General features: G+C 36.1%; 1 protein-coding gene and 2 pseudogenes across 1 annotated transcript; 2 read left to right on the forward strand and 1 right to left on the reverse strand.

Moving 5' to 3' along the window:
* Window positions 1-10,687: 10,687 nt before the first annotated feature.
* Window positions 10,688-11,940, forward strand: LOC143624886 (lipoxygenase 3, chloroplastic pseudogene; annotated as a pseudogene).
* Window positions 11,941-16,384: 4,444 nt separating this feature from the next.
* On the forward strand, window positions 16,385-50,116 carry LOC143624887 (linoleate 13S-lipoxygenase 3-1, chloroplastic-like; annotated as a pseudogene).
* A 644-nt stretch (window positions 50,117-50,760) lies between these two features.
* LOC143624888 (putative hexosyltransferase MUCI70) lies at window positions 50,761-55,073 on the reverse strand. The gene is made up of 10 exons (XM_077095386.1): window positions 54,835-55,073; window positions 54,478-54,765; window positions 53,610-53,924; window positions 53,319-53,529; window positions 52,345-52,454; window positions 52,069-52,268; window positions 51,889-51,992; window positions 51,627-51,814; window positions 51,351-51,550; window positions 50,761-51,033 (listed from the first exon to the last, which is right to left on the reverse strand). Exons 2-10 carry the CDS (start codon window positions 54,737-54,739, stop codon window positions 50,761-50,763), a joined length of 1,863 nt encoding a protein of 620 aa, XP_076951501.1. The 5' UTR covers window positions 54,740-54,765; window positions 54,835-55,073.
* Window positions 55,074-72,089: the final 17,016 nt, after the last annotated feature.

The raw sequence follows: 72,089 nt of genomic DNA on the forward strand, positions 1-72,089 counted from the left end.
TAGGTCTATACGGCCGTATAGGGTAAGGATGACTGACAAGAGGACAAAAAAATAGCTTTTTTCAGCCTATACGACCGTATAGACCTATACGGGCCGTATAGGCATTAAATGACTCGTATTGCTCCCTGACAAACCGTAAAACATATACGGTCGTATAGGGCTATACGACCGTATAGAAAACACTTGCAAAAAAATTTAGATTGCCTTTTGACCACCATTAATCGTTGCCGGAAAACGACTATACGAGTCTTATAGTGTTATAAGACCCGTATAAACAAATTTTCAGTGGTGCTATACAACACATGAAAGGGTCAAAAAGAAGAGCGTTTAAAATTGCTAAAAAAATATGATGCAAGTCAAATAATATATCAAAGGAAAAAAATGTCTATACGGCCGTATAGGGCTATTCGAGGCACTATAATTGATGGCCGACAACATCATACACAAACTGACATGATTCAGGTGCTATACGACCGTATAGTCCTATACGAGCCGTATTGAAAAATAGTGTGAGATGATCCTAAGCCTTTTTTAAGTCTTCTTGACCATTGATATTGATGATTCACCACATGTTACTTTAGCACTACATATTATATCGACAACTTATTTAAATGTTTCAACATGACTCCATGTCTATATATATACAATACCAAATGACTCAACGAAACAACTTTACATTGTAAAATCGTTAAAAGGTAGTTATCCGTACCTACGAAATGTTGGGAACACGCGTGTTTGCCCCAAGACTCACTGATCAGATCTACCCTTTTTCCCGCTCTATCAACGTTTGTGGCGAACAAACTACATGTAAATTTCCTATGTTTATTTCTTCTTCCAAGAAGAAGATTAGCATAGGCTGCAGCCTAAATGTTGTGAAGACTTCCAATGCTATGGTGCAATATCTTGAGGAAGTAAAGGTTTATCAGTCCTCCATGTTAAAGGTAACTGCAACAGTTAGTATCACGTTAAAGAAGGAAGTTGAGATCGGTAAGACGATGATAATGGCGTTGATGATTCTGTTGATGAAGTTCCCATGGTTTAAAAAGTTCTTAAGCAAGTCTGAGAAGAAGAAGGGTGTCGGCTTTCAACTTGTTAGCACTCAGCTAGATCCAAGTATGATCTTTTCAGGATTATTCAAATGGAAAATGATCAAAATGTCTGTTTGACTATCAAGGTCGATAAAATATCCATTTAACCAGCCGATCCCCATATATAATGTATACCTTAAAACTCGTAGGTCTGATCACTTTTATTTATTACTCTATGAGAATTTTAACAAAACATATTATGTCACTTAATTGTCAAAGAAAAATATCGTCAGGAGCCAAAATAAATCTCTTCAGACGTCAAAATGAATCTCGGCGAAAGGCAAAATAATCCCGCCTGAGGCCTAAATAATTCCGTCGGCTCCGACGAATTTTAAATAAAAAAACCTATAGGCCCCATTGAGTAATGATTAAAAAGTAACAGAGACAAAGAGTTTTATGGTGGATATTATGGGAGTTGGTTGGTCAAACAGATATATTGTCGAATTGACCAGTCAAACGAACATTTTGGTTATTATCCTTTATCCAAAATGCAATAAAATATGTGTAATAAGACCGTATATTATTACTTTTGTCCATGCTAAGGTACCATGAAGCCAAAGTTGAGCAAAGAAAGTGTAGGAGACTGGTACAAATGTACTACTCGCAAACCTACTGGTAGAGGTTGGATCTTTGAAATTGAGCTAGAAATTGATGAAGACTTTGGAGAACCAGGGGCCATCTTGGTTAGGAACAATTATGACAAGGAGTTGTATTTGGAGACTATCTCTCTTGAAGGTTATTTTCACTTTTCATGCAAATCATGGATTCAACCAACTCACATTAGCAAAGACGAGGATATTCTTTTCCATCAAGGTGCATTCATATATCATTCTTAATCTTATCCACATATATTCTAAATTATAAAGTATGAAAGCCATTTCCACAGACTTAGTTTCTAGTAACCAATTATTAGGATAGCCTAAAATAGTGTACCTTAATAACGTGTATATACAGGCTAGAAGAAAATGTTTACATGTGATGGGTTTCCTCCTTGAATGTGTTTTCAGAAGTCAAGACTAAAGCATCAAAATAAGTATGAATGGTTGACATTTCGTGTCATTATTAAGAAAATGTGATGTTAACATTGTTTGCATGTCAAAAATAATTACATATCAATATTTTTGAAATAATTAATCATTTAAAAATATGTTGACATGTAAACAATGTTGACATGGCATTGTCTTCTAGCCTGTATATACACGTAATTAACGTTTACTAGTTTTAGGTTCCTAGAGAAACTCCAACTAAATCTTTGGAATTGAATGGCTAACACTCAAGGGTTACATACAAACTCATGTTTGCCGCAAGATGCAATGGAGATTTTGTACAAACACAATTTTCAATTTGACATCTTATTAAACAACCTGTAATCTGGCCATTATCAAGAAAATGCAAATCCAAGCAGCATCTGACTTCGTTACAACAACAATAATAATAATAAGACAGAATTACAAATTTTGTCCTTTAAATCTATGTGATTTATGAATCGTATCCTTTAAAAAGTTTATTTGCGGACGGTGTCCTTTATATGACAAAATACATTGGTTTTTTGTCCTTACACTAACTGTCATCCAAAAACTCAGTTAAATCTCATGCCATGACTTAACGGGGTTTTTGTTTAACATATTTTATTTAGTTTTTTTAAACTAATAATATATTTAATTTTTTTTAATTATAAATATTTAAATAGTATGCGTAAAAAGACTTAAATGCCCTCACATGCCAAGACTTAACGAGGTTTTGGATGTCAGGTATTCAAAAGGACGAAAATCAAACAAACATGTTATGTACAGGACACCGTCTGCAAAATAAACTTTTTAAATGACATGATCCATAAATTGCATATATTAAAGAAAAAGTTTGTAATTCTGTCTTGTTCTTTAAATATATGTGATTTATGGATAATAACAACAATAATGGCGCAAGTTGCAATATCGAAACCAACTTGTTTCCAAAACCATATATCATAAAATTAAATGCCACTAACGATACCAATGTTATTTAGTAGGCATCGGTTTGGTACGATATCGGTACTTGACAAAAAAAAACATTAGTTTACGATACAAAAAATTATTATATTTTCAATACAACTATATTGGGTCAAATTATAATAAGAAGTATGATCTTTGTAGGAAGGATAAAAAGTAATCTAGACTATTAATTTTAAATTTAAATTGTTGAGATTAGTTTGGAAATAATTAAGTATGATAGAAGGGAAAAGACAAAAAAGGAAGAACACATAATTGTTGACTTTCTCTTCTCATATGCAAGGCACATGTCATTTCTCTCATCGTTTTAAAACGTCCATAACTTTTTTATACGACGTTTTTTTTAAATCACCTTAAAAATAAGCGTTTTTTTATCTTTAATATGAGTACTATATTGTTATAAAAAAATTTAATGGGTTTTCTATACATTGTGTAATAGGTTATACATTGTGTTTTTTCGTCATTGTGATTTATCCAATTATGTTTTTGCATAGTGTTTTTTCCATTATGTTTTTTACATTGTGCTATACAATTGTGTTTTTCATTGTGCTTTTGTCAATGTGTTTTTTATAGTGTTTTTTCGTTGTGTTTTTTAAAATGTGTTTTTTTTCCTAGTGTTTTTCATTGTGTTTTTTTCAGTTGCTGTTTTCCGATGTCCTTTTCCGGTTATTGTTTTTCGGTGTTTTTTCGACGAAATTTCCCGGGGATTGTTTAGCAGTGACTTTCCCGCGACTTTTCCGATGGAATTTTCTGACGAATTTCCAGAGATTTTTCCGACAAGGTGGTGGCGGTGGGTGACGGTGGTGGTGGCGGGGGGTGATGGATGGTGGTGATTGTCGGAGATGAGTGAAGATGAAAGTGGGTTTTTGAGATTAAAGGAAGTGAGTTTTCAATATTAAAGTAGTAGACTAAAATACTGTTGGCCCAGACGGATCAAACAATCGAATCAAACGAACTTATCAAACAAACGAACAAGCGATATTGGGGTAACAACCCGTGACTCTTTTCATATAATCAAACGAACTTCTCAAACGAACATAACTTCACGAACATACAAGGAGAAAAGACTCTCTTGACTCTCTCTAACTCTCTCTGAACTCCCTCTCGACTCTCTCTAATAAAACTAATAATCTAGACCATATTTATAGACCCACTAAACTTGCTCTCCAAGACATACCTTTTCTAAACCTACTACAATTCAAATAACTAAATTATAACTTAACAAAATAAACCTTTAACTTTATTAATATTCAAGATTAATCCTTCATTCACCCCCTTAATCTTGAATTGTTCATCTCTTTTGTACCACCAAGGTCTTGAATTCCTAATAACGCTCTCAACTCTTTAATTTTAATCATTGGTTCATTTATACCCTTTCTTCTCAGTTGTTTGTAACAAACTTGTTTAACAAGTTCTTCAAATTCATCATTCATACCATCCGCATTGATCTCACATACCACTTCGTTCTCCACGTTCTTCTTTCTCACTTTTCTTTTCTTTATTTGCTTATCAAAACTTGCAGATGGGCTATTCTTTCCTTCTTTATCAGACCCTACTAGGCCTTCCATTCTGAAAATTCTTCTCAACCTTTCGTTCGGTTCTGACTTTTCATCAACAAATGCTCAATTGTTGACTTTCACACACACTTCTAAATCTATAGACCTGCTAGCTGCATCATTTCTTTCATTCAGTAGAATATCCTTCCTCTTATCATCATCAGCAGCAGATTTCTTGCTTCCTTTCTGCTCACTTATCTTATCAATTTTCTCATCTTCAAGGTTGTTTGAGTCATAAAAACATACCTTAAGATTCTCCATCTTCTCTTCTTCTTCTTCTGAAGAAATTCTTTCTTTTTCTTCATTCAACCTTTCTTTTCCTTCACTTCTCAAAACAGCTTGCAAAGCTTCTTCATTCTCTGTAGCTTTTGAGCTTCATTATTACGTGCTTGTTCTCTCGAACAATAGCATCCAATTTTTCTTTCTCAACGATCTTATACAATCTTTCTTTCTCAGCGGCTTCTTGAGCTGCTTTTTTATCTTCCTCCCTTCGTACATAATCAGATCCAAGATTTCGAATCTTCAAAGCACTCCATACTTGCTCAGCGTTCATAAGTATGCCAACTTGTACCAAGATGTCTTCCGGTAGGGTTTGACATATGAACCCCAACGCCGTGTACATCTTCCTTTCATCTACAGCTACACCGATTGTAGGTTCAATCACGTCCCAAAAACCATACTCTTTCAAAAATCCCTCCATCTTGGTCGACCATATTTTGTAGTTCGATTTCGTCAATATTTGAAGTCCCTCATTGACCATCGTGTCTTTCGTATCTTTACTTTTTTATGCTATTCTAGTTGAAATTGATTCCTGATCGCGAAGCCAATCTCCCATAAATAATCGAACACCACAAAATTTTCTTTTAAATAATCAAGAACAACATTCTTCATCATCTGAATACAATCTTACTAAATACAATCTTGCTACTAAAAAAGCAACTTGGCTTCCAAACACATGCCGACATAACTACTTACTTTCTTACTTTTGTGGTTTTATAATAACCTCCTTGTTTTTTCTTTGGAAAATAATTCTCTTTCTTGACTTTCTTTACGTAACGTGGCTTCTTAGAAATAATTGACAAACTGGCTTGATTGGTTTTCAAATTAATTCACCAACTCGTTTCAAAATTGCTTTTACTTTTCCAATGAACGCGAAGAGGCTCTAATTTCTTCTTTTTCTCCACGATGCTACAACCTCACGATTCACGAATTCCAGAACCAAACTTGTACTTTACTTTTGCTTGCTTGAACACGAATAAAAAAAAACACTAATGACTTCCTTAAAAACTCCGATAACGAGCCGTAACTCTGATACCAATTGTTGGTCCAGACAGATCAAACAATCGAATCAAACGAACTTATCAAACAAACGAACAAGCGATATTGGGGTAACAACCCGCGACTCTTTTCATATAATCAAACGAACTTCTCAAACGAACATACAAGGAGAAAAGACTCTCTTGACTCTCTCTAACTCTCTCTGAACTCCCTCTCGACTCTCTCTAATAAAACTAATAATCTAGACCATATGTATAGACCCACTAAACTTGCTCTCCAAAACATACCTTTTCTAAACCTACTACAATTCAAATAACTAAATTATAACTTAACAAAATAAACCTTTAACTTTATTAATATTCAAGATTAATCCTTCAAATACCGTCGTTCCTAGCCTTCTTAGAAAAATCAAACTTGTTATTTGAACCTAACTCCAACTATGTTTTCGATAACTATCTTCTAATTTTTTAAATAAAACTATATCAACAATTTTAAAAGCAAATGTCTAACATAAACGTAAAGCACAATTCTTAAATGCGATAATTCTTTTTAAATTATATTATGAAATATATTTAAATATGTCATTATCTATATCTATTTATCCATAAACTTTATATAATTGTCTACTAAAAAATCATAAGTGTCTATCTCTGATCGTTTCTCCCTCTCTATTCTGTCATCAAATTGCTTCATTCCTGAATTGTGAAATTCCATACGTTTGACATGTTTAAGTTACAAAATAAGTGGGTCATGTGTTTCACTAAACCCGGATACGCATTAAATAACTTATAATATCTCATTTATTTGTGAAACACTTTCATTATCAAACAATAATTTTCACTAATCAGGGTCCGACCATACCCAGATACTCAGATAATCGTTAAAGGGGTTATAATATCTCATTTAAGTTTAAATATAATAAGCGGGTCATGGGTCTTACTAAACCTGGATGTTGAATAGCCCTTAAACAGGTTATAATATCTCATTTATTTATAAAACGCTTTCATTATCAAACAGTAATTTTCACGGATCATGAGTCTCACCAAATCCGGATATCCCTTAAACGGGTTATAACATCTCATTTTTTTGTGAAACTTTTTTATCCTCAAACCCTAATTTAATTTAATTTAATTTCTCTTCTCTATATATTCTTCGTTGCCGATCTATCATCTCCATCACCGGTTAACTTTCGATTACCACCACCAACATCAACCTCCCCTCATACATCAACCACCATTGTCACCAACATCAATCGTCCCTTCATTTTTGGATTTCTCCTAAATCTCCTAATGAATATCGGTTAATCAGCCACCGGTTCAAATATGGTCGCCCCTTACCTCCTCTTTTATCTATGAACATATATGAACAAACCTAAACGAACGCAAAAAAACATAAACATAAATAAATATAAACATTTAAATAAATGAAAAAATATAAAACATTAAGTAGATGATTCATTTAATGTTTTATTCAAAACTGAACATAAACTAACATAACCAAACATAAAAACCATAAAAGTCCTACATGTCACGATGTGGTCGTTCCCCATTTTTTGGAGTCACCATATTCGCTTGATTTTTAAATGGAAACTTCTCATGCTGACTTTAAGCTATCAGGGCTGTTTGCCAGAGCTAAAATCGGCTCAGGGAAAGGGGTCGTTGAATAAGCAAAACAGCCAATTGATGCCGTTATAGAAGAATTTCCACCTATGGATGAGAATTCGGAATTAGAAATGGATAATGCTGTTTGGACTCCTACCGAAGCTGGGACACAAGCCCAAGGCATGGATCTGGTTCGAGAAAGGGTGGACGAAGACTTGGTTGAGCCTGAACCCGGTCCTTTGAGGGATCCCTACATCCTTAAGTTAAGTCCCAGGATACGGGCCCCTCTCCCCTTGAGGATTGGATTGACTTGGTTATTGCGGAACCAGCGTTCTCACTTTGCCAACTTTGAAAAGAGAGATCTATGATCCCCATAAAGGAAAGATAAGAAATAGATAATGTCTATGAGCCCTATGACCTTTCACTCCCGGAATGTGCTTTAATGCAAGGAAGCACTTCCCGGACATCTATATCTAGTTTGAAACCAGATATCCTTCTTTTTATTTTACCCGAGTTCACGGGTGTCTCATCAATCCCAGATATTTCTTAAACGGGTTATAACATTTCATTAAATTAAAAACTAATCGCACCAAATATTTAATATAAAAATCTTATAAAATAGGGATATACTAAAAATTAATATCTGATTTATTTAAAAAATGATATATATTATTTATAATTAAAAACCCAATTTTATAGTAAAAAAAATAAATGGGTCTTGGGTCTCATCAAACCCATATAGCTTTTAAACTGGATTATAACACCTCATTTATTTGTGAAATAATTTATCATCAAACCATAAGTATATTTACTTCAAGAAATTCTGGATGACCATCATGTATTACTGAATAGAGCGCCTACTCTGCATAGATTAGGCATACATGCATTCCTCTCCATTTTAGTGGAAAGGAGTGCTATTTGTTTACATCCATTAGTTTGTAAGGGCTTCAATGCGGACTTTGACGGGGATCAAATGGTTGTTCATGTGCCTTTATCTTTAGAAGCTCAAGCAGAGGCACGTTTACTTATGTTTTCTCATATGAATCTTTTGCCTCCAACTATTGGAGATCCCATTTATGCACCAACTCAAGATATGCTTAGCGGACTCTATGTCTTAACGAAACTTTCATACAATAAAAAAATAATAATCAATAAATAAATAAATATTAGAAACAAATTATATAAAACAACCCCGTAATACGGGGGGGGAGAAGGGTGGATAAAAACTAGTTACTCATATTTATGTAACCTATTATAAAATGTATCAATATAACAAAATATTAATAGATTGCATGCATAGTTTGAAATTTAATCTATATAAATATATTTACATATATAATAATATATTACTCATATTTATTAAATTTCAAATATTAAATTTCAAACTATGTGATATGTTCCTATATATATTTTGGGTGTGTTAGGGATTCCTTATTTTCCTTTTCATATGATTTATGGTTGAATAAGTCCTTTTTGTGTTAATAAAGTGTTTGAGAAAAAATAAAGCATTTTCCATTTCTCATTATCAATAAAGCTAAAATAAAGGTTTTCAATAAGTTGGAGTTCACTAACTTATCTCTTTATAGGATTAGAAACCCATTACACTCTCTCACGAATATAAAGTTGTGATTGAAATTCTTACAAGTGCAAAGTAAATGTGTAATTTGAGGTGTTAAAAAAACTGTTATTTAAAAGTAAGTTTTGAAATGCTGGTATAGAAAGTAAGTCAATTAAAAAAAATATAAGAATAGTTAGAAGGACAAATGGACTATAAGAGTTTATCCAAGATTTTAAAACTTAATTATTTCTTATATCATCTACAAGAGAGTCCATTGATTTTATTGTTGATGGTTTAATAGGCATATGTACCAAGTGAAACACCTCTGGGGCTTATATACTTGAGAGTAAAAGAACTCGAAAACAAAAGAGGTGATGGAAGTGGACTTAGATTACCTTCAGATAGAATATACGACTATGATATGTATAATGATCTTGGAAATCCTGATCAAGGACTTGAATTAGCAAGACCAACAATAGGAGGTAAAAGAAACCCACATCCCAGACGTTGTCGAACCGGACGTCCTTCCACAATTACCGGTAACATTGATTTTATTAACCATACGAATGTTTTGAATGAAACTTTTTGAGTCTATGGAAATTAAAAAAATTTACCCATATTATGCAGATGTAACTACTGAAAGCCCAGTAAATACTATGTTTTCTTCAATTTATGTACCAAGAGATGAAGTTTTGGAGGGAACAAGACGCAAAGATGTCCTGGTGGGAATTTTGAAGGGGATGTTGCACAATATTCCCCCCATGGTGGCCACTTTCACCAACGGGAGTGATGTTTCCAAAGATTTTATAAAATTTACTCATCTTTATAGAAATATATCACTGTATAATATGAATATGAATATGAATATGCATGGACTATTGAAGTTTTTTGACATAAGTAGATCTTTAGAAGAAATCTTCAAGTTTGAGACTCCTAAAAACGTATTCTGTAAGTGTTTCCTTTTTGTTTAAAAATAAATAAATAAAATAAAAATCTGAAAAACATCATGTATTCTTTTTTATGTGAATGTTAAAAATATAACATGATTCACGTACATTCTAGGGAATGTAACAAGCTACGTGCAAGAAGATGAACTTGGTCGCCAAACCCTTGCTGGGATGAACCCTATTAGCATAGAGAAGTTGAAGGTAAGAATGACTTGAACAATCAAAGTTATATGTTCCTAAATATTTTTTTAGGGGCAGTTAGGACACAACTTCTAACATCTAATCCAATACCGTTTCAAAAGTATGTCAAATGTACTTGTTAAGTTTGGAAACTTTTTTCTAATTGGCTCGTAGCTAGTCGTTCGTTTATTACTAGTTAATAAGAATGTCATAAAACAAACAAACTTCCAAGTTGATAGCATTATAAAAATGACAAATAAAGCATATAAATGACTATTGAGTTCATGCTATGAATCTTTAGGTTACGGGTTCACGCATGTATGGAACCATTCATAATCTCCACTCACCGAAACTTAAGCTCAATGCATCCAATTTTCAAGCTTCTCAGTCTCCACATGAAACATGCACTTGCGACAAATGCAGTGGCCCGTGAGAGCCTTATATCTGCAGAAGGAATTATAGAGTGTTCCTTTTCACCCGGAAAATATAGCATGGAGATGGTATGTGCTGCTTATCGTGACTGGTGGCGCTTCGACTTAGAAGGCCTTCCAGAAGATTTGATACGAAGGTATGAATACAATACCATTAAATAAAAGTGATGAATTTCACTTGGGGGTAGTGTGGGTGATTGTGATGCTTGACTGAAACTCGATGTCGCTGGGATGCAACTTAATTTCTGGAAAAGTTGCGACCCCCCCCCCCCCCTCCCCCCCAAAAAACCCACCACACACGCACTTTGCTTTTTGAAGGTCTTCCAGAAAGTTGCACCCCCGTTACGAGTTTTAGTCAAGAGTTACCCCCACTGAAACTTACCTATTTCTACAAGTGATTAACAATTAACCACATAGAAATCGTGGTGGTTTGTCAAACCACCTAACAATTAATGCAAAAAAATTCAAAAATGACGAATGGGAACAGAGATAATAGCTTTAAAACCACATACATGTAACATTTTCTATGCATTTTACTCGACTTTAATTGTAGAGGAATAGCGATACCCGATGAAACAAAGCCCCATGGGCTAAGACTACTCATTGAAGACTACCCATATGCCAATGATGGGCTACTCATTTGGTCTGCTATTCAAGAGCTTGTGCATACTTATGTAAATCATTACTACCCGGATGAAAATGCTATTATATCGGACACAGAACTTCAGTCATGGTATAGTGAAGCAATTAACGTGGGACACGCTGATCTTCGTGAAGCTAATTGGTGGCCTAAACTAAGTGCTCCTAATAAACTAGCAGAGATATTAACAACTATAATATGGGTATCAACAAGGCAACACGCGGCACTTAATTTTGGGCAGTATCACTACGGTGGATATGTTCCAAATAGGCCACCACTTATGCAAAAATTTATACCCCAACAACATGACCTTGAGTTTGCAAGTTTCATGGCTGATCCGCAAGGCTATTTTGTTGCTTCCTTGCCTAGTTTGATAGAATCGACAAAATACATGGCCATAATAGATATAATCTCAGCACATTCACATGAGGAGGAGTATCTTGGGGAGATAAAAGATGTGTACACTAGGTGGCCATATGAACCTAAGATTATTGAGGCATTCTATAGATTTTCAGTGGAAGTTAAAAAAATTGAAAATGAGTTAAATAGGAGGAATGGTGATCTAAGGCTTAGGAAAAGATGTGGCGTTGGAGTTCCACCATACGAGCTACTCATACCAACCTCAACCCTAGGGGTTATGGGCAGAGGCGTACCAAACAGTATAACAATGTGAAAACTGTTAAAATATATGTAATCTAGACTTACCCTACGTTATTATTACTAGTATTATTATAATTCATATCCTAAGTGTATTATAACCTATGGGTCACATATCCAACCATCACTTTGAAAAGGTGCACTGGTAGGTGGTTCCCTTTGGTTTATATAAATATATTCGACTGTAAACAAACATGTGTTGTAATGTGTATTATAATTAATAAATATATGTGTTTATTGTCTTTACCAATTCGTATGTGCTCTTCAATACAATGCTTATCTTTACTTTGTTGCAAGTTTTGTGGTTCTTCAAAAACACATGTTTATTTGTCTCTTTCTCTCTTTTATTTCTACTTGTATATATACACCCTTGAAGCTAAAAGGGCGTGACAACGTGAAGCTTGGACCGAAGAGTGTCACAATGCGGTAAAGATGATAGCCCTTTGGTCAGTACATCTTGTCGAACCATATTGCAAATACATAAATTGCAAATCAATCTCAAGGTATTTCTTATGTTGATAAAGGATCAACTTCTAAGTAATTGGCTCCAATGTTTTCACACAAAAGAGTAGGTGACAAGAATGTGAAATAAGCATCCTCCAAAAGAATAGACATGATCCGAATAATCTGTCTGTAGCAGTGTGAGCAAGAGCGTGATACTCATCCTCAGTACTAAAGCGAGCAATTGTATGTTGTTCTTGGACCTTTAACTGATTAGGTTCGGTCCAAGGAAAATACAATACCCTGTTGTAGCCTCGATCATCAGAACAACCATCCCAATCAACATCGGAGTAAGCATGCATAGTCATGGATAAGGAAAGTCGAAAAGTCAAACCATGTGCATTAATATTGAAGAAACACGGATCCAATCCCCGGTTACGGGTCTTGGATCCAATGAGTCCACAGGGTATAGTACGGTAACTACCAACACGATATGAGTAAGACTTCCCGAAGTCCAGTGACCGGAACCTGCAAAACAGACACCGTGAGTCTCGTTACAGGAAGGACAAGAGGGGGGGTCTTCCTGTAACCACCCTCCGGCGTGAGAATCAGTAATGTTCGTAATCGAGAAAGTACTGAAGTATAATGACTAAGTGTAGTCAGAATATAGGTGAGTGCATGAATGAATGAATACCTCATACCATTTGACAAGGTATTTATAGCCGAAGGATGTAGGAAGGTGATAGGTCCAGCTGTCCTCTTCTAGAAGATTTTTGATAACTGTCTGGACGCGTGTCCTCTTGTGATAGGTTGAGCTATACGTCCCATGTGCATGGGTATAACAACCTGGACACGTGTCGCCCAGTGATAGGACGGATCGCACCCTGGCCATGTGCACGGTTATAACAACCTGGCCAGGTGTCCTTTATTCATTGGTTAGTATGTCACGTATTCCCCAAGTTAGAATCTTAAACCTTCTTCTAGAGAGTACTTGAGTGATGACAGCTGTCTCGCTGGCACTGTCTTCCGGTTGTTTAGGCGGACAGATGTCATGTCCTGCGGATGACTTTTGAGGATGCCAGGATGCTTCCGCGTGTGTTATGAGGATGTTCCTCCTCAATTGTGACATGCGGGTGACCCATGTGTCCCGCGGGTGGCCTACAAGAGGATTATCTATGACCCGCGGGTGATACTTAAGGGTATTTGGGTCTTTTTGGTACCCTACCTCTACAAATATGCCACGAAGATATCATAAAAAAATATGATTGACTTCGGCCAAGTGTTGATCAGTAGGTGTCTAAAGAAACTGAGACACCTTATTGGCGGCGTAAGCAATCTAAAGGCGCGCGGGTCATGACAAGGTATTGTAGTGCCCCAACAGTACTCTGATGCAAAAGCAATTCATCCAATTGTATACCAGTATGACGAGACAACTGACGACCTAAAGAAACAGGAAAAGACAATGGGCGACAATCATATAAGACCAAGCGTACTGGCACGTCGTGACGCGCGTTTTAGGGCATAACGTCGGGGGCACATGCCCCCCCCCCCCCCCCCGGCGTTTTGGCTTTTTTTTTTAACGTTTTGTATAAAACGCTTTGAAATGGCACGCAAATCAAAAAAATAACCGTTGGGCCATGTTTACGTTAAAGAGCCATTGGATTTAAAAAAATTATATTAATTAAATTTATACTATAAAAACAAACCAAACTCATTTTTTTAACACATTCCTTTCTTCCTTCCACTTCTATACCAATTATATTTTTTACTCAAATATTTCTACCAAAATGTTTCCGAATAACAACCAAAATGTTCTCGGTTTCGGTCAATTTGCCCGCAAGGCAACCAAAATCCACAACCGAACCCATCTACCGCCCCGATGCCAACCGTACCCTTCCCGCATATGATGACCCGCAAATGGCCGCGTACATTGCATTTTTACAAAACTCAATGCCAAATGTAGTGTCCCGGTTTCCAAATCCCAACAGCAAACACTTTTGCCGGTTCGAGTTCCCAACCCGTCCCGGAGTCCCAACCCGACGTCGAGTTCGTGCCGGAGACACAACCCGTCCCGGAGATCGTAGGCGGTTCGAGCCAACGCGGACGTCCGAGAAAACACGCAAAGAAGCCCGCCGGCGAACCTCGGGTTAAAAAGACCGTGATACCGCGGAGTATCGACGAGTGCGTACTATGTGCTCGTGCTTGGTGCGCGATATCGGAAGATGCCAAATGCGGTAGGTTATTAAAATACGTATATATTTTTTTAAATTTTTTAGAACAAACATTGAACTTGTAATGTTTTTATTTTTTTAGCGAACTATCAAAAAACGGGGGCATTTTGGCACAAAATTAAAGAGTTGTTCCACGACCTTGCGGGGACTCACGTCGAGAAAAAGATTCGTTACTGTCAAAATGGGGCGACATAAACACCAAATGCATGGGTTTCCATACGGTTTACTCCCGGATGAATCGAACGAGGAGTAGTGGTGTCTCGGACGCGGAAGTCATGGAAAACGCGTTGACAGAGTATCAACATAAGGTCATGGGGGCCTTCAATTACTTTGGCATTTGGAAAGAATATTTGAGGTTTCACCCAAAATGGGGCCAGGTTTTGGATGCCGAAGCCGAAGGTGGTCCGCGTAAAAAAAAGTCTAAAACATCGTTTTCGGTTGATCCAGACACACCCCGTTCCGACGCTCGAAACTTCAACCTAAGCGATAATGATGCCGTGAATACTACCGAGATGCCTCGGTCGGGGGTAGAAGAAGCAAGGGCAAGGGAAAGGGGTCGCTTCGTCGTCGGCAACGGGTTCGAATCCCGAAATGGAAAGTCAATTCAAAGAAATGAACTCTCGACTCCAAGATTTACACGAACTTGGAACCCAACGACTTAAAGTAAATTTGGACGCCGTCGAACTTCTTAGAAGGAATGAAATGGACAAAGACATCGAGATTTTATCAAGTGAGCTAACCGAAGCCGACCCAAGAGTCCGATCTCTAAAAGCCGCTCGACAAGCGAAAATTTTAAAAAAATATAACATGTAGTTTTATTAGTATTATTTTTGTATTTTTTTTTTAATTTGATGTATTTTTTTTATTTTAATTTAGTTTTTATTTGAAAGTTTAACGTATTTTTTAATTTTATGTTTATTTATTTAAATGATTTATTATATATATGACTGGGCGTCACGTGGCGCATAACCCCTGGGGTTGAGAGTTATGACTACCCTGTTTTGGTAAAAAACCATAACTCTAAATGGGCGTTATGTGACGCATAATATCTGAGGGTGAAAAGTTATGACTACTTGTGGTCTAAGACCTTTGCGCCATAACAATTTGGTTAGTGGAACTACCTACCACCTTCAAGAGACGAAACTTTGAAGGTGTCAAAGAGTTAAAAGGTGAAGATTGTTAGACGTGGTTAGGGTTGTAGTTTCTTTATCTTATTTTTATAGTTTTTATAATATTAATGTGTGGTTTTAATTAATATTATGTAAGTTTTAAAATAGATATTAAGTAATATTTTGAAGTTTAAGATATAAGAATTAGTTAGTGTACCTCGCAAGACAAGACGTAAACCAAACGGTTGGAGCTATTAGTTTACGTAACTTATACTCACCAACGATTGGAAATTCTAAACCAAAAGACTTACAAGATTATGTGGTCTAGGATTTGCAACAGCCGGATTTTGGTCACACCGAAAATTTGCAATGCTAAGAAATATCTGAACGTGTACGAGTGGCAATTATCAGTCATTATCTTGCCTAGCTCTTGTATAGACTACCAGTTATCAGTCATTGTCTTGCCTAGATTTTATATAGCGTGCTTGTCTATATATACAATGCAAAATGAGACGCATGAACAACTTAACATTATAAAAGAAGTTGAACGCGATTCTGTGCACATACAAAATATGTCGAGAACAAAGCACTTGACCACAACACTTAATGATCAAATCCACCTGATTGCCCATCCTATATATGTAACTTGTGCTAAAACACATGTAAATATCCTATGTTTATGTCTTCTTCTAAGAAGAAGATTAGCATTGGGTGCAGCCTAAATGTTGTGAAGACTCCCAATGCTGTGGAAGAGTATCTTAAGGAGGAAGTTAAAGCTTATAAGTCCTCAATGTTAAAGGTAACTTCAACAGTTAATGTCAAGATAAAGAAGGAATTTGACCTGGGTAAGATGGTGATGATCATGTTGATGAAGCTCCCATGGTTAAAACAATTCTTAAGCAAGTCCGAGAAGGAGGGTGTTGGCTTTCAGCTTGTTAGCACTCAGCTAGATTCAAGTATAGATTTTTTTTCTTTTTTAAGAATTATTATAATTTTTATATATGGTTATGAACTTATGATATAGCTACACCACCCTTTTTGGTTTCATACCATCAAAATGGCAGTTTTGACCAAAAAATCAAACTTCGAAAATTATTTGTCAGAGCGGTCGTTTGTGAAATATATGGACGGACGTTGTGACCATAAAGGGTAATTATAATCTTGAAAATTACTACTCAAAACAACCGTTTGTCTAATATCCGAACGGTGTGTGTATAGATGATTCATTTTCTATCATATAAAATGCACTAGAATGTAGTAAGAATATTGTATATTGTTACTCTGTCAATGAAAGGTACCATGAAGACAACGGTAAGCAAAGAATGTGTAATAGACTGGTATGAGTGTACAAGTTGCAAAGCTAATGGTAAAGGGTGCTTCAGCTTTAAGGTTGAGCTGGAAATTGATGAAGACTTCGGAGAACCATGAGCCATCTTGGTGAGGAACAATTATGGCAATGAGTTGTATTTGGAGACCATCTCTCTTGAAGGCTTTTTCCACTTTGCATGCAATTCATGGATTCAACCAAGTCACATTAGCAAAGACAAAAGGATATTCTTTTCCAACAAGGTGCATATATCATCCTCCACCACTATCAACTTTCATTGTAATTATTGCTCATGTTAATTGTTATTAACCACTACAAATCACATCCTAAATTGAAGCAGAAACCAGATCCTAAGTTGAATCCTAAGCCGAATGAAATCCAAAAAAACAATCAACTTGCCTAAAGTAATCATTCTGGTTGGGTTTCCATGGTGTTCAAACTCGAACCCAACGAAATCCTTGTTTTAGTTACCATCTTCTCCTTCACAATTTCATTGTTCTCAACTTCCTACCCCATCATCTCCCCATCAATAAATGGGAGAATTTGATACATATGACTCTAACTTCTATATATGGCCATATATTTTTGTAATATAGCCCATATGTTTTCAGTAATATTTTTTGGCTCATATTGTTAATATATGATTTTTTTAATAGCCCAAAACAAACCGATTAAAGAACTGGTTATTTTTTTATTTTTGGATTTATGGTTTTTATTTGAGGAAAAAAAGTTAGATTTTTATGTGTAACAACTAACAACTAGCTTCATATTACTTTCTAACATTTTCGGCCCCGGCTATTTACAAGTTTAAGTTTTGCGACTGACTATAGCTATACAGTATATGACTGGCTGATCTGTTTAGTAACAAAATGGAAAATCGGTTTTAAATAATTTCAACTATGCCCTATTGGCAAATAATAGTCCAAACTTAACACTTGGCTAGTGGCGGTCTCAACAAAAGGTGTATTTGTTTTTAACGGTCCATGGCTAACGAAGTCTTAACTCCGTTAATATGATGCTGAGGTGGCATGCCATATTGTCAAAAACCCGATTACATGGCAGCTAACGTGGCTTGGTCTCTTCATTTTATTACTCTCTCTCTCTCTCTCTCTCTCTCTCTCTATACAGTAATGTCCCAGTAACGAAGGCCACTGAAGGCATATACCACAAAGATGAAGCCAACCACGGTCAACAAACGCAATAACCGACAATCCGACCGGCGCTCCGGCGCTCCGGCACTCCGCTGACCCACCACACCAACGCCATCCCGCCGCCACCAAGGGTTCCAAATCAGAACTCATCAACGACTAGCGATGGGTCGGAAAACGTAAATGCACTAGTAATTTAGGGTTTATACCACAATGACGAAGCATCAAATTGTTCCTCTTCCTTACTCGACCCGAATCTGTCGGCTCCCTACTACTTGACCCAAAGCACCATGATTATTAACCAGTTTTGTTTGGCGGGCCAGGTATACCAAACGGATTGTCGGTCTAGGTTGTTTAGAATGGAATGGTGAGAGCTTGATCAATAGAGGAGATTCGGGTTCCTTGTCGGAATCCATGGTTTTGGAAACATGTTGCTCTTTTAGGTTAATTAATTCTTCCTTTTCAGCTTCTAAATTTATTCTAATTAGGGATTGAAGGTGGTGGTTGATTCAGGTTGGTGATGGGAGGTGGCTGGTGTGGGTTAGGGGGAAGAAGAAGGAGGAGGAGGAGGAGGTGGAGGTTGGGGATTAGGGCCCACTTATATGTCACATAAGATTTTTTTTACAACATGACATGCCACCTAAGCATCATACTAACGGAATTAAAGCTTCGTTAGTCACGGACCGTTGAAAACAAATATACCTTTAGTTAAGACCATCACCGGCCAATTTTTAAGTTGGGACTGTTATTCGCCAATAGGTCATAGTTGGGATTATTTAAACCAATTTTCCTAAGAAAAATGATGAATCGGCTCCAAAGCATCTTGTAAAGTAAGCATTAATGGCATGGCATCTATGCATTCTAACGTTTATTATTTTATTTTTTTTAAATGGCGTTTTTAACATGTATTCATGTTATGACTAACTAGTATATATGTTCACTTCATGTGGTGGACAGTCAAGTCATTGTCAAATTAACGTAGACAAGTGTGGTAGCATGCCAGACTTATTCTTGATATGACAGAATCCTTAATTAAAATTGTGTCTCGGTTAGTACAAAACGGGGCAATTGTTCCCATTAAAAGACAATTAAATTTCAAGCCTAAACCTCGATTGTATTATTGATTAGGATAGAAGAAAAAACCTGGTTATAAATAACTCTTACTTATAACAATACAATTCATTGTTAGACAAGAACATGAAAAAAACTAACTCAAAAAACTAGGTCCCTACAATTATACAAGATTACACTAACAATCACCCCCTAATCATGTGACACTAATGAAGCTTCTCATCTTGCTAAACTTCAATATTGGCAACGCTTTTGTAAGGATGTCCGATCTTTATAAATCTCCACTAACATGCTCTGTCTAGATTTGTTCTCTTTCTCGACGCACTCCCGTATGAAATGGTATCGTGTGTTGATGTGTTTACTTCTCCTGTAAAAAACTGGGTTCTTCGTCAAGGCGATAGCCGATGAATTATCTACCTTCAACATCACGATTTCCTCTTTTTCTCTCGTAATCTCAGACAACAAACCCCAAAGCCATGAGGCTTGACATGCAGCCAACGTAGTTGCCATAACTTCAGACTCACGCGATGATAACACCATCGTTCCTTTTTTCTGAGAAACCCATTTGTAAATGTAAAGCAAAGCGGAACACCGTTTGTAAATGGTTTGTTCTTGTTTACATCTAGTGAAGCCGAGTTCCTTTAACGACTCATCTAGTCTAGTATTCCAAGCCCTTGGTGCTTAGCATAGACCGTACAACACTTTAGCCAACTTATACACTTTTCTTTCTTAACCTTTCTTAACGAACCCATCCGGTTGAAACACATACACCTCTTCTTTCAAATCACCATGAAGAAACGCGGATTTTACATCCTAGTGATGCACTTTCCAACCTCAATTTGCTGTTAAAGCAAGTAAAAGTCGAATGGTTTTGATTCACATCACAGGTGCGAACACCTCTTCAAAAATCGATCTCGTATTTCTGAACATACCCATTAGCTACGAGTCGGGCCTTGTTCTTGGTTATTTTCCCGGTATTATCTCTTTTGATTTTATAGGCCCACTTTAAACCATCGGGTTTACTTTGGGTGGTGCTTCAACTAACCGCCATGTCTTGTTTCTTTCAATGGACTCGATCTCCGCTTCCATGGGCTTTCTCCAATGTTTTTCATTATTCGCTTCTAAAAAATTTACCGGTTCGTTAATGAATGATAATAGAAGATTAACCTCATCGGTTTTTGGGTCTTTCTCAGCATGTGTCGGTATACCTTCAACAAGAAAGTCGCTAAATTTCTTGGACAAAACCGTTTTATGAGTAGTTCGACGCGGCTGGGTAACTTGTAATGGTTCATTGTTTAGGCTAGTATCGGGCTTAGTTGGGCTTATAGGTGGACTGCCATCTTCTGAACTCAATCACTCACTTATGTTTCTGATCCGATCTAGCTCACTAGTTATGCTCGGCTCTGTGGTATCGTGTCGGTCTACAGACCCAGGGTTGAACCCGGTTGTAACCTGCTCAGGTTTGGGTTCAATGTCGTACCCAACAATAAAATCGGTTCATTCTGAACCCTTTTTGCCCTTTTGTTTGTCAAGATCCGCCCACGAGAACCTTTTACACTCGTCAAACTTAACATCCCTCTTAATGTGTACTCGCATTTTGATCAGATCAAACATACGGTAGACTTTTGTTCTAGGTTGAGTACCTAAGTAAATCATCACAATGCTTCGGTCGTCCAATTTCTTTTGACCAGTACTAAGGACTTTTACATACTCCGTGCATCCGAACACTTTGACGTGTGAAAGGTTCGGTTTTCTTCCTTTAAAACGCTCATACGGAGTTGAAGTCTCAAGGATTTTGTTGGTGACCGGTTTAATAAATAAACTGAGTGATGTTTTAACAAACTCCGAGTCTTACCGAGTATGGTTCTGTTTCTTCTCTCAATGACTATGTTTTGATGTGGGGCGTACAGGGCCGTAAATTATGTGCCACACTATACTTGACAAGTAATCTTCCAACACATGGGATGTAAACTCACCCCATTGTGTGTTTATATAGTTTTGAGTTTCTTGCCCGTTTCCTTTTCTACCTTCTTCACGAAATCAATGAGTAACCCCGCCACTTAGTCTTTCTTCTTTATCGTGAAAACCCACATATAGCAGGCGTAATCGTCAACAACAAGTAAAAAGTATTGATTTCCACCATGTGTCTCGGGAGTAATTGCGCCACAAGAATCGGCATAAATGAACTCGAGTTTTTTCTTCGCACGGTAGTGGGATTCTTTCGGGATATCCAATCTTGTTTATATTCCTTGCATACATGCATCACAAATTTTCATCAGGTGTTCGATTCTTGGCACTCCATCTGCAAGTTTTAAGAGACCCCAAAGGGCATCGGAATCCAAATTCCCCAGTCGAGCATGACATATCCATAAGAGATTATGCAAATTCACAGCAAACCGGAGAAATAACCTTTAAATTAATTTTATAAACTCGTTTAAAAGAACGCAGTACCTTTATTAGATGTCTTCCATCTTGTTCAAATATCCATAAGATACCGTCTTTGATTCCGATCTTACATCCTCCTTCGTCTAATTTCCCAAGACATATAATATTATTTTTGAAAGAAGGAATAAAATAAACATCAATCAAGGCTCGTTATTCTCCCCTTTGACCCTTTACTATTATCGTGGCCCAACCTTTGATTTCAACACACGAACCATCAACGAAACTTACGTTCCCGGTCATGTTGCGATCAATGTTGGAAAACCACTATGAATTTCCCGTCATGTAATTACCGCCCGTTATCAAGAATCCACGTGTTTTTGTCACATGGGGTTGAAGCATATAACTTCGGATTAACCTGGTCTTTATTTACAAAAATCACATATTTCTTACTCCAAGCTACCGTCATCATGTGTAAAACCGGTATGTCACACCCCAACCTACATCAGATTATGTCGGGGTGCGACCATATATGTTTCATAGCTCAAAGACACTAACAATACAAAGCATCAATATCTAAATTTATTCATTCATAATTAATATACACAAAGAGTTCAAATTCAATGAAAAATACAACAAGTGTTTTATCTTTATTAATTATCCTAATGTCCAATCTAAGTTCTCCACTTCAAATCATCTGAAATAACAACCTGCAATATGCATAGAAATAATTTGTCAACAACACATGTTGAGCGAGTAATTCACAGTTTGGTGTAATAATAATAATAATAATAATAATAATAATAATCATAAATAAAACAACTCCTTGAAATATGTGAATTACATCAATTGACATAAGCAACTAGATATGTCTTTTCAACATTACACTAGATTTAGACATATTTACTCGGATAAGTTCCAATAAATAAACAAATCTATCTTTTCGATCATGACACTAGATTCGATCAAGTCTACTCGGACGGCGTATGATCATACTATGAGGATTAGATATCAACCAACCATAAAATTAGTAAACACAAAATCATATAGCATTTAACAGTTAATTGAGCCATATCACAACCACGCAATTATTGGAATTGTGTTTCGAGGATAACTATATACTAGAAAATAGCTTAGTACGCATAGTGTCCACCAAAACAAAAATAGGTAAAAGGGTATGTGATTACTCACAAATAAAGATGGTAACGAGAAAACGGGTAAATCGGACTAGTAGTTCCAAGAGGATTCTTGACGATAAGTCCAAATTATAAAGGTACAACTCAATAAATAAACTGATCATAAAAATGAACACGACTCAATAACAAGGGTTTCTAACAGAATTGGGATGGATAAGACGTTAACTATAATTTATTTGTAATTTTGTGAAAGTTGAATTAAGGTGCAAACGATTTAAGTATTATTACCAGTTTCACAAATTTCATTTCGAATTTTAAAACAAAAAGATTACTAATTCAATATTACATAAGTATTGTTTACTTGTACATACATACATACATGCATACATATACATAGGGGTGGGTTGTTGTATAATAATGGTTTATCGTGCATTGCATACACGACACTCCTGAACGTCGATTTCAATTTCACGCAGTGGCAAATTTGTAAATTAAACCTAAAACCAATTTTCACGATCTTCATCGATTACAAACTAATTCATCATATGTATTTAAATCTGCATATCAAATCAACTGTAAGAATAGATGTTGAAAGTAATTCGATCGGCGGCGTGAAAACTCTAAAATTCAATCTAATATGCAAAATTGCTCAATTATGTCTTCCAAAAAATTAATATTATGTATTCAAAAATTAACAAAATTCTTGAAACAAATTGTGAAAAACAACCCGACACAAAATTCTGACCAAAAACAAATTACATACTTTAAACGTTCAAAACAAAGATCTAAAAACGTTAATAACAATTTTCTAACCAAAACGAACACACTTAAAATCTAAGAAGTTCATAACAAAACTTAAAACTAAGAAGTTCATAACAAAAACTAAGAAGTACATAACCAAAATTTAAGAGCTTCAGTTAAAAAAATTAAGCACCTATAAACAAAAAACATTAAAAACACTTGAACAAACCTTTAAACGTTCCGAACAAAAATCTAAAAAGTTCATAACAAAACATAAAACTAAGAAGTTCAAAACAAAAACTAGGAAGTTCCCAACAAAAAATTAAAAAGTTCATTTCAAAAAATTAAACACACATAAACAAAAAACTTTAAAGCACTTGAACAAACCTTTAAACGTTAATAAGCTCATATCTGAAAGTAAACTTTCTATAACATGAAATTGAACACTGAAATCATTTCGTATAATCTCGTAATTATTAAAAAATCATCAATCGACCATCAATTTGATCATCAGTTCCATCATATGAACAAATATGGAACGTATTTAAATTGTATCAATTGAAAAACAATTCCAAAATTTCAGTTCAATTGAAATGGTGTCCACAAATGGCATCGGTGACGATGGTTGAATCGGCATAACAGTTAATTGGGATGGAAACGAATTGATATAATTTACAAACACAAAACTCTTACTTGGTTTCGATACGAATTGAGTGAGATTGGAATACTAGGGTTCGGCGCAAGAACACAAGATCAAAAAAAGATGTTACGTTGCTCCTTTGATGCAATTGGCTTAGGGCTTAACTTCGGAATTGTTAGAGGACGGTGTGTGCTTGTTTAATTGTATTATGAACGAGTATATATAGGTTTTTAGGGTAGGTTGGGTCCGTGGTTTGTTATTGAGGTGATTGGTGGACAATAGCTGTCAATTACCCATAATTACACTGATAGCAAATTGTCCTAATTCATCATACCGATAGCAAATTATCTTTGGACGGTCCATTTTCTGCCAAACCTTTTCCCGGTCCACAACCAAACCTTTTCCCTTGTTCTTTTGACTTGATTCAGTTCCCATCTTATCCTACCAATGACCCATTTATCGATTGCTTTTAGCTTTCCATTCTTCATATATATATAGGAGTTGTTCTTACTTATCGACCACGGATTTGTCTTTATCTCTAGATTGTTCCTCAAACGCTTTTAGGCATCCAACGGCTTCACAGAACGCCATGGTGTTTATATCAACAAATTGTTCAATGGTAGCAACAATCGCTATCGACCTCTTTCTCGGAACGGACTTCAAAAGCTATCTCACAAGGGTCTTTCTTCAAACAGTACTCCAAGATTGCTTGCTTTGGAAGCTATTTGGCTTATCTTGGTCGAGAAGTCATCAATCGTGTCTATTTCTTTCATCATTGATACATCGAACTCATGTTGAAGAGACTCGATACGTGCTTTTCGAACCCTATCAACCGCAAAAAATTTACTCTTAAGTGCATCTTATATCTCTTTAGCGGTGGAAAGGTGAGGCACTTGCATCACCAAAGCCTCCTGCATGGCTTGATAGAGATACGCAATCGCCAACCCATTTATCTTCGGGTCACCCGTCGTTCCCGTTTTTTGGTTCGATAGCTTCCAGAAACCCTTAAACCTTGAATATGGCTTTGATTTTCACTGTCCAAATCGTCTAATTGGTCCATGTGAGAATTGGGAACTGAATCGATATGAAACTTCGCTTCATTGGGGAAAATCGACTTGATTACTTGACCCCATCTCCCATCTTTCAATCAAGATTTGATTACTTCTGTGTCGGACTTGTCTTAATTAGGAAACCCTTAGCGATGACAAGGATGATCAATTAAACACAAATTATCTTTCTGGTGCTGCTCCTGACCTTCGATGCGTCTTCGGAACCGTCGCAAGACTTGTGATCTCAAGTGACCACCTTCCTTGTCATCGATGCGTCTTCGGAACCGTCGCAAGACTTGTGATCTCAAGTGACCACCTTCCTTGTCAGACCTGCTTTGATTGATGATCCTTGCTTCAACGTTGTGTTGATAAATAGTTAGGATCTGACGCCGATTAAAAGACAATCATATTTCAAATTTAAACATCGATTGTGTTATTGATTGGGATAAAAAAAAATTGGTTACAAATAACCCCTGTTTATAATAATACAATTACTTGTTAGACAAGAATAGAAGAAAACTAACTCAAAAACCTCAAAAACCTTTAGGTTTGTAAGTACGACAACTAGGTCCCCGCACTTAAATAAGGTTACACTAATATCCATGCCTTTTTAAACATATAAAATTACATATTTTCATAAGTCCTCCTTAAAGAGCATTATACATCATGCTTTTAAAAAACTTCCATTTTAGTTTTCTTTTTCTCCTTTTCTTTTTTTTACGACCAGTTGTTGAACAATAACTAATTAATGGTAACATATAAATTTGTATAAACTAGTTATTAGAAGAGGGTATTTTATAACCTGCATGTTGTGTCGAGTTTTGCACAGAAAATTGGAAAAGCTAACCGTAAGATCAAACTAAAGGTTTATTGCTATTTACTAAGACCTCCAAGAATACTTTAAAAAGCAAAGACATAGATGCTAGGTGTTATGAGCTACACATACATGTTAAGTGTCATAAGCTATATAGCTATATATACATTTACTGTGGCATTTATTTGGTTACTTGTTTGCAGTGGCATTCGAGCTTCAAAAGAGGCCTTCTTTTTTCTTTTAGCCAGAAGTTGTCATTCCATTCATCCTCTTGGTATCTTCATCTGTACATGTTCAACATTTACTAAGACACTCCAATCCATCTGAAGACTCCAAAAAAGACAAATAAAACTATAGAAAACAAACTAAACCTTAAGCACACATGTCCAAAAACTGTATATAGCAACACAAATCCAACAATTAACTTAAGGTTGTAACTTAAGAATCATTAAATTCTTATTTTAATTTCAAAATACCCAGATTGCCCTTATGGCTTCAACACTTGCAGATCAATGTAATTTCTTTTCTAGTGCAAACTTCATTGCATCCTATCTCGTTGTAATCTCCAAATCCATTGCTAACTTAGTATATACGGTAACTCACTTACAAAATATGAAAATACCAAACTTGCCACAGCTAACTTTGAATTTGTACAACTAAACCAAAACGAACAAAGGCATAAAGCTGACGCTAACAATTAGAAAAAACAAAGCAACCCCAAATTATGACCACAAAATTAAGAACCTATCAAGTACAAATTACAGAGAGAGAATCACATGCATAAAAAAATCAAGTCAAGAACACAGGCATTTCAGCGAGCACACTGCAAGCAATACTAACCTCAACTGAGCAAACTTTAGGTAAGCACACAAACCACCATAATGATCTCTGCATAAATAAACTACCAACATGAACAGTGAAAAAAACCTTCAAAACAGGTGGAGCAAAAAAAAGATAAATCTTAAATTTAACTCCAAATATAGTTTTGTATGTTTTACAATCGAACCCTTAAATTCAACTAAAATAGGCACACAACTATAATAGAGGCAAATATATACCTACGTAAACGTGAAGGTAGGGGCAACACTCCAACCGCTAGATAGACCTACAAAGGAAGACAAAAAAAAGGACATCAGCAAAAGAGGGAAATACTTACGACAGCTAAATAGAACAAATTGTACAATCCTAAATGCTCACTAAATAAATAACTCAAAGTTGCATATATAATTGTGTATACATTCTACAATCCTAAATTCCTAATCAATAGATCGATTAAGGACAACTAAATTGAAGAACATATACGAGTATCGATGGTGAAACCCTCGGGTGGGCAAAAGTGAAATTGCACTAATTTTGACGTTATTTTACTAATCTCGTGAAAATAACGTTAAAAGTGGCGGAAGGTTAATCAAGCATCATGTGGTGGCGTTGATAGCCGAAAGACGAGGGTACATGCACCAATCAGCCGGTATCCCGATGATTGAGTGCTATGTGCTTTATGTCCAAGGCTTGATGCAAAACTACTATCGAGCCGGGGGTCTCACCGGAAGCAGCCTCTCTATCCCTATGGGGTAGAGGTAAGGCTGTCAACATCTTACCCTCCTCAGACCCTAACATAGCTTTGCTATTGGTGGGATATACTGAGTACGATGATGATGATGATGATACGAGTATCGATGGTCTGAGCAACAACAATTTCAAAGCAGCATATCTGTGAGGAGCCACAAAGTTACAATCGCCATCCGCCACCAACGACGACAACTCCATTTCCCTCTATATGAAAGGCTACCCTCGTGGTTCTGCAACCAGACAACAAAAGCCAAACTGACCTTTCAGCCCAATCCTAATTTCAAACGAAAGCTTTTTCATCATTCAATTTCACCATTTTCTATCACAAATACTCGATCCCACAACAACTTACCCGGATTCAAATCTCCAAACATAGAATTTGAGAAATTCTTGTCGGTGTTGTTTCGAATACACCGAATACGTCCAGTTGTCTACCATGATATTGCTTTGCAAGCTGCAAAGCAAGCTTTTCCTAAATTGTCAAAATCACCAACAGCCGGTATCAGACATTTCTAGAACATTTTTTGTCAAACAAAAAATGATCAAAATGTGTATGGCATCTGCACCTCTATGTCACCACATCCTTTTATACTCATTAAAGTAACTTCAATTAATGATCGGGCTTGAGGCATCTTACAACTTCCCAAAGCTTTAGTGTTCACAACTATAAGTTGTTGAAGATATAAACAATATATGATTAAAAAAGTAGGAAACATAGAGCAAAAAAAAATGATAATAAAGGGAAAGTACACTTGATAGGGTTTATATTATGTATAACAAAGATGATGAAAATCAAAGATGTTAATTGTAATAAATTGAAAGATTTGATCACAAGGATCTACAAGGATAACCACCACAAGTGGTCCTGGGCTATACCCTTCTCATGCACATGGCAATGAGCCTAATAACTAACCAATTCTATTCCCCCTTCCCCAAGCCACTAGTCCTCTTTATTTATAATGGTAAAAGTTACATATACCCCCTCCCACAATTGCAAAATACTATTTAAGTCAAAAACTAACATACGATTCCTATCAATACTCCCCCAATAACACGAGCCTTGTCCTCAAGGCTTGGTAGAAGACCCCGACACGGAGCAAATACCCCCATTCGGTTGGAAATCGTCCATATGTTCCAACTGAAAATGCAGACCCTCGAATCCATCCGGTTCATCATCGCCGAGCAACATCACACGAAGTCTACCTTAGGGACATTTATGAGTTGGACTATAGAGTTGTCCACACTTTTAGCATTGACCCTTTTTCCGACGTTCCTCCCACTCGGTGCGAGATAAGGAACGCACACCACAATCACTTTGACCCGCTTGGCCACTTGCAGAATACAAAAGGGAGTTTCCAGCAGGTTTAGACTTCGACGTACCATCAAGACGGTGCCCGAACCGGTAGCCCAATAATCCCGACTGTTGAAAATAGCGAAAACGAGACGACAACGTAGAAGAATCTAATGGTCGAAGCATCAACTCAACATCCTTAGCTAATGACATCGCCTCAATACATGAGGTTGGGCGATGTAAACGAACCCTCTGTTTGACATCATCCTTCAATCCCGCAAGAAAATAACCAATAACTTGAGGCTCGGGTAAACGAGGAACCAAAGACAACAAATACTCGAAATCATCAATAAAGTCAAAAATGGAATCAAATTGTTTAATAGTTGCCAACTGTTCATACGGATTCTGAATCGTGAGACCACTAAACCTTTGAAACATATCCGCTTGAAAATCAATCCACGAAAGAGATGGTCGAACCTGAGTGAGGACCGTAAACCAGTGATGAGCAACACCGATACTCACTCGAGCAAGCTGTAAGCTGTTACGAAACGTAACACCTGAGCTACCCCAACTCGTTTAACAAAATCCGACATACCCGAACCCACCCGATTAAACAGGCCAAACTTATATGATTCTTTAAATCCAGTCATAACAGTAGTTCTCATTCTTTGGATTTTGAAAAAAGCAAAATCAATGAAGAACATACCCACAGGCCACAAAAACAGCTTTGCTTTGTAAAGAAGAAAAGAAGGAAGTTGATGCAGTTTAGGTCTTTGAAGCTTAAGAGAGGAGACAATCCGACCCTAGTCACTGCCAATACCAATCGACTATTTTTCCGACGAACCTGCGGTCTCTGTTTTCTCTCCCTCTGTATGTGTTGAACACATCTGTGGGTGAAGAAAGTTAAAACCTAGATTTAGAGAGGATGAAAAATCAAATGTGGAAATATAAATACAGTCAATTAAACATATATTTTGCGAGTAAGCAAACTTATATAAAGGGTAATATAAATTTAATAAATAAAACGCAAAAGCAAATTTATCAAACCAAGTAAGCATTCGCTTGCGTGTTTTGCGAGCGTAGAATGCTCACCATGAGTGCTTATGTCCAAAGTTGTCAACACTCTACAAAAAGAGTAAACCTTATTATCATCATCGCATTGCATAAAATATGAATAATACCTTCGATTAAATAAAAAAGAATTAGAAATAAACGCATGCTAATTGAGTACTAAGTGTCCCGATAAACCTAAGCTACCCAATGTTCTCATCTTAAGCCGTATGTGTTTTATAAGTGCATTTCATGAAATGAAGTGTAATTATGAAAATGTTGAGAACCCTACACGTGTGCGAGTAAAGTGTTGCGTTACAAAACTTGAATGTCATTTTGTAATATGCATACAAAAACATGTTTATAATCTTTACGTCTATAAACAAAAGTCAACATTACTACAAAAACACAAATTTGACCATATAAAAGTTTGGTATAATAATCAACGCAATCATCAACGCAAAAAAACACAGACAATGTTCAAGACATGAACAACCTAAAGTCATAATCCTTTCCTACTCAAACTTGGCAACATGCCCCAATTCTAGACAACTCATTGACCCATGTATTACACGAGTGAAAATTGTAATAATGTTAATTATAATTATATATTTATATATAGGAACAATTTTTAAATTATGTATTTATATAAACGAACGGTTTTACATAAATGTAATGGTTTTTGTATTGAAAATAGATTGGAGACGTACAAAATCATGGACATAATAGTAGCATTATTTAACAATCTAACATACCATTTGGTAGTAGATTTATTAGCAGATGTATAAGATTACAACATGCGTGATCGTTTAAATAAACTAAAGCAACAAATGAGCAAGAAAATTATTTACTAAACTATATAAAGTTACAAATAATGAAATTACATATTAAATTTTAAATTTGATACAAGATATTAATGTAAACAAATCAAGAAATTACATAGCAGTTGTTAAGAAAATAAAGTTCTCTTCATGTATCATAAAGTTTCTAAACTTCAGTAACTTTCTTCTATGATTCTCTTCTTCTTCCTTTCACTTGTCATCTTCTTCATACCCATTTATCAAACTAACCACAAAATTAACAAAAATTAATATCTCGGTGGGGACAAAAAAACAATTAATTTCAGCTACATATAAACTTCATTGTATGATTGCGAAAAGTAAAGATTACCTTTATCATTGGCATCTCTATCCCATTTACCATACGTGTATCACTGATGAGCCTCAATGTTGCATATAAGAATTTTAATCCTTTTTGCAAGAACTGTCTATATGGTCCTTTCTGTTAACACCCAGTTTGGCACCAACTCAATCAATTGGTCAAAAGACAATTTTAAAAAATTGTCAATGATGGACAAAAGACAGTTTATTATAAAAATATTATATATAAAAGTAATTTATGGAAAGCTTAACTAAAGATTTATTATAAGAAAATTACAAAATCAGTTGACTAAATAAATACTTTTAAAACAATATTACATTTAATTAAATTGAAACCGTATGTAAATAATTAGGTGTAAATAATTAGGTGACTAAATAATTGAAACTTAAAATATGAATATCAACATAAACTTCAATTAGTCACCAAACCGTTGACTTCAATTAGAAAACAATTTTCAATAACGTGTACATGGCCTTACTCTAGTTTTAACTGTATCATCAAAGCTTATAAAAGACAAACCATATAGGTGACCTTTAAACTCATAGGAATTTAAAAGATGAGTTTCGGCAGTGAAACATAGCTTGTGTGGGCAGTCAACATATCGGTAAGTGGACAGATTTGCTCCAAGTGAAGCCTTCCGAACAATCAAAGACTTATTCTCACCAAGCCAAACATCATGCTTCGGGATGCAAGCCTTCTGTGCATAAGCTTGAATTCTATTACCCTGTTACATTATTGATGTGATGAACAAAATAATTATTACAATGTGTAATGAGGAACAAAAATAAAAAAAAACGGATTATAATAAATTAAGTTTCTTTATATAAAAATTAGACAGAATTACAAATTTTGTCCTTTAAAATAAGACGAATTACGGTTCGTGTCCTTTTCTAAGTTTCCTTGCAGGCGGTGTACTTTAAACTTTTTTTTCCTACAAGTTTTGTCCTTTACGCTAACTGGGTTAGAAAAACTCAGTTAAGTGTGACATGTGCCAGACATGTGATGGGCATAATTGTAATTTTAACAGGGGAATGTATTATATATATTTTCTTTTCTTTCTCTCTTCTTTCTCTCTAGCCTGCCTTTCTTGCACGGCTACAGTCCGAGTGTTTCCTGGTAATCACCTGGATGTTTTTGGTTGTGTAATTTGAGTTACACAGGAAATCAATGTAATCATATGAACTAATGTCGTATACTAAACCCGGGTCCATTGCTTTTTGCGGGTGAACGTGGCCCGCGCCAAAATCCATCACTGTCAATGAGTTCCCCGCCGGACTCACCACCACCACCACCGGAATCAATAGCCATGAGTGGTGGCCGGAAAACCGACTATAGCTGCTGCTGTACACCCCCTAAACACCCCCGCCGTAGATGCTGCCGTACTGGCGGCCGGAAAACCGACTGTGACCACCATCGTAGGATTCAGATCTACGATTTCGATTTTTCAGATCTGCAATCTGTGATTTCCCAAACTCCACATGAACCTATCGAGCCATATTTGGAAGCCCATTTCGCGCGAATCCCGGCACGCAAATCCTCAACGTTCTCAACTCCTTCCCGCCGGAATTTTATTCCGGCACCGGCGATGGAGAAAGTGATTTGGATAAAAGTGTGTTGAAATCGGTGGCGGTAATTTGTGGGTTTGATTGTTATAAGAGTGTGTTGGTAGGATTTGGGGTTATTGGTTTGTTGATTAAGGGTTTGGAGAGTGAGAGCGATTTGGATAAAGAGTTATCTGCCAGGTGTTTGATGAAAGTCACGGCGAACTGTGACAACGCGTGGTCGGTTTCTGCTCACGGTGGTGTGTCTGCGTTGTTAAAGATTTGTGAAAATGGTTGTGATGATGCTGTTGTGTCTGGTTCGGGTGGTGAGTTGGTCGGTTTGGCGTGTGGGGTGTTGAGAAATTTGATCGGTGTTGATGAAATCAGGCGGTTTGTGATTGATGAAGGTGGAATTCTGTTGTCGATCAAGCTGAATTCGGGTTTAACGAACCTTCTAGGCACAAGGAAGCCGAGTAACCATCTCCGCCTTCGTTCCCGGCGTAAATCAACGGATAGAGACGGTGTTGCACCAATGCGGGCCCACCGTAGACGCTCACACCTGGAATCAGTTTCCCGTTACCTAACTTCACGTCGGCGGGGAAGTCACGGTCAATCGCTCCGGCGCAGACAGTAGCCACCCACGGCGCCACGTTCGTAACAGTCAGTCCGCCGGGACCACCGTTTCTGGCAGAAGCAGAAACAAAAACGCCGTGGTCGGAGGCGCCGTAAGCTCCGATGGCGATGGCGTCGAGGTAGTACGGAATTTATGGTGGCCGGAATTTATGGTGATGGTGGTGGCTTAGAGAGAAAGAAGAGAGAAAGAAAAGAAAATATATATAATACATTCCCCTATTAAAATTACAATTATGCCCATCACATGTCTGGCACATGTCATACTTAACTGAGTTTTTCTAACCCAGTTAGCGTAAAGGACAAAACTTGTAAGAAAAAAAAGTTTAAAGTACACCGCCTGCAAGGAAACTTAGAAAAGGACACGAACCGTAATTCGTCTTATTTTAAAGGACAAAATTTGTAATTCTGTCTAAAAATTATGTATGTATATAAGAATACCATTTCATCTTGCAAAATCATCTTTATGGGCCAATCTTCTACGGGTTTGTTGTTGTCCTTGAGATGTCATAGTTTCAATATACGAACCTTGAGAACACAATCGTTGTTAGTCATATCCAACTGGTTCATGTAACATCTGCCCGAATCCGACCCGACCCAGATACCCGTTTTCTGATCCGATTCTTTTTATGATTTAAAAATTAATTATAATCTTTATAAATCTAACCTTTAATAAATCTTTATGTATATATATATTTTTAAAATGTTCCTTCCGCCTCTCCTTCCTCTTCTTCTCTTTTCTTTCCGCCGTCCCGCCTCCTTTTCTCTTGCCATTCCCCCCCTTTTGTTTAACCCTTGAGCCTTGAACCCCTTTTTCTCTTAACTCCTTGCTTGTCTTTTGGCTCTTCCCGCCTAAGGATGTCTGCGCAGCTCCACGCGCTAAACTCCTTACAAGGAAGCCTGCGTGAAGATTGACTGTTCCTGCGCTACGCGCTAGGAACTATAGTTCTTCCCGCGGCGCGCTAAGAATTGTAATTCTTCCCGCGACGCGCTAAGGATTTATGTTCTTCCCGCGACGCCCTAAGGATTTATGTTCGTTCCGCGACGCGCTAAGGATTTCAGTTCGTTCCGCGACGCGCTAAGGATTTGTGGTTCTTCCCGCAACGCGCTAAGGTTTGTCTGTGACAGCCTTCTGTGTGTGCCTTCGCGCTCACGCACTCAGCTTTCTCGCGCTAAGTCTTGTGTCTTTTATCTTGATTTATCCAGCCGTTTACCTTTGGTGATATCGTATCTTTTGTGCTGTTGACCTAACTTGCTTTGTCTGAAAAGTTGCTTTCGGCGCAGCATGCGCATCAATCCTATTGGTTGACAGAAAAAGGTGACTGACAATATCTTTTGAGATCTTCTTTTCCTTACCTTGAACAGTGTTTGCCTGACATATCCCATGTGCTGTGAACAGTAACCTGACAGCTTTTTCCCCCTTTTCCTGCTGCCATATCTTTTGCTTAGATTTGGTGTGATATCTTCCCCTTTTTCCAGGATTGTGTTCCCTAGGGTTTGCCTATTTATACCCAGCCTTTTCTTTAACATTTCACACACAGACACTTAATCTCTTCTCCTTCTCCCTGCTGAAGATCCTTGCAGCGCAGCCGTCAACATAACTCCAGCTCTCCTTGCCTCTGTTTTCCTTTCTCTTCTTTTCTGCCCCGATCTCGGTTAGTAAATGTTTATAATTTGTTTAAGTAACTCGATGCATATTACCTATGGTTAGTTATAATCTAGACACTAAAACCAATCGTTAAACCAATAATCTTTACTTATAGGTTAACTTGCTTGTTTGGTTCTTGCTTTATTTATCTTCATCGCACCGTTTATCATGTGAGTTATCTCGTACCTAATCCCTTTTTATTTTTAATGTTTTGGGATGTTCATGTGTTTATACATACTTATAGTCTTAAACTGTTTATGAACTTTAGTCGCGCAGTGTCCCATGTGTTGAGGATGTTTACTTGGCTGTTATTTGTATGTGTGTATCATTAACCGCTTTGTTCGGCCTATTCCGAAGTTTTCATGGATCCATTGGATGAACACGGGAGACCAATCGTTTACGGTTTTCTTTGTTTACACTTGCACAGTATGTTTTCTCGTTTTTGTGCTCAATTGGGAGCACGGATTGAACTATGAGCTATGATCTATCTTAGGCTTGATCACAATCTGATTGCACCCTTGCTAAACTCTAGACATACACGTGTTGCGCGCAGTTTTACTGTATTGCATTAAACTTGATTTCTCACCAACACGCAAGTGTTTGACGTTTATTTTAACACATGTTCAGGTTTGCAGTAGCTGTTTTGGAGCTTGTGGACACGTAGGAAGTTTTCTTTTATTTTGGACCTAGATTAAAATGTATCAAGACAAGTTTATGTTGATCGAATACTTTGCTTTATTATATAATGATTTTTGTTGATTTATGTTATCTTGTGTTGCGCTGCGCGCAGCGCGATAAATGTGTATTAATAAATATTGACACCCAATAGTGTCACGGGTAATGAAACAAAATGTGGCGCCCCGATGTATAATCCGCCTTTGGTCGGGGTGTGACAGATTGGTATCAGAGCTCGTTGACTTTAGGATAGGTGGTTAGACGTAACGACCTAGAAAACTTAAGTCCCCTCTCGCGCATGAGAGAAATCTCGTGTTTGCGCGCTTATTGTTAATTACTCGTTATTTACAAATATGCTCGCGCCTGCGCAGTATATGATGTTATGTTTTATTCCGCGATCTTTCGATTTTTGTTTATGTTCGTTTGTTGGAATTGAAAATCCGAGAAGTCATGGTGATACATGAATAGTTGACTTTCAATTCCCATTTACTTTATTATTTTTAAGTTGAAGAGTGAAAAGTCATGGTGATACATGAATTGTCAATCTCCAATGCATATTACTTGTATATTTTATATTGAGGATTGAAAAGTCATGGTGATACATGAATCGTCAATCTCCAATACCCGTTTGCTCGTATATTTTTTTTTTTTTAATTGAGAATTCGGAAGGTCATGGTGATACATGAATTGTCGATTCTCGATTCGAATTTGTTACCTTCATTAAGTCTGCATATAAAGTCATTTACTTTACCTTAACTTTTGTTAGCAACTAACTTCGCGAAACAAGCTTTAACAAGGTTATACTTTGCGCTAAAACGGTTTCTCATAACATGATATTAACTAAAACTAGAACTTTTATAGAATGCCTCCACTATCAGCTCGTCATCAGAGGAGAGAAGCCGCGCGCAGACGTAGGCAGCAACGTTCCCAGGAAATGGCCGCCGCGATAGCCCAAGCCTTAAACCAAAACAATATCAACCACTCTGGTTACAATATTAAATCCTTTCATGCGGGTAAACCTCCAAAGTTCACAGGTCTCGAAGGAGCCACCGTAATGCTCCAGTGGCTCGAGAAAATTGAAAACACTTTTCTCCATACCCATTGCCCTCCAAACCAGCGAACCTTATACGCCTCAAGTGTCCTGGAATCTAGAGCGCTTACTTGGTGGAACGGAGTAACTCATGCGCGTGGCGCAGAGGTTGCTTCTAGCATGCTCTGGGAGGAATTCAAGGAACTTCTGACGCGAGAATTCTGCCCTCCCAACGAAGTCAAGCGCCTCGAAGAGGAATTCTGGAACTTGAAGCAGTACAGTGGCGAAGCGCGCGAGTACGCGACGCGCTTCCACGAACTAAGTTTGCTTGTCCCTCACCTTGTTACCCCTTCCCGCCGAGCCATCGAAAAATTTCTTGGGGGTCTTCCCATGGAAATTCAAGATTCGGTATGGGCGAGAAACCCAGTAACCCTCTCTGACGCCATCGAGTTGGCCGCTGTGCTCAGCGACAACCATGTCAGAGCAGGAACCCTGTTCCTGCGGGGAACTGAAAAGACCAAACCCACCAAGACTGACCCAGAACCAACAGAAACCAAGCCAGAACCCTCAAACCATAAACGAAGGCGCAAAACCAATCATCAAGCTTACGCGCTTACTAACCCACTCGTTGTCCAGCAACCCCTTTACCAACCTCCAGTATACGCGCCTAACCCACTGTCTACCTACCCAACTCCCCCTGTAGTCCATAACTATGCCTTAACTAATCCTGCACTCCCTACCCCGCCAACTAAGAAACCCTACACAGGAAATCAGCCCTTCTGCCCAACCTGTAAATTTCATCACCCAACTCAAGCCTCGTGTAGGCAATGTAACCAATGTGGCCGCGCTGGTCACTCTGCTGAGTACTGTAGAGTCCCTCCCGCCAACCCAATTGTGCAAACACCACCAGTCTACCCGCAGAACCCACAACCAACCTACCAAAACCCACGACCCAGGTCGTGCTATAACTGCGGTGATCCCAGTCATTTCCGGAACGCGTGCCCGAGGCTACAAGTCCAGATTACTCAAGCGAATCCGGTGAACCAAATTTTGAACCAAGTGACGCGCTAACAAACTTATAACCGCGCACCGAGCGCAAGCGATTTATTGACGTAGTTAATGGTACATTTTTTTTATTACGCATCTATACTTTTTGTTACTGGTGCCGATAGTTTTATTTCTCGCGCGTTTGAGCAGAAGCTCGCGCGACCGCGCATTTTGCTTAAGGAAAACTTCTTGTTGAATTGGCTAATGGCGAAACTATTTTAATAAAATCATGGTTTGCACGCTTAACCTTAATGAAAACGATTTTGATCGACCTTATCCCCGTACCTTTTCTTTGCGCATCCTACTTGGAGATAAATTTCGGGACGAAATTTCTTAAAGTAGGGGAGACTGTAACATCTGCCCGAATCCGACCCGACCCAGATACCCGTTTTCTGATCCGATTCTTTTTATGATTTAAAAATTAATTATAATCTTTATAAATCTAACCTTTAATAAATCTTTATGTATATATATATTTTTAAAATGTTCCTTCCGCCTCTCCTTCCTCTTCTTCTCTTTTCTTTCCGCCGTCCCGCCTCCTTTTCTCTTGCCATTCCCCCCCTTTTGTTTAACCCTTGAGCCTTGAACCCCTTTTTCTCTTAACTCCTTGCTTGTCTTTTGGCTCTTCCCGCCTAAGGATGTCTGCGCAGCTCCACGCGCTAAACTCCTTACAAGGAAGCCTGCGTGAAGATTGACTGTTCCTGCGCTACGCGCTAGGAACTATAGTTCTTCCCGCGGCGCGCTAAGAATTGTAATTCTTCCCGCGACGCGCTAAGGATTTATGTTCTTCCCGCGACGCGCTAAGGATTTATGTTCGTTCCGCGACGCGCTAAGGATTTCAGTTCGTTCCGCGACGCGCTAAGGATTTGTGGTTCTTCCCGCAACGCGCTAAGGTTTGTCTGTGACAGCCTTCTGTGTGTGCCTTCGCGCTCACGCACTCAGCTTTCTCGCGCTAAGTCTTGTGTCTTTTATCTTGATTTATCCAGCCGTTTACCTTTGGTGATATCGTATCTTTTGTGCTGTTGACCTAACTTGCTTTGTCTGAAAAGTTGCTTTCGGCGCAGCATGCGCATCAATCCTATTGGTTGACAGAAAAAGGTGACTGACAATATCTTTTGAGATCTTCTTTTCCTTACCTTGAACAGTGTTTGCCTGACATATCCCATGTGCTGTGAACAGTAACCTGACAGCTTTTTCCCCCTTTTCCTGCTGCCATATCTTTTGCTTAGATTTGGTGTGATATCTTCCCCTTTTTCCAGGATTGTGTTCCCTAGGGTTTGCCTATTTATACCCAGCCTTTTCTTTAACATTTCACACACAGACACTTAATCTCTTCTCCTTCTCCCTGCTGAAGATCCTTGCAGCGCAGCCGTCAACATAACTCCAGCTCTCCTTGCCTCTGTTTTCCTTTCTCTTCTTTTCTGCCCCGATCTCGGTTAGTAAATGTTTATAATTTGTTTAAGTAACTCGATGCATATTACCTATGGTTAGTTATAATCTAGACACTAAAACCAATCGTTAAACCAATAATCTTTACTTATAGGTTAACTTGCTTGTTTGGTTCTTGCTTTATTTATCTTCATCGCACCGTTTATCATGTGAGTTATCTCGTACCTAATCCCTTTTTATTTTTAATGTTTTGGGATGTTCATGTGTTTATACATACTTATAGTCTTAAACTGTTTATGAACTTTAGTCGCGCAGTGTCCCATGTGTTGAGGATGTTTACTTGGCTGTTATTTGTATGTGTGTATCATTAACCGCTTTGTTCGGCCTATTCCGAAGTTTTCATGGATCCATTGGATGAACACGGGAGACCAATCGTTTACGGTTTTCTTTGTTTACACTTGCACAGTATGTTTTCTCGTTTTTGTGCTCAATTGGGAGCACGGATTGAACTATGAGCTATGATCTATCTTAGGCTTGATCACAATCTGATTGCACCCTTGCTAAACTCTAGACATACACGTGTTGCGCGCAGTTTTACTGTATTGCATTAAACTTGATTTCTCACCAACACGCAAGTGTTTGACGTTTATTTTAACACATGTTCAGGTTTGCAGTAGCTGTTTTGGAGCTTGTGGACACGTAGGAAGTTTTCTTTTATTTTGGACCTAGATTAAAATGTATCAAGACAAGTTTATGTTGATCGAATACTTTGCTTTATTATATAATGATTTTTGTTGATTTATGTTATCTTGTGTTGCGCTGCGCGCAGCGCGATAAATGTGTATTAATAAATATTGACACCCAATAGTGTCACGGGTAATGAAACAAAATGTGGCGCCCCGATGTATAATCCGCCTTTGGTCGGGGTGTGACAGTTCAACATCGTAATGTTTGATGGTTCCATCTTCCTGTTTAAGAAATATTCAAATTAAAGAAACGATTAAACATTGAATAATGAATAATTATACTTTGAACGAAACAAATAAAAATAATAAAATATATAAGTGAACAAAATTATAAACCTTGTAAAAAACAAATAATATTTTGATCAAGACAGTGAGAATGTGTGAGAATTTTATGTGCAGCTGAGAGTACATATAGATAAATAGAATGTTTTTGAAATTTGAGATTGTTCTATAACAAATAAAGATATAAGTATAGTAAATTTAGAGCATAAAATTAGGGATTTTTTTAATAATCATGGACTAATAAATCATATCAATCAATTAAATTATATGAATCAATTCTAATATATCAAAAAATAGACCAAATTATGATATAATTAAAATTTAAATTGTAATCATTGTGTAGGTTGTTTTATATTAAATCCTATAGATCAAATATCAATTAAACATACTAATCAAAATAAAACAAACTGATAATTGGTATAACACCTGGTGTGTGGCAAAAAAATATTATGAAATCCAAATAATAAAAAATCGTTTATTTTCAATGAACATAACAAAAGTTGTCAAACAAAATAACAATAGTAGATACAACGTAATACCTAATGGTTTAGTGAGCCAACATGTGGTCGATCGATGGTGAAGATAGGCATGGATAGGATGAAATCACTAAGAGTAAACTTCCAGACATTGAACAGGAACATCGATGTGGAAGGTTGATTTTCCGGATTCAATGAAATGAAGCTCGAGATCGGTGGAAGATAATGGAGGTGTGAAAGAGGGAATACTTGATTTAGGTGATTAGGTTAAAAGAGTTTCTATATTATGAAAGAAAAAGAATGGATGTGAAAACGGGTATGGTATAGCGGTGGTAATCCATATTCATATTCAATTCAATATTAAATATTCATTCAATATTTCATATATATTCAATATAGTCAATAGTAAGTTCTTTTTAATTTAGGGAATTAATGAAATTGTTAGTCAATATTCAATCCATATATATTCAAACGGGTTAGGGAATTAATAAAATTGTTTTTGATTTATTTTATTGTTTAGAAAATTAGAGAAGTGAATGATATAATTGGAAACATAGGAAATAAGCCAACAGAAAAGTGACATGTGGACTCAATCTCAATTGTTTTAATAGTATATGTGGATATATATATATATATAGTAATTCCAGTACAAGAAAACAAGGGCTTTCACCGACGGATAAAATGCCATTGAAAAGTACCGTTGAAAAATCACCGACAGAATTCCTCAAAATCTTTATTAGTTAAACTGTACGATTTATCTTTTATTTACACTCCTCATTCAAAGACATAACATATTGATTTGTATTCTGCGATATTCCGCTAGATGGGCATTCGCTTTTTATAAGAAGAAGCGAATTTTATTTTATTTTTTAATTGTGAACTTTTATAAGCAAAGGCCGAAGCCACAATCAACCTCCACAACTTGGAGGAACGCAAGAACAAACACAAACGACTACATCAAAAAGAATTTACATTAATTGGACCAACTTGTCGCCTTGCAACTTGATCTATACTTGTACCAGAGAAAGCTAGAGGACCTAATGTCACAAATAATATCATCCACCTTCGCCTCTTTACCTTTGAAAAACTTCTCATTGCGGGTCTTCTGGATGCACCAACAAGCTATAATAATGATAATACCATGAATAACCTCATGGTCATGCACAAAAAGAGGCAAATTAAGTATCAAGTTTTCTACGGGTTGTGCATAAAAGAAGCAAATTAAGTATCAAGTTTTCTACCATTGATTTTATGTATTAATTAATGGATTATACATGCATATTTACCAAGAAATACTTGAAAGCTAAGGAACTCAAAACCAAGAGAGGAGATGGAAATGGAGAAAGATTGTCTACAGACACAATATATGATTATGACAAGTATAATGATCTTGGGAATCCTAATCAGGGAGCTAAATTTGCAAGGCCGACGTCAGGAGGTGAAACAAACCCACATCTGAGGCGTTGTCGTACAGGACGTCCCTCCACAAGTACTGGTAAGTTTGTTTCTTAATTCGAGATATTGGATGTTAATAATCCCAACTTTGACCTATTGGTCGACGCTAAACCCAACTTAAAAATTATTTTCTAACAGTCCCAACGATCAGCATATTTTCCTCCAGCAATCTTATATGTGTTTTCCATTTCATCAAAAAGCTAAAGGAGTTATTTTTCTATTTACGGGATTGCTGGAGGAAAATGAGTTAAAACTTGGGACCGTAAGAAAATATGTTTAAGGTTGAATTTACCGCCAGCTAATATGTCAAAGTTGGGATTATTAAAATCCAATAACCCTTTTAATGTTCCAAATAGTAAGATTGGTTACTCATGAAAACCAAGAAAGTAATATAATTCCCTAATACTATATAGATGAAATTACTGAAAAGCCAATGAATGCAATGATTTCTTCAACTTATGTTCCAAGAGATGAAGTTTTTGAGGGGACAAGGCGCAAAGATATCATGAATGATATTTGGAAGGGAGTGATAATATTCCTCCCATGGCCACTTTCTACAACCAGAATGGTGTGTCTAGGAATATTACAGATTTTACAAGTCTTTATAAGAATATGAATATGCATGGACTATTGAAGGTTTGGGATATCTTCAAGTTTGATACACCAAAAAACGTGCCTTGTAAGTGCAAACACGACTAGCAAATCAAAGTTATGTGCAATCATCATTTATATTGTTTGTAAATCATAAAATAAACGTCACTGAAATTCTAGGGAATGTAACAAGCTACGTGCAAGAAGATGAACTTGCTCGTCAAACCCTTGTTGGGATAAACCCTGTGAGCATAGAAAAGTTGAAGGTTATATGTTCCTATATATTCGATCTCAATCAAACCGATCATAAGATCAATTGCTAGCATTACTTTAACGACATTCAGTTATGTATCTACAGGTATTTCCTCTTGTGAGCAAACTGCTTGGCGACCCTTCATTATATGGACCACCAGAATCAGCTCTTAAAGAGGAACACATTATAAGTCACCTCAATGGAATGTCTGTACGACAGGTACATCTTCCAACAGACGTTGATTAATAGAATATAAGAAGCACTAATGATTTAGAAATGGGAAAATAATTACCAATATAATCAGGGAATTAAAAAGTAACCAAAATTGTCAAAACCAACAGAAAAAATGACATATAAGCCCTTTGCCATCACTAATCACCAGCTTAAGTTTAACCCGGACGTAAAAAAATTCATGTAAAAATGAGTTGGCAACACTATAGCCTGACATGTTTCTCATTTGGGCTAAGGTGGTGCCTAAGCATGAATAAACAGGATAGGTGCCTTGTCTGTCACGACTCCAGAGGTGGCCAACAAGACACACCTCTGGAGCCTTAGCTGGCATGATACCCATGTAGCCCTTTTATTTACGTATAGGGCCATTATTAGACAGTTTAGATACATACATACATATTAGTATAATAGAAGGGCTTGTGTGTAATTATGTTTATTACTTATATCCTTTGTAATCTGATGTTACGTAATACAATATACAATACATCTTTACCAAGATTAACTTGGTATCAGAGCCTTGCTCTGCAACCCTAAAACAGCCGCCACCATCACCCTCCTCTCCTCTTTTTCGATCAACTGATCTCCAGCAAATACAAATCAATGGCGTTGCTTCCCTCCTTCACTACAGCCGAAAAGACCAATCACAACTCTCACAAATTCGGTTTCACCCTCTCTTCCACTAACTATGGTTATTGGAAAACAATGATTCAACCTTTTCTTGTAACCAATAAACTTTTTGGTTATGTAGATGGAACTATCCCGTGTCCAGATTCCACCATTACAACTTCTTCTGCCAGCAAAGAAATCCCTCCCACAACCCAACCGAACCCTAATTATGAAACGTGGGTCTCCAATGATGCCCATGTACGTATGTTGCTTCTTTCAACAATTTCTGAAGGTGTCTTTCAACATGTTCAGGGCACCACTTCTCGTGAATTATGGCTGGCTTTGGAGCATGCTTTTGCTCCCAACACATCCTCTCGAGTGTACACACTAAAACAACAACTTCTCAGAATCCAGATGACAGATGATGAAACTATTACAGCATATCTCACAAGAGCACAAGGGTATGCTGATGCCTTGGCAAACATCGGAGAACCGGTAAAAGAAAATGATCTAGTTATGCATGTATTGACCGGCCTTCGTAATGAGTACAATATCTTGAAGTCCACTGTATTAGGACGTCAATTTCCTACTGCCTTTTCTGAATTAAATGGTCTTATCTCAGATCATGATTATATGGTTAAGAAACCTGATCCGGTTTCTCCTCAGGTTTTCACGGCTACCACCACTAAACCGTCCCCACCTACGGCCACCTCTTCCATACCTAATGACATTGTTGCTGCTCTTCAACAGCTTATGTCTCAACTAGGTCTCCCACAGACGCCATTTTCACAGCCGCAAGCCATGTATGCTTCCCGTGGTCACGGTCGCGATTATTCAAATAGAGGTCGTGGGGGACGTGGCAACTCTCGCTATTACAACAACAATGGTGGTAATCATGGTCAATTTAATTGGTCAACTAATCAAAATCTGGTTCATGGTACTTGTAACAGGTGTGGAATTGGACATATACCATCTCTTTGCCCCAATCGTGATCCGAATACATTGAGGTCACCGCAACCAACTGCCAACTATGCTGATTTCCGCTCACAAGCATCAACTGCATGGCTCCCAGACACTGGCTCCAACAGTCATGTTGCATCAGACCTTCACGGCCTTGATAATTCTACACCCTATTACGGTGAGGATTCTCTTCATGTTGGCAACGGTGAGGGTTTACATATATTGGTTCAACCAAAATTCATTCCACCACAAAAACTTTTTCCATATCTGACATACTTCGTTCTCTTAATAAAGTTGCTTTTTCTGCTGTTCGTGCTTCTACTGATACATGGCATCGAAGACTTGGGCATCCACATCCAGATCTTTTGAAGTCTATGATTTTAAATTTCTCACTTCCTGTCAGTAATAAAAGTTTGAGTTTCTCTTGTACTTCTTGTCACATGGGGAAATCCTCAAAACTTCATTTGTTATCATCAACTTTTCAGAGTAATAATGTTTTGGATTTGATTTTTTATGATGTTTGGGGGCCTACACCTGTTAAATCATCAAATGGTGATAGTTACTTTTTACTCTGTGTTGATCATTTCACTCGCTACATGTGGTTTTATCCGTTTAAACATAAATCTGATGTTTGCACGGTTTTCAAACAATTTCATGCTATGGTTGAATGACAATTTAACACAAAATTAAAATCTATTCAAACAGATTGGGGTGGTGAATTTCGACCCCTTTCTCCCTACTTTTCATCACTTGGTATAATACATCGCTTATCTTGTCCTCACACAAGTGAACAAAATGGTTTTGTTGAGCGACGTCACAGACATGTTGTTGAAACCGGGCTTACTCTTCTCGCTCAGTCGGGTGTCCCTCAACGTTTTTGGCACTTTGCTTTCGACACCGCCGTGTATCTCATAAATCGCATGCCCTCTCGTGTTGCTTCCAAAATCTCTCCGTTTGAACACATTTTCAAACGAGCACCTGACCTTTCCTTTTTACGTGTGTTTGGATGCCAATGCTATCCTCACTTACGTCCTTACAATAAACACAAAATGGATTTTCGTTCTACACCGTGTGTCTTTCTAGGTTATAGTTCTTCTCACCATGGTTACCGTTGTCTAGATTCCCACACACATCGCCTCTATATTGCACGACATGTCCGTTTCAACGAACATCTTTTTCCATTCTCTCAACCACCACCTATCACAACTCCTTCCCCACAACCTGATCTTATGTATCCTCATTTCCCATACCTCCAAATTTTCCCAATTCTTCTAACTCATCTACCACACCAGATCCCATTTCAACCCCTATGGCCTCACCACAGACACCACCTGTCACCACAAACATCCCTGATCCAGCCCTAACACCGACACCACCTGTCATCACAAACATCCCTGATCCAGCCCCACCTTCACCTCAAACAACCCACACACCTTCCATTCAAACCTATCAGCGACGTCCCAAACAATCCACAACTACACAAACACAGTCTACCCAACCCACTCAATCATCCACCACTGCTCCTCCCAACCGCACCCGTCCTGCCAACCTTAGACCAAATCCCTCTAAAACTAAACCTTACCAACCATCTGCCTTTACCGCCACCTCTGACCCTACCCAAACTGAACCCACCACCTTCACCGTTGCACACAAATACCCTCAATGGTGGGATGCCATGGCTGCTGAATACAACGCACTTGTGAAAAATGGTACATGGACTTTGGTTCCACCAGTTTCGAATGTTAATGTAGTTGATTGCAAGTGGGTTTATAAGATCAAATGGGATCAACATGGAGCCATTACAAGGTACAAGGCTCGTCTCGTTGCCAAAGGTTTCAATCAATAGGCTGGTATTGACTATCATGAAACCTTCAGTCCAGTTGTCAAGGCAACCACAATTCGCATGGTTCTTTCCTTGGCCGTTACCCGCGGGTGGTCTCTTCGACAATTAGATGTTCAAAATGCATTTTTAAATGGTGATTTGCGTGAGACAGTTTATTTAAGACAACCACCCGGATTTACTGATCCTGCCAAACCAGACCATTTATGCTTGTTGCACAAATCTCTATATGGTCTAAAACAGGCACCTCAGGCATGGTTCCAACGCTTATCTGGGGCTCTTCAACATCTTGGCTTTAAAGGGTCAAATACTGATCCTTCACTTTTTATTTACTCCCAAGCAAGTACTCTTTTATACATGCTCGTGTATGTTGATGATATTATTTTGAAGGGCAACAGTCCGGCTGCCATTGACAAAGTTGTTCAACATCTGAGTACTACCTTTGCTCTGCAAGATATGGGAAATCTGTCTTATTTCTTGGGGATTAAAGTTACATCCAACGGGCCTAATTTATTGCTTTCACAAAAGAAGTACATCTTGGAGATTTTAAACAAAGCAGGTCTCTCCACATCGAAGCTTGTTTCATCTCCGTGCTCCACCTCAGCTAATCTAGCTCTTGGTAACAGTCCCCCCTTTGACAACCCGGTAAAGTATCGTCAGCTTGTCGGAGCTTTGCAATATCTCACCCTGACACGACCGGATATCGCCTTTGCAGTTAACAAAGTTTGTCAATTTATGTATTCGCCTACACAAAATCATTGGTCAGCTGTTAAACGAATCCTCCGTTATCTTCAGGGAAGTTTAGATCATGGTCTTCTTTTTCAACGATCTTCTGGCGCCACATGCTTATACTGATGCTCACTATCGACCTCTCACTGCCTACTCAGATGCAGACTGGGCAGGTTGTCCAGATGACCGTCGATCCACAGGGGGTTTTGCCATATATCTTGGATCTAATCTTGTCTCTTGGTCAGCTCGGAAACAACGTACGATATCCATGTCATCAACTGAATCTGAATACAAATCATTAGCCGATACAGTTACTGAACTAACTTAGCTTGAAGCGCTTCTCCGTGAACTTGGAGTACCAGTTAAGTCTGCTCCCATCTTATGGTGTGATAATCTTGGTGCCACATACTTATCAGCTAATCCAGTCTTTCACGCTCGCACAAAGCATGTTGAAGTTGATTTTCATTTTGTGCGAGAAAAGGTTGCTCAAAGAAGACTGTCTGTTCAGTTTATCTCCACACATGACCAGATTGCTGATGTCTTTACCAAGCCACTGCCCTCAGATCGATTCATGCTTCTACGGGACAAGCTACAGCTAGTTTCCCGGGCTTAGCTTGAGGGGGACTATTAGACAGTTTAGATACATACATACATACATATTAGTATAATAGAAGGGCTTGTGTGTAATTATGTTTATTACTTGTATCCTTTGTAATCTGATGTTACGTAATACAATATACAATACATCTTTACCAAGATTAACTGACATAGGCACCATTGTAGCCGTATTGAAACACATGACATGAGGGGCGAAGGTTATGAAGGACCCGCGGTGTCCCCGGTCACCCTCGTTTTTCACTTAGTAGTGTAAATTTTCGCGATTTCGTATGAAAATTTTTACAGGTATTGACACCCATAAAATATGTTTCCGCGACTTTGGGCACTCCTTTGATTAAGCCCAAGTTTCGCCACTACATGACATGATAAGGTGTTGCCAACTCAATTTTGTATTAAATTTAGTGGTGCCCATGGTGTTAGATGACATTGCTCTATTAGTTTTGCCTATTTTTGAGATTTTTGTTAGTTTTTAGTTCCATGCCTATTATTTTGGATGAATATTAGCCAAACATGCCTATGTCGGTAATTTTACGTATAGAAATGTTGGTGTTGATTTTTCTGTTTGAATTTCAAACTCTATTTTTTTTACTTTCAGGCCTTGGATGAAAACAAGCTGTTCATATTGGATTACCATGACATTTACCTTCCATTTTTAGAGAGGATCAATGCCCAAGAAGACCGAAAAGCGTATGCAACCCGTACAATCTTCGTGTTGTCAACATTGGGAACTCTAAATCCCATTGCAATCGAGCTCAGCCTTCCTCCAAATGACACCAATTTCCCGTCAAAACAAGTTCTCACTCCTCCAGTTGATGCAACCACCAAGTGGCTGTGGAATCTAGGCAAAGCTCATGTATGCTCTAATGACACCGGTGTTCACCAACTTATCCATCATTGGTATGTCAAATGTACTTGTGAATTTGCACCCTTTTCAAAATGGCAAGCAAAAAATACAAATTACTGAGTTTATATATTGGATATATAGGTTGCGGGTTCATGCATGTATCGAACCATTCATAATAGCCACTCACCGACACTTGAGCTCAATGCATCCAATTTTCAAGCTTCTAAATGTCCACATGAAACATACACTCTCAATAAATGCAATGGCACGTGAGAGTCTTATATCTGTAGAAGGGATTATAGAGAGCCACTTTTCTCCTAGGAAATACAGCATGGAGATGGTATGTGCTGCCTATTGTGACTGGTGGCGCTTTGACTTGGAAGGTCTTCCTGCAGATTTAATACGAAGGTAAGAATTCAACACCATTAGACCAACAAAGAAAAAGAAAAATAAAAAAAAAGTTTAAATAATTAAATAGGGGCTAGCGCGCAGCTTGCTGTCTGTTTGCCTTCTATTTCGGTGTAAAAGAATATATATATATATATATATATATATATATATATATATATATATATATATATATATATATATATATTATTTTAATGGAATATTTGAAGTCAAATAGTCATGATAGCTTAAAAACAACATATAACATTTTCTATGAACTTTACTCGACTTTGGTTGCAGAGGAATAGCAGTACCTGATGAAACAAAGCCCCATGGGCTAAGACTACTCATTGAAGACTACCCATATGCCAATGATGGGCTTCTCATTTGGTCCGCAATTCAAGAGCTTGTGCATACTTGTGTAAATCATTACTACCCGGATGAAAATGCTATTATATCGGACACAGAACTTCAGTCATGGTATAGTGAAGCCGTTAATGTGGGGCACGCCGATCTTCGTGAAGCTAATTGGTGGCCTAAACTAAGCACTCCTGAGACACTTGCAGAGATACTAACAACTCTAATATGGATATCAACGAGGCAACATGCAGCACTTAATTTTGGGCAGTATCACTACGGCGGATATGTTCCAAATAGGCCACCACTTATGCAAAAACTTATACCCCAACAACATGACCTTGAGTTTGCAAGTTTCATGGCTGATCCACACGGCTATTTTGTTGCTTCTTTGCCTAGTTTGATAGAATCAACAAAATACATGGCCATTATTGATATAATCTCGGCACATTCACATGAGGAGGAGTATCTTGGAGAGATGAAAGATGTGTACACTGGGTGGCCTTGTGAGCCAAAGATTATTGAGGCATTTTATAAATTTTCAGTGGAAGTTAAAAGAATTGAAAGTGAGATAAATAGGAGGAATGGTGATACAAGGCTTAGGAACAGATGTGGTGTTGGAGTTCCTCCTTACGAGCTTCTCATGCCAACTTCAAATCCTGGGGTTACCGGCAGAGGTGTACCGAATAGCATATAACAATCTGAAAGCACACTGAATAATAATGCAGTTTATGGTCGTTTAAAATAAAGCCGGTCAGGAGTGTTAAGTCAAGAAGACCGATATATATAAAAGGATGCATAAAGCAACTATTATTACATGAATTATTATAGTTTTATATCCTAAGTATCATCATTATGTTATTTTCAACCGTCACTTTGAAAGGGTGCAATTGATGAAAGTGCATTTTCATCATTTGTATACAATATTCAGTGTAATCAAACAAAAGTGTTGTAATAAACATAAGGCAGACAGCAATTGCTAAATCATAAGGCAGTTCAGTTTACTACTTTTACTGTGATGATACCACTAGTATTTATAATCTGACTGACAAAAATCATAAGGCAGGCAGAAATTACTAAATGAAATGTTGCACACTATGCAGCCCATGAAGCAATAGTTGGTTTGCACTTAAGTTTACTGAACCTATAGACTTCTATTTTTCCCTTCAAATTTCTGGTATAAATATAAGAAATTATAAATAATTTGTAATTTAATACATGTTTAAATTACAAAAAGGAAGCAAAATTGCAAGGTAAAATTCATTATCATGATCTTAAAAAGTATATATACAACTAAAATTGATAAACCAATAAAACTAATTTTTTTATGTACAAATCTTTTTAGTTTGGAGTTGTCCCAACAACTTTGCGGTGCCGCCTTGAACCGAACCTTCTTCGACGTCTCGCGGATGGGATCTTTGTGGAATTACTTACAATATGTTCCATGCTTGTTTCTAAAGCTGATATGTTTGGTGTTTCAACAGTCAGGGCGGAGGGTGGTTGCATAGTAACCGTAGGAGGTGCTCCAGGAAGAGTCAGCAGCAGTGGCAGTGGCGGCAATAGAGGTGGTGGTGGTGGCGGTGGCCAATGCTCGAGAATATCACGATGGTATCCCTGAAAGAGAGGAACCAATAGAATCAGCATTGTCAAATAAGACAATTGTAGAAAATCTTCAAAATCAAGAAAGTCAAAGTGGATCAAGAAAGTTGCATGACATTGACTTTTGATATCAAAAGAATCAATTTTTAAATCCAAAATCTTGAAAATCTTTAGAAATCTTTTTAACCATGTGCAAATCTTATCAAAACTTTCAAAATAACACCACTTAAGTTTGAAACCAAACACTAATCAAGATTACATTAGAAAAAAGTCATAAACCATCTTTTGACTTTATAAAATTAGAGGTAACAATATCAACATAGAATAAATACCTGAACAACAAAATTTCGCCTTTGACAATCCCAAAACATATGAACGGTCCAATTCGTTTTAGATGTGATCTTATCCCTCACGGTTGAAAAACTAATCTGATCTCGTGAAGTAAACCGGTCAACTTCATTGAACCAAAGACAAGTAAAAAGGTTCGATATAGGAATATGTTCCCGTATTACCACGCATCCTTCCGGTACATCTGCATAATTAAAACAAAATTAAACACAAACTAATTAACAAATTATACAAACTAATGATAATTGTGTGTATTATACCGCTTCTAATAGGAAGTTTAGCCTCAGAATACGGGGTCAGCCCCTCTTTTCTATAAAAGTCAATTTGTAAGTCAATGGAAGCATTGTCATACTTTGCAGCTGCTTTATTAGCTTCGGCTTCTACAAACACATCAAACCGCTTGTAATGTCTAGATATGGCAAAACTAGCATTCTCCCTCCACAAGAACCTGAATATTATAAAGATTTAAACTTTTAATATTATATAAGAACATATAATAACATTACATTAAAAAGTTAACACCTTTCAAGAATTTGATACGGGTCCACAACGAGCTCGAGTTTTCCATCAACCCATAGCGAATAACGAACGTTTGGGAAAAGCCTATGTAATAAAAGTTTTGGAACCTGCAAATATGTAACTTTATTATGAATAATATTCTATAAGCTCGAGTTTTTACTTTATATCACGTAAATAATATACCTTTCCATTGCGTCTTGGATCAGAATACGGTAAATTATGGACAACTACGATTTGCCATAATCCGATCCGTTTGCTATCATCAAGATCACTTGAGTTTCTCAAAAAACTAGCAGTTTCTTCATCAACAAACATGAAAAAGCATACATCTTTCTTTGCGGTTTCACTGATGTTTTTGGGTTGTTTAATCATGTCATACGCGCCTAACAAACACGAACTATAAAAAGATTGACAAGTTATAAAGTAGTAAACTTTGAGTAGAGTGTTTTAATATGATACCAAAGATGGCGGATGCAACGAGCACTCCCCGACACTGATCCATCTCAAAAAGGTCCGAATCATCAATATCAAATCCGGTTTTGTGGCCCGGTTTATCTCCTTTAACAAATCTGCTTGCATAGTTATGTATTAACTAGAGAAGAATTAACGAAAATAAATAAAATATATTTTGAACCATTTAATTATGAATTTAGGGCTAGCAAAACATGTTTAACCATGTTAAAAGGGTCAGGCACAACACAATTAACACAGTTACCAAACACAAACACGCCTCGTTTAACTAAACGTATCATTGAACATGAACACGGACATGTATCAAAAACGGGCTACACGACACAAGCTGTACAACGCGATTAAAAATAACCCGTTCAGCAACACAAATGACACGACCCAACCTGTTTTATAGTTTTAGTTTTAGGAATATATTATTTTAGGATATAATAAATATCATATATCATATATCATATATCATATAATTCAAATATTCATATACTCATATATTCAATATTTAATATATTTAATCATTTAAAATAATTATATAGTCTTGATAAACGAGTTATAAAAATTCTGTGTGCCTGTTAAGCCATTTAACACGATTAGTTAAACGGGTTTAATTGTGGCCTAAACATGTCAATCCATTTATGAACCCAACCTTTTTAACTCAAACCCAAAACCGCTTAATTTCGTGTCAAGTTGTACCGTGTTAACAGTTCGTGTCAGGAATTTCCATTCATACTTATCAATGTGTTGATTCTGGTTATGTATTATCTCTAACGGGTCAAACATGCAAAAGTATGCATTATCCCCTAAATCATGTTGTTTAAAAAAATAGATTATTATCATAATCATATTTTGTAAACTATCTCTGTAAAATCTTATAAAATTTGGACGAAAGGTGTTTCAGGTCAATGTCAACCCAATTCGACCCATACCAACAAAGTACACATATTAAACCGCTTTGGAGAAAATCATACCCGCAATGGACAGTCATTGACTCTTTTATGTCAAAAGATTCAAGTCTTTGCTTCAAAGAAGGATATCCACCGAATTCAGAACCACCAAATTCACTTTTGGTTAGATTTTCTTCATGAATGTATGTCAAATTTTGAAGAATCGGAGAAAATGACGAGGCATTTGGCATCATTGAAATAGCTTCTACCACAGGAAGGTAACACACCGGACATGCTGGCATGTCGCAAAATGGAAATAAAAGTTAGAAAAATATATAAAATTTTAAAATGAAGTGTGAGGTTATAAAAACTCACGACGTGGGCCCGTTCTTTTCTTTTCTGCAGGTGGTGGCGGCATTGGGAAGTTTTCGCAAGGGTGGCCATGAGGAAGGGTGTATCCAGTGAAATAAATAGGTGGTGGCGGCAGTGATGGTGGCAGCGTTGTCGGTGGTGGTGAGACGGTTGTAATTTGTTTGTCGTTATTTAAAGTAATCTTCATATCATGATTTGTTGATGAAGAATTAATATCATTTACTTTTTGTTCATTAGCAATTATTGGTGAAGAATTTGTGATGGAATCGTTCTTGAAGTCTAAACTTTGGATATTCTGAACTTCTTGTGTAACCTCGCCTGCAAGATCAATCAAGATTTTAGTAAGTATCGGTTACAACGAGGGGTTGATCGCGATCAAAAATGCAAGTTGAGCTAAAAATGTACAAACTTTAGTACAATGTACAACGACCCGGAATCCAAATCAAGCTAAAAATCAATAAAAATGTAGTAAATTTGTTATATTACTAAAGAAAAGATGGTAACCTGAGGTAAATGTGTACAAAATGCAGTCAAGTTAAAGACCCATAAATGAAATTCAGCCCAAAACTAAACAAAATGCAGTAAGTTAATACACATTAAATATTAGTACAGATCAAGTTATGAAATTGAGCTAACTTTGTACAAAAAGGACCATTTAATAATGACTCAAAAACTAAATTGAGCTCAGTATTAATCAAAATAAAGATGGTGTTCACACAATTTTGTTAAAAATGTACAACACTAAGCCAAAAATTAACCAAGATTCAAACACAATTAATAACAATGAACCGACATAACAAACCGCAAACTCTCGGAAACAAATAGAGCTACAATCAAGCAAATTTGATCTTTAAGAGGATAAAAATCACACCTTTGCCAACATAAAGTACCCACAACAAAGCTGCAACTGAAACCAGACACAAGAACATCATTCCAACTTTCTTCCTATGCAGAAACATAAACATCCACATGAACATATTCTCCTTGTCTTTATTAACAAACATCTTATTAGGTTTTCTTGAAGCAACTGGTGGTGTTGACTGATTATGTTTTTGTCCATTTTGAATCTGTTGTTGATGTTGCAATAAAGAGCCATAGCTTGATGATCTTATACCCAATGACCCACTAGTCATTGTTGTCTTTCCTCCAAAATCTCAATCTACAAACCAAATTATTATCAAAGTTTCAATTTTTCAATGGTTTAATCCAATAAAGCAAGAATCTTTACCTCATTGGCAACCCTAATTCTTGATAATTTGCAGATCCAATGGGTTTCTTGAGTTGTTGATTGTTTATCAGAAAACCCACAAAGATTTGGGTTTGAGGGGTCTGGTGAAGAAGAAGATGTGCAGAGCAAATAATAATAATATTTCAGCTGCTCGGTTATTTTCGGTTGTAAAAGATCCTTATAAAGATTTGTATGTATAGATTTTAGTGGCACAATCTATGGGTGGGTGAGTTTAACTGGCATTTAATATTTTATTTTATTTTATTTTATTTTATTTTATTATTGTTATGTGATGTGAAAACAATGTGCCCTAAATGAAGGCAAAGCCCACCATCAATGGGATGATGTGTTATGGGGATGGGGTGGGTATTTATCGAAACATGGATTTATAATTGGATGTGATCTTTATATACCATATTTACAGTGACTAGTTGTGTTAATCGGGTCAATTTAAACGGGTTTTAGGTTAATCAGGTCGGGTTAGTAAGATTTTTATTTAAAAAATCTAGCCCGCAACCCGGTCCTATTAAGGTTCGGGTTAGTTGAGTTCAGGTTACTTGGGTTTCGGGTTAACCATGTTGCTCTACATTTTTAAGTTAGATTTTTGTGTTTGTAACTTGTGGGTTGCAATATTTTCATGGAAAATTGAATTTTAATAATCTCAACTTAATGCAGTTGGCCAATAATAATCCCAACTTTAAAAATAGCTATCACTGGTCCCAACTTCCACACTATTTGTTTTCATTGAATCTTCGTTAAAAAAAACTTAACGGCGTTAAGTTTTTTCAAATTTCAAACTGATATTTTAGGGCTTTTGATCAGAATGAGGATACGAGTCGATTGATGTAAAACATAACTTGAAACGGCGCTTCAAACAACTTGATTTTTGTTAATTAATAGTTTAAACACCGGAATTGAAGCATCATTTAGTTGTTTGGACCACTGTTTGGAGGTAAGTTTTACATCAATCGACTCGTATTCTCATTCCGATGAAAAGCCTTAAAATATCAGTTTGAAATTTGAAAAAAACTTAACGTCGTTAAGTTTTTTTTTTTAACGAATGTTCAATGAAAACAAATAGTGTGAAAGTTGTGACCAGTGACAGCTATTTTTAAAGTTGGGATTATCATTGGCCAACAACATTAAGTTGGGATTATTAAAATCCAATTTTCCTATTTTCATTCCCCTCAATTTTCAATTTCTATCATAAGTAACTATCTTATAATTATTTGTATATTGTTTTTATAAACCTCAACTATCATCTTTTGGTCGTTGTTGGTCCCAACTAATGAATTGGTTGCTGACGGTCCAATCTTTTAACGTATTTGTTACCAGCGGTCTGCGACTAACAGAATCCTAACGTCGTTAGTCGCAGGTCGCTGGAAAAACGTTTTTTGCTAGAAATCTCACATTTTTTTTCGAAAAACTTAACATTTTCGTCCCAAACATCTTTGTAATATTGGATCCGACCTTTAAGAACATTTTTATAGTAAAAAAACTCAATTATTGAGGTCGTCGGAACCCTATAACCATCGTCGAAATCGGTTAGTGGTGGTTGGTTTGTGGTGAGTCAGTCGGTGGTGGTGGCGTTGTTTAGGTTGACTTTTCCGAAAAAAAGTGCGACTTTTCTGGCCAAAACCGTTTTTCCAGCGACTTGCAAGTAATGGCGTTAGGATTCTGTTAGTCACGGACTATTAGGAACAAATACGTTAAAAGATGAGACCGTTAGCAGGCAATTCGTTAGTTGAGACCGAAAACGACTAAAAGATAATACTTGGGATTAATAAAAACCAGTATACCTATAATTGTATATAGGCATGTAAACGAATCGAACATGCATGAACAAGGGCATATCTATGTTTATTCATTTAACTTTAAACGAACAAGAACGCTTAATCGAACAAGTATTTGTGTTCATGCTCGTTTGTTTCAATATTGTATTTAAACTTATCAATCACCACTAGTCGGGTTATTCGGGTTAACACGAAACCCGACTTTTGTCCAAAAATAAACCTGAAACCCAGCCTTATTAACAATTCGAGTTATTCGGGTTAATTTGAATAACCCGATTAATACTTTTTGACCCTATTTAACACGACCCTAATTAGTTTATTCGGGTTCGGGTTAGGTCGGGTTAATCAGGTTCGGGTATTTGGACACCTTTAGATTTGTGATTGTACAAACTTATACAACGTGTATGGGGATGTACAAGTCGTATAGGCCACGTATGACTGACAAGTGTACGTAGTGAACACACAAAACCGTTTTTTAAGGTCTTATATGGCTCGTATAGAACATATAGACAAAAGGTAGTGTGCAAAAATCTATGATAATGTATGTGCTTTGTAAAACCTACAACTAATTTATTTATGACTCAAATTCTTAATAATACTCAAAAGAAATGATCTTATCATGTGTCATGTATGTGGAGAAAGAAAAATCATTATAAGTGAGTTATTATCTTAATGTCATTTTCATTATTCTTTTATTCTTAAATTAATCTCCACCATCCAAATTTAATATCAATTAATTAGATTTCGTCTCACACTTCTCATTTTTATTATACCTTTGTATTTTAAATTTACCCTTACTTATAATTTGTTTATACTTTAACCATTGTTCACATGTAAAATCATGATTACATATATCCTTTATATTTTAGCATTTCTATTGAAAAAATGTTTATTTTCTCTCTTTTGAAATATTTTTAGGCTATACTATCGACATAATCTACTTTGCTATAAGATGGTATGCTATGTGCGCTATAGGGAGGATGACGGGGCGCCATTGGGCGCGAAACACCACCAAGGGCGCCCCTTGGTGGTGGGGTGCCGTTGGTGAGGGTGGTCAGGACGTCCGGCGCACGGAAGAGGAAAAAAAAGGTGGGTCCATCCCAACGGATATAATCTTTCTATTCTTCACACACGTTTCTCCGACCACCACCACACCACATCTTCTGGCCACCACCACACCACTATCGATCACCACCAAATCAAGAACCGTTCGCCACAACAAATCTAGACCGATCATCACCAAACTCTAAACAAGCTGATACAAGAGATCAGTATCACCTCGCCGTATACCCAAAAAACGAAGATGGAGACGAAACGAAGATCTATGGTTGAGTCGATCGAGGCAAATGGAGGCAGAGAAGGAGATGGCGGAGAATGGTGATTTGTGGCCGGCAGTGGTTGATGGTCGGGCGGCTAAGCGGTAGTTACGTGGTTGCTTCAGTAAGTTTTCTAGTGAAAAATACTTGTTCGTTTCTAGATGTATATTGATACCAAATTGTTATCATTTTTGGATCTTTCTTTAAGAGAATATGAATCAACTTGTTTGTTTTATTAGTGTATTTTATAAATTTGTTGGTTTTTTTGTTTTGTAAAAAAAATAAAATTAAAGAGGCATCGATGGCCCTTTACCATAAAGGGTCATCATTTGGTGGAACTTCGATGTCCACCCCCCTCCCCAGTGTCCACGTGACGCTGACGTGACACTGGTAAGGGACATCGATACGCCCATCATAGAGGATAGTCCATAGAGAATAGTCTAAAATAAAATCCATGAATTAGCTATAAAATAAATTGTAATTATTAGATCATCAAAATAATGAAAGAAAAAAAGTATTATTCAATGAAAGTGAATTATAAACCATCAAAATTAATTCATATAACAATAAATAAACTCGTCTTCGATGATACACACATCACTTCCATTGTCGTTTAATAATAATAATTGACATCAAAATGATCATGGAAGTTATGTACCACCCACCACTCTACTACTCGTCTACTCTACATTGAAGCACTATATCTATAGGGACAAGTAGAATCATAGTACAAATTCTTTGTTATTGGGATGTTATATTTACACACTCCATATATCCGTTTTCATGTTGTCTGATACGTGCACACGTTGCATGGCATTCATCCCATGTTCACCATTCCATTGTTCCTTAGAACTTAGAAATATTATCACATTGGTTTTCTTTATTTTATGTATTTTCTTTTTATTAGTGGGTTAGTGGGTTAGTGCTCCATGATCATTTTAGTTATTGTATTGTCTTCTTTGTAAGCCTATATAAGGTTGCATACGTTGTTGGATTAATTAAGAAGATTAATGAAGTAAATTACTATGTCTTGTTCTCTCTATTTCTTTGGAGTCTAACCCGCTCAAAGGGTCACTATCTTGGGAGATTAGCCATCTCGAATCGGCTACCTATCAATTGGTGCTTTCATTCCCGAATTCACCTCCAACATGACCTCAAACATTACGTTGTTGCTCGATGAAATGTGGGCCACTATCGAGAAAAACCAAAAACGCCTCGTAAAGTTATGCGCTAGCCTTGGTCTATCTCCACCATCTCCACTCGCTGCCCGTCCACCACTACCACCTCCTCGACCGCCACCGAAGCCATTTGCCCCACGGCCTTTCTTACATCAAATATCCTCAACCGCATTGAAAAAACGTGGCCGTCGACACCAACAAGCAGCCCCAAAAACCGAACCCAAAAGATCTTATTCTACCACCTCGCCCGCACCACAAACGTCGCCCAAACCAACCGAGAAATCAACACCAAAACAAACCTCAAAAAGAACCTATCGACACCCTAATCCAGTCCCCAAAACTGCACGTTCACATACCCAACATGGCACCCACAAAACCCGAGTCTCGCCAATGAACAACATAGAACCGAATGCCACCGTACGACGAGATTGGCGACCTCCATGGCACCTATCGAGTCGTTACGTTACAACGAAGCCGAATGCAACCGGAAGACATGAATGACGGCCACCGTGGACGCGTATTCCGTCCTTGAGGACAATGACATTTTTTAGGGTGGGAGTATTGATGCGTGCACACGTTGCATGGCATTCATCCCATGTTCACCATTCCATTGTTCCTTGCACTTAGAAATATTATCACATTGGTTTTCTTTATTTCATGTATTTCCGTTTTATTAGTGGGTAAGTGGGTTATTGCTCCATGATCATTTTAGTTATTGTATTGTCTTCTTTGTAAGCCTATATAAGGTTGCATACGTTGTTGGATTAATTAAGAAGATTAATGAAGTAAATTACTATGTCTTTGTCACACCCCGACCAAAGGCGGCGGAACATGCCGGGGTGCCACGTGATTTGACAAATACACAAGACACTATATAAAGTGACAATATTTATTTAAGTCATTTTATTTCAACAAATCAAATAAACAACACGTCTCGTCCACACAAACAAGTTGAATACAAGTAGCAATTATATTATTCGTTTTACTAATATCCTAATAGTCTTGTAGCGTTTTCATCAAGTCCTCGAGTCAAGAAAAGTCAAACCTGTAACATTTCATAAAATAAAGTTTGTCAACACAAAGGTTGGTGAGCAATTCATAAGTTTGAGCATATAAGTATATAGTAATAAAAAGCCACAAAACTTGTATACAAAACAATAAATAAAAGCAACAACTTGGATAAATTGACAATCGCTAATAGAATTACGTTAGCGCCACCTAGCTACAAGGGGTTGCCAAGTAGTCTAGGATTTAATAGAATATCGTTAATTGCATTACGTTAACGACACCGTGCTATAAGAGAATACCAGATAGATCACGGATTTATAGACTTCCCCATGACTGAAAGCGATAAACACATAGGCACATAGCATGTAAGCATAGAACACCAAATCAAGCAATTACTCAAGTAAAGTATACAATCACGTTTGTGGGTTTAAAGATTCAAGTAATTAAAGCGTTTAGTTTGATAGGTATGAAATGTCACCCCAAAACGAAAGATGGAAAAAGGGGTATGAAAGTACTCACCTCGATTGATGAATTGAGAACTAATTAATGATGGACATATAGAAAGCTTGTGAACAAAACGAACGAATCCGACTTGGAACGATAAACACCTTAGCTAAAAATAAATAATGTTATTAATGAACTTGAAACCATGATGAAACTATATTGGAAACAATGAACGATTAGGTTCGGTTGTTAATCGGATTACCGGTTAATTTGTTAATGATTAGAGACTCGCACTTAATTGATAATTTAAAACAAAATATTATTATTTTATTGGGCTTTTAAATAACTAAACCAATATCAAAATAGAAACAAGACAGACTTAATTTAAGAATTCGGTTCTATAAAAATGAATAGATAATGAAGTTTGTAATAATATTATTAATGATAATAATAATTCTAAAAAGATATGTTATATATATATACATATATATAGATATATAAGATAATAATAATAATAACAATAACTATTTCTAATAATACTAATATAGTTTAATAATTATAACAATAATTATTATTAATAATACTAATAATAATAGTTATAGAATAAAAGTCTTGGTATTAGTTAAAGTGTTGTTGATAAAAATAACAAATAATATTGATAGTAAATAATGATACCATATTTGATGTTGGTTCGATTTCTAAACGAATTCACAAAATAAGTATAATAATGTTATTGTTAATAAATAAATGATAGGGATATGGTTTTTAATAAAGAATAATAATATGGTCTTTATTAATAATAATAACTCAAATATTTATAAGAATAATAGTAATAATAATAATAATAATAATAATATTAATGATAAATAAATATAATAATAAGTTAATGTAATAATACTAATATATAATCTTTATGTATTGTTGTTAATACTAATAGTAATAATAAATTTATTAAGTATAAAAAGAACCAAAACCGATCTAGGATGAGACCCGAACCCGAGACCTCTAGTTTATTAACTAACGTGCAAACCAAACGAACCAAGATAATTTAAACCCATAAAAACTTAATGTATCCATTACCCGATCGTTTATCTTTTACCCAATTCAAAACAACTCCATACCCGTCCAACCCGTTTCCAAGAGTACAACCAATAAATAAAACCGATACATAAAAAAACCCATCATTAACAATTTAGACTCGATAATTAATATATATTAACATTGATAACACCAACACTCAATATTTATTTACCTATTGGTCGTACATAAGGTCGTGGCTCTACACCGAAAGAGAATCGAGCCGAAACCCATTGGAGACGAAGAAACAGTAGGTCGTCGGAGCTAATTCCGGCTGCCGAAAAACAAGGGCAGCGAGAGAGAAGAGAGAGAGATGCGGGAAGGGAGAGAGGGAGAGAGAGAGAGAGAGAGCCGAGGGAGGTGAGAGACGGAGAGAGGTGAGAAGCGGGGAGAGAGAGAGAGAGACGTAGAGAGCAGAGAGAGAGGTAGAAAGATAGAGAGAGTGTGTGGCAGTGATGGTGGGTGGTGCTCCCCGGATTCTCGCCGGAAAACGGAAATCGGCGGCGGAAAATCGGCAGAGGAAGAAGGGGGCGGCTGGGATTATAGTTGTTAGGGTTAGGGTTACAGGGAGGGAGTAAGGTGGTGTGCGGTGCGTCGGAGATGGTGGCCGACAGGGGTGGCGGCGGCGGCTGGAAATCGGCGCCGGAGAGAAGGGAAAGAGATGGAGGTGGTGGTTTATGTTTAGGGTTAGGGTTGGGTGTGTTTGAGATGTTTATATATAAAATGTATATTTTCACAAAAGGCCCCTCAAGTTTGGTATTTTGTTTAAAACGAGTTAAAAGGTTTCTAAGGCTTATAACTAGTTTACGAAAATCATTTTAAACCCCTTATGTTTTTCTTAACACGTTATAATATGACAAAACATCGATTATTGATGATTGAAGTATATAATAATATTATATAATAATTAAATAAGGAAACAAAATGTTGAGTCGGGTTTGTATAATAAAAGTTTACAACATGGATACAAATCGAGATCCGAAATTTGACGAATGTCACAGTCTTGTTCTCTCTATTTCTTTGGAGTCTAACCCGCTCAAAGGGTCACTATCTTGGGAGATTAGCCATCTCGAATCGGCTTCTATCATTGTCATATACATATATGACTTGTATGATAGGTGTTTAAATAGGTCAAAAAGTGTATGAATAACCAAAGCTTATTGTGTTTAAAGCCATGAAACAGTATCCAATTATTTGTGTATTATAAATTTATATTTTCAACTTTTTATGTTCATTAGTCATTCCTCGATCATGTTGAGTTAATAGCCAAAGATCCACCATTGTGATTTGCGTCCTTAAGATCATGTTTAGTCAAAACTTTTCACACTTAGGCGTTTTACGATACGTGACAGTCCAGAGCATTAGAAAGTTTTGTAAAAAGTGATGTGGTGGTAAAAAAAACACTCATAATTCTCATGCAATCATTACCCCTTTCTCTCTCTCAACCCCCCCCCCCCCCCCCCCCCCCTCAAATCCATAGAAAGGGACTAGTTTGTGAGGGTTTGGTATTAATGTTTTTTAATAAAAAACTAATTATATATATATATATATATTACAATTTTAGGGGTCGATGATGCATTAAAGTTGTATCTACCGCTTCATGATTTTTATCATCTCTTTCTCATATTTCAGATGATGACCGTCTCCCTAGTCCCCACAACTTCTTCCACCATGATTTATTTGATATATGCTTCTACATGTTTGGTTGCTCTAATTTCAAATTGTAAACTCCGAATTAGATAATGTCGGTTTTGTGAAGTGAAATTAGGGTTTCGTACAGAAAGTGATTAGGGGAAGCTAATGATTAAGATTTTTAGTACTAATTTCTCTTGAGTATTTGTACCTAAGTATTTGACTTTTTTACTTTGTTGGAATTCTAGAAAAGAGACATGTAATAATCACACTTGGACCTTATAAGAAAATTACAGATTAAACTGAATCTAATCAGAGCCGGGTATAGGGTAGTGGCCCTTCAATCACTAAAATCTTGATTAACCTAATACCTGATTAACTTTTTTTAAAGGCAATATTAAGTGTTAACTTGGCTCATCTAGCAACTCACTTTGACCTTATCTATGCTAAGAATCGGCCGAATTATGCTAATCATCTACCAATATGACTATGGTGTACATATTTCTTTTATTTGGTTGATTGTTGGAGGAAGTAGAGAGAGAGAGGTGGTTTTTAACTTAACTTTTTGTTGTGTTTACAACTATTACTTCGATATCACTAGCACCTGTTTTTATCTCATATTCACATGTTTATGTTATCAATTTGTCATTAGTAATACTAAATACAAAGCATCAGAAGATAGTAAGATCTTGTTCATTGACCTGGTTTTCGGGTTATTCGGTTTGAGTCTATTTTGTGGTAACTATAATCAGTACCTAATAACCAAATTTGTGTTCAGTTTTCGGTTTAAGCTGAATCGCCTTTTTTAATACTTTTATAAAGGGTTAGTTTAGGAGTTAAAGTGTATGACATAAATATGAATTCTTGACAAAATGTTAGCCCAAAGTTTTAAACCAAGAACATGATTGTCAATACTATATAATAGTAGTGTCGTGTTCAGTGAATAGTTATGTTAATTCTTTGACATAATCGTTATCCTAGAAAAATTAAACATTTTATAAAACATACTCTACAAGCTCCCTCAATATAAAAGCATTTAGAAACAATCTTTTTAGAGCGTTAATGTATATGCTTGGATAATGTACGTGCCGCTAGATTCAGAAATATATGAATATTTTGGTATTTTTATTATTGACAGGAAAACCATTATGTCGGTTTAAAAACCTTTGAATATTAGTTAAAAGACCTTTTGGTACGTCGTATGTAGACACAAATTTTTGTATTCACATATGATGTACATGATCTCAAAAAATATGTTTAAATCGATCACCTGTTCTCAAATTTGAGTATAAATTATTTATTTTCAAATTGACGTGTCATATTAATAGAGATGTTCAAAACGGTTTGGGACTAGGAACCGGTTCGGTTCCAGGAATGCAAGAACCGGTCACGGATGGAATATAGAAACCGGTTCCTACCCGCCCCCACTCAGAAATGCAAGAACCGGTCACGGATCATCGGGTTGAATCAGATAGGGTCCGGTTCCTACAAAAAACGGGTAGGAACCGGTTCGGGTCCACCGGTTCGGTTCCAGGAACCGGTTTCTATGATCATCTCTAGTCATATATGCCTAAAAGTGTGTAGGTTCGCTGCTAATTTGAGATTTCAAAGTGCAGCTTGTCTGACCAAATACTTGTAATTTGGGAAGAATTTAAAACATTAATTTTCCATATTTCTTATTAGATAAATTATTTATCATCCAGAATATACCACGTCTATTCGCACAACTGTATTTAAATAACTTAACTATTTCATTTAATATAATACTAGGTTATTGAGCCGTGTACGACACGGGTGGAATATAGAAATCGTCAACTAAAGACATATTTAAGATGATAAAATTTTGTTTTATATATTTATTGGGAGAATTATTTGATATAATTGCAATTCATATTCCTAGGTAAACAAAGTACTTAAAACAAAAACTTACTAAAAAGAAAATTCATAAAATATTGTTTGAAAACATAATTTATAACTTTAAAAATTACAAATTCATAAACTGCTAAATATTTCCTTATAAACCATATTTGTTGTCTTGTTTGTAAACTTACCTTACTTTTCCAAAATATGCATTTTAATACAATATCTACTCTTCACTATTGATAAAGCAACATATTGTTGACCATAAGTAGAAAATGGGTCTCTCATATATATTCCAACTCTTGCTAGAGATCTGTTTTGAGTCATTACAATTATACCGCGCTAATCTATTGTGCCACCAATATCACCAACGATTAACGCTGCAACTTTAGAAATTTTTGGCAGGTTGTAAGCCCGTGCATCTTTTTGCCTTGTTCTAATAATGCACAACTTTAAATCCATACCGGGATCGTTTTTAAAACAATCGCTTACCATACAGTATCCTTGAACCAAAAGATTTTGAGAATCCAACATTATCTTCAAGTAATTCTTTATTTCTTTATCTAACATTTCCGAACTTGATTCTAAGTCGTTACGTAAGAAAATGATTATGTGTTAAAAATAATAGATTGTTCATAAAAAAATATTGAAAATAATAAATGATGTTTTAAATATCCACCTTGAGTCATGACAATTATGATATACAATACGTAAATTCAGTTATTTCATATAATAATCTTTATTTATGATCTTTTTTAATAAGTTTTTGATATATTTATCCACTATTAATTCAAAGTGTCAAACCAAAGTTTGGTGTGATTTGTTATAGAAATAAAAATTCATACCGATATTATTATATTACATTTTGTGTGCATAAAAATGATATTTTTGAAAAAAAATATTGTCAAAGATTTAAAATATAATTTTACAAAGACTAAAATTTTGTTGTAAAAAAATTATCTTAAAATAAAAAGAGAAATGTTCAACACGGGTTAGTAAATCAAAGAACCGTTTACCACACAGGTGGAAAATATATATTTTGTTATACACTAAAATGAATTATAGTTGTATATAATAATACCATCTCATCTTGTAAAATCATTTCTATGGACCAGTCCTCTACTGGTTTATTGTTGTCCTTCAAACGCCATAGTCTGAGTATACGAACCTTCAGTACACAATCGTTGTTCGAAGCATCCAAACCGTTGAACATGGTAATGTTTGATGCTTCCATGTTGCTATGTAACAAATAAAAAATTCAAGCAAAGATTCAAGATTCATTAATTAACTTTTAGATGAGTTAAAAAAAATATTTATCCATATGAAAGAAAATGAAAAACCTTGACAATGATACAAATATGAATCGAAGAGTAAGTAAGTGAGAAGTGTGTGAATCTCTTTATTTTGGTTATAGTATATATAGATAAACAATATTTGTTAGAAAGATTGAATTGTTAAAAAAAAGGAAAGCTCTAAATACAGTTAATTTCGGTAATACAATCAGGGATTTCAAAAAATGTAATTGATATTGATATAAACTTATTTTGCTACTAATAAATATAGTAAAATTAAAGAATATATTAGGGATTTGTATAATAACCGATTAATAAATATAATAAATTTGCAGAATGTAATTAGGGATTTATTTTTAACAAAATCATAATAACTCATAAGTCATAACTAATATAAATTCAATTTCATTATAATTAATGTTTACAAAATTAGACATTAAGTTGACTACGAATTCAATTTGATATAAATTCAATTATATTATAATTAATGTTTACAAAATTAGACATTAAGTTGACTACGAAATCAAATTCCGATTTTGAAAAGTTGTTAGGTATTATTAATGATATGAATCAATAAAAATCAAAATACTATAACTGTAATTTGAAATCAATTACACATTAAAATTTTAACAAATACCATAATTGAAAATTGGAATCAATGACACATTAAAAATTAAAAATTTAACATATAATGTAATTGAAATCTGGAATGAATTATACATTAACTATTAACCATAGGAAACATAGGAATTATTAATTAAAAATATCAATTAACATTAACAATTAAGATTAAGAATTAAACATGCTATCCTAACAATATAAAATACTAACCTAGGATAATTAAACATACTATCCTAACAATATAAAATACTAACCAGAAAAAACATCGATTGACGGTAAAACAACCATTGAAGTGAAGATTTGATTAACAATCGACATGGATCTACTCATCGATTGACAGAAATCGTTTCCGGGATGTAATTGAGTATTCCGTTTATCGTCAATTGACCTTATTTAGACAAACGACGGTGTCAATTGAATATGTCGGATCTAATCAAATCATTGTCCGATTGACATAAAATAATAGCCGATTGTATGGAGGATTTTGTTGATTAGGTAAGGTTGAGTATGAAGGAAAAGGTGTAATGAAGTTGAAAGAATTGAAACTTGAAAACCGGTATTATTATTGACTTAAATGAATACATTAAGTATTTTAATTATTAGGAATAGAATTTATTTTTGATTTATTTAAATGGTAAGAAAAATAGAGAAGTTTAAGATAATTTTGGAAGGAAAGGCTATCTTCCAATAGGAAAGGGGCTTGTGCAGGCAAACTAATTTGTTTTAATAGTATAATAGGATACACTATGGTATATACCCGCGTAACACGTCGGTGGAATAACATGTCACTAAGCATAATAAATTTATATAACAAATTCAAGCACACAAAACTTCTTTAACTTTCGGATCAAAACGTTAACCATTTACAATGTCTAAATATTAAAAGTTTAAAGTTACAATAAGTTAGTGTACACCAAACCACAAAAAAAACATCAACAAAAAGATCTAAACATGTTCTTTCATATTAAACCACCATCAACTTCTTCAAATATTCTAACAAAAAAAACTCATTTTGTTTCACCACCTGAATTTAAAAAAACAATATTATCCAAGTTAAATATATCATTAAAATAATATGTTTAATCATCAAAAGCCCGTGTTACACACGGACGGAAGTTATAATAAAAGTAAAAAAAATATATATATCATGTAATACGTAAATTGCGTTATATTATATAATGATTTTTATTTATCACTTTTATAATAAGATTTTGATATATTTATACACTATTAATTATAAAATATAATTTGCAAACCAAACATTGGTGTTTGATTTATTTTAAAACTAAACATTCATACTGATATCATTATACATTTTATGTTTCTAAAAATAACTTTTACAACAAAATGTTGTCACATATTAAAAATTTATTTTTATAACGTTGGAAGAATTGGAGACAAAGACTCAAACAATAATGTAAAATTTCAATATATTTCAATGGTTAGTAACCTGTATCATACGCGTGAAAATTGTATATATATATATATCGACAATGATAATAATAATAATAATAATAATAGTGAATTGATAGTGTAATATTTATAAGAACAAATAATTTTACATTCATTATAAGGTATTACATTATTGTTTTATTAAAATAAAATAACATACAACAACAAATAACGTAAAATGCCAACTTAAAACATCTTTCTAACTTAATCGATGAAGCCAAAAAGATATATCAATAAAAACTACATCATGATAATGAAGTCATAAAGTCTTGTTTATTAAACAATCATCGAAATAGAAAGAAATGTGTTGTAATTTTTTATACTTACAAAGAAGAAAAGTAAAATCACTACAAAATCAATTCAATACATTGTTAATAAGATACATAAAGGTACAAATACAATTCACAAATTTATAAACAAATCATAAATCTCTATGTACATCCTTGGAATGAAAGAATGAATTTTATGATAAGTATTATATAAAGATAGTCATCATATTATCATTTTGCTATTATTATGCTCATAACTATGCATAAATTAAGGATCCGAGAGTTTTATTAAGCAACATTTTTGACATAATTAAAATATTTTAATATAATATTGAATTATTCAAAAAACATTAACCTAGAAAGTATTTTGAGATTTAAAAACTTTTAATGCGAGTTTAATTTAAGCATCCAGTTTGACATAGTTAACAAATCATTATAATATAATATTTAATTCAATTTCAATTAGAATCGTGTAACCATTAATTGGTATTTTGATGAAATTTTAAAAAAATTTTGATAGTATTTTGATATTGGAATATTTTTAATGACGGATTTTTAACTTCAAATAACATTATGTAACCATAAATTTGTATTATAATGGATGTTTAACCTTAAACTGAAAAATATTTTAGGTTAATGTTGATGTGCGAAAATGTATCTTTGAAAACTACGACTCACAACTAAGCTTTAAATTAAAACGGAATATCCTAACTTAAGTTCACACAACCGGCAAGTGTACCGATCGTATGTAGTAAAGTAGGGATGAGCATTTGGTACCGGGTACCGGTACCGTACCGGTACCGAAAGTACCGTACCGATTGAATTCGGTACCGGTACCCAATATTTGTAAATTTTGGGACCGGGAAAATCGGTACCAGTACCGGATTTTTTCGGGAGTACCGGTTTAGTACATAATATTTATACAACTTATTAAAACAATATGTTTCATAATGTGGCATCCAGCATCCTTAACATGTATGTATCAGTGACCATCTTCACCACCCTCATAACCTAAACCCTTGTTCAAAGAATTCGATCCCCATTGCCAGAATCCCCTCGCTGGTCACCACCATCAGAATCATCTCCTAACAATCGACCTCCTCCTCCTCGCAGCATTTGAACCGCTCCTCCTCCTCCTCATCTTCTTGACTATGATGAACTGAACCCAATTTGTACCCTAATTTTCACGTGTAAGTTGCATTTAACTCTTTACATTTAATTTTTATGTACTAAAAAGTACCTATGGTCATAATATAGAAACCCTAACTTCAGTTTACACATCAGTTTGTATGTTAATATTTGAACATTGACATTTGACACTAGAAATTGTTGACTTTTGTAGGTTTGTTTAACCGAATGGCATCTTCTTCTTTGAATGAACCCCCTAATTGTCAAGTAAGTTTGTTGATTTTTCAAGTTACCTTTGTAATTTGGTATGCTTAGTATAAAGCTTAATATTATATGTGGTTTGTAGGATGATGTTGATGATGAAACGTATGTTGAAGTTAGGGATGATTCGGAATCGAGTGATGGGGCACCAAAATCACGTGATGGGGTGAAATCAAAATCAAGTAATAGGGTAAAATGCCGTAAGAGAAAGCGACCAACAAAGAAAAACGATTCCCAAAAGAAACCTAAAACAAGAAGCGAGAGATCTAAGTATTGGAGCCTTATGATGTTGTTTATTTAAGTGAGGATGGAGTGCGTCGGAAGTACGGAAAGTGCAAGTGGTGTAAAAGGTTAATTAAAGCCGATCCAATCAAAAACGGTACGTCGGGTCTTAAAAAACACACTCCTGCTTGTGTAGAAAATCCTGAGTTAGACAAAAAGCAAACTAACTTGGCGTTTCAAAAGGATGCTAGCGGTGAAGGTAGTGTGAGCATTTGGAAACATGATGATTTTAGAATCATGAAAGCTTTACTAGATTTGTTTATTGTTACCGAATTACCGTTTAAGCTTGTGGAACATCCGGCTTTTATTGAATACACCAATGCTTTGAATGGAAAGTTCATTTTGCCATCAAGACATAAACTGTCTAAAGATATCGCAAAGTATTATATCGAAGAAAGGAACAAATTGTTAGCATATGTAAGTAAACCTACCAACACCGTACACTTGACCACCGACACTTGGACATCCTCATGTCAACGGGTTAACTATATGGTTTTGACGGCACATTTCATTGATGATGATTGGGTAATGCATAAACGAATTATTAATTTTAGACCCATTGATAGTCATAAAGGGGAGGATATTGGTCAAGAAGTATTGCATTGTATTCATGGTTGGGGTATTAAAAATGTTATGACTATGACGGTTGACAACGCGTCTAGTAATGATAAGGCGATTGCTTATCTGTTGAGAAAACTGCCTAATTTGTATGATGAGGAGAGGCATTTTCATATTAGGTGTATGGCACACATACTAAACCTAATTGTCAAAGATGGTTTATCAGAGAACAATTATCATGTTGATTGTATACAAAAGGCAGTTAGGTATATTCGAAACTCAACACAAAGAATAACCAAGTTTAAAAAGTGCATAGAAGAGTCGAATCTTCAATCAAGTAAGCTTTTGTGTGGAGATATGCCTAATAGGTGGAATTCCACCTATGAGATGTTGAAAACGGCGGTGGATTTAAGGGAGGTATTTTTCTCTTATGAAGTTCAAGATAATAGTTATATTCATGATTTAGAAAGACTACCTGAACATTCAGATTTTGTAGCTTGCAAAAAGCTGGTTGACTTTCTAAAAAAGTTCAAGATTAAAACAGAAATTGCATCGGCCACATCAAAGCCCTTAGCCCACATATGTGTACGAGAAATCCTAGATGTAGACAAACATCTACGGGTGTGGGATTGTGATCCAGTTTTTTCTACAATGGTTGGTTCAATGTGTGAGAAATATAACAAGTATTGGGGGAAGCTTGACCAACTTAATGACTACATGTATTTTGCTATCATCTTGGATCCCACCATGAAATTATCTTTTGTTGAACATTGTTATAAAGAAATGATTATCTCTAACAAATCCGAGGATGATAATTGGACCGCGGATGACATTAAAAAGATGGTAGCGGAAAAGACGATTGAGCTTGAAAGTAAGTTGCATGGGCTATTTCAAACATACAAAGAAAGACTTGACAAGGTTGATCGCAATTCGGCATCCCAAGAAGCATGTAATGACGATGTCGTTGTATGTGATGATGGCAATGAATTCTTTATGGAGTTTCTAAATAAGGGTGGAAGTCAATCGGCTTGTAAGGAAACTGAGTTACAAAGGTACGTGAAGGAGCAAAAGCGAATTTTAGTAT

The sequence above is a fragment of the Bidens hawaiensis genome, unplaced genomic scaffold (genome assembly GCF_021521415.1).
Source record: "Bidens hawaiensis isolate Kalapana, Puna unplaced genomic scaffold, B.hawaiensis_p1.1 tig00003988_1, whole genome shotgun sequence".
NCBI classification, from domain to species: Eukaryota; Viridiplantae; Streptophyta; class Magnoliopsida; order Asterales; family Asteraceae; genus Bidens; species Bidens hawaiensis.

Excerpts from the sequence above, each read along its gene's own strand:
- LOC143624888 (XM_077095386.1), bottom strand. The coding sequence starts at position 54,739 with ATGACTAGTGGGTCATTGGGTATAAGATCATCAAGCTATGGCTCTTTA. Across the intron at positions 53,925-54,477 it reads GGTACTTTATGTTGGCAAAG|GCGAGGTTACACAAGAAGTT; the intron begins GTGTGATTTTTA and ends TTGATCTTGCAG. Across the intron at positions 52,455-53,318 it reads TCAATGACTGTCCATTGCGG|ATTTGTTAAAGGAGATAAAC; the intron begins GTATGATTTTCT and ends CTATGCAAGCAG.